Source organism: Sorghum bicolor, chromosome 1 (genome assembly GCF_000003195.3).
Source record: "Sorghum bicolor cultivar BTx623 chromosome 1, Sorghum_bicolor_NCBIv3, whole genome shotgun sequence".
NCBI lineage: Eukaryota > Viridiplantae > Streptophyta > Magnoliopsida > Poales > Poaceae > Sorghum > Sorghum bicolor.
Genome location: NC_012870.2, coordinates 78,430,630 through 78,499,852, shown reverse-complemented (window position 1 = coordinate 78,499,852; position 69,223 = coordinate 78,430,630). Strand labels below are relative to the sequence as shown.

General features: G+C 44.3%; 8 protein-coding genes across 12 annotated transcripts; 4 read left to right on the top strand and 4 right to left on the bottom strand.

Moving 5' to 3' along the window:
• On the top strand, positions 3,680-5,812 carry LOC8061436 (benzoate--CoA ligase, peroxisomal). Its single transcript, XM_002468537.2, has one exon. The coding sequence runs from the start codon at positions 3,790-3,792 to the stop codon at positions 5,539-5,541; it is 1,752 nt and encodes a 583-aa protein (XP_002468582.1). The 5' UTR covers positions 3,680-3,789; the 3' UTR covers positions 5,542-5,812.
• On the top strand, positions 13,687-14,639 carry LOC8085686 (defensin Ec-AMP-D2). Of its 2 annotated transcripts, none has more exons than XM_002468536.2 (2): positions 13,687-14,005; positions 14,127-14,639. In XM_002468536.2, the coding sequence occupies exons 1-2, from the start codon at positions 13,942-13,944 to the stop codon at positions 14,303-14,305; spliced, it is 243 nt and encodes an 80-aa protein (XP_002468581.1). In that variant the 5' UTR covers positions 13,687-13,941; the 3' UTR covers positions 14,306-14,639. The 2 variants fall into 2 exon arrangements, with proteins under 2 accessions (XP_002468581.1, XP_021317480.1); XM_021461805.1 differs by having other exon boundaries at positions 13,838-14,011; positions 14,127-14,633.
• LOC8061435 (methylsterol monooxygenase 2-2) lies at positions 18,611-21,871 on the bottom strand. Its single transcript, XM_002465882.2, has 7 exons — positions 21,709-21,871; positions 21,416-21,553; positions 19,977-20,122; positions 19,698-19,817; positions 19,407-19,619; positions 19,216-19,296; positions 18,611-19,129 (listed from the first exon to the last, which is right to left on the bottom strand). The coding sequence occupies exons 1-7, from the start codon at positions 21,745-21,747 to the stop codon at positions 19,060-19,062; spliced, it is 807 nt and encodes a 268-aa protein (XP_002465927.1). The 5' UTR covers positions 21,748-21,871; the 3' UTR covers positions 18,611-19,059.
• On the top strand, positions 22,153-25,388 carry LOC8085685 (probable adenylate kinase 1, chloroplastic). The gene is made up of 4 exons (XM_002468535.2): positions 22,153-22,576; positions 23,139-23,279; positions 24,106-24,378; positions 24,942-25,388. The coding sequence occupies exons 1-4, from the start codon at positions 22,268-22,270 to the stop codon at positions 25,083-25,085; spliced, it is 867 nt and encodes a 288-aa protein (XP_002468580.1). The 5' UTR covers positions 22,153-22,267; the 3' UTR covers positions 25,086-25,388.
• On the bottom strand, positions 28,457-36,733 carry LOC8085684 (epidermal growth factor receptor substrate 15). Its single transcript, XM_002465881.2, has 13 exons — positions 36,421-36,733; positions 35,043-36,285; positions 34,596-34,814; positions 34,269-34,486; positions 32,102-32,173; positions 31,929-32,000; positions 31,590-31,688; positions 30,925-30,996; positions 30,747-30,861; positions 30,502-30,570; positions 29,592-29,898; positions 29,249-29,360; positions 28,457-29,163 (listed from the first exon to the last, which is right to left on the bottom strand). The coding sequence occupies exons 1-13, from the start codon at positions 36,547-36,549 to the stop codon at positions 28,753-28,755; spliced, it is 3,138 nt and encodes a 1,045-aa protein (XP_002465926.1). The 5' UTR covers positions 36,550-36,733; the 3' UTR covers positions 28,457-28,752.
• On the bottom strand, positions 38,133-43,383 carry LOC8085683. Of its 4 annotated transcripts, none has more exons than XM_021451417.1 (6): positions 42,677-43,383; positions 41,912-42,071; positions 41,617-41,696; positions 39,348-41,141; positions 39,089-39,257; positions 38,133-39,006 (listed from the first exon to the last, which is right to left on the bottom strand). In XM_021451417.1, the coding sequence occupies exons 2-6, from the start codon at positions 41,979-41,981 to the stop codon at positions 38,357-38,359; spliced, it is 2,763 nt and encodes a 920-aa protein (XP_021307092.1). In that variant the 5' UTR covers positions 41,982-42,071; positions 42,677-43,383; the 3' UTR covers positions 38,133-38,356. The 4 variants fall into 4 exon arrangements, with proteins under 4 accessions (XP_021307092.1, XP_002465925.1, XP_021307093.1 ...); XM_002465880.2 differs by having other exon boundaries at positions 42,681-43,382; XM_021451418.1 differs by having other exon boundaries at positions 39,348-41,138; positions 42,681-43,381.
• Positions 49,704-51,968, bottom strand: LOC8061434 (cancer-related nucleoside-triphosphatase homolog). Its single transcript, XM_002465879.2, has 6 exons — positions 51,829-51,968; positions 51,664-51,751; positions 51,475-51,565; positions 50,719-50,803; positions 50,425-50,581; positions 49,704-50,087 (listed from the first exon to the last, which is right to left on the bottom strand). The coding sequence occupies exons 1-6, from the start codon at positions 51,871-51,873 to the stop codon at positions 49,972-49,974; spliced, it is 582 nt and encodes a 193-aa protein (XP_002465924.1). The 5' UTR covers positions 51,874-51,968; the 3' UTR covers positions 49,704-49,971.
• LOC8061433 lies at positions 62,114-68,047 on the top strand. The gene is made up of 9 exons (XM_002468534.2): positions 62,114-62,546; positions 63,157-63,205; positions 63,299-63,383; positions 63,483-63,528; positions 63,611-63,709; positions 65,271-65,339; positions 65,914-66,226; positions 66,324-66,454; positions 66,664-68,047. The coding sequence occupies exons 1-9, from the start codon at positions 62,256-62,258 to the stop codon at positions 67,504-67,506; spliced, it is 1,926 nt and encodes a 641-aa protein (XP_002468579.1). The 5' UTR covers positions 62,114-62,255; the 3' UTR covers positions 67,507-68,047.

Below are 69,223 nucleotides of genomic sequence, written 5' to 3'. Positions count from 1 at the left end.
TTTATATAATAAGATAACTATTTGATGTCATAAATTTTTGTAATTGTTTCTATAATTTTAGTTAAACTTAAAATGCTTTAACTTTCCAAGATTCTTAAAATGACTTATAATTTGGAATGGAATGAATACACCATATATATATATATATATATATATATATATATATATATATATATATATATATATATATATATATATATATATATATATATATATATATATATATATATATATATAAAAACATGAGAATAACTACCACTCCTAGAAGTACCAAGTAATTTCTCTCTCTGTATATATACACACATAGGAAGCACGTTTGGTATGCGTGGTTAAGTACCAAGTATGTGAATGGTGGTCATCGGAAGCACGTTTGCTATGCGTGGTCTGCAGACTGCAGTACCACGGCGGCCCTGTTTAGTTTAAAAAAATCATCCTGTTACATCGGATATTTAATAAATGCATAAAATATTAAATATAAATAAAAAATAACTAATATACAGTTTGTATAGAAAGCACGAGATGTTTATAATTATCCATAATTACTATAGTAATATATATACTGATGATAGATTAATTAGACTTAATAAATTCCACACAAGTTATATAATTAATTTTTAATTAATATTGGAACAACTCTTCCTATATATCATAGAATATTTAGACCTTGTTTAGTTCCCAAAATATTTTGCAAAATTTTTCAGATTCCCCATCACATCAAATCTTTAGACGCATGTATAAAGTATTAAATATAGACGAAAATAAAAACTAATTGCACAGTTTGGTCGAAATTAACGAGACGAATCTTTTGAGTCTAGTTAGTACATGACTGGATAATATTTGTCAAATACAAACGAAAGTGGTACTATTCATATTTTGCAAAATTTTTGGAAAGTAAACAAGGCCTTAATATAACACCAAAAAAAGTTTCACCCATTAACTAAACAAGTCCAGACTTGACTACAAAAGCAATAGAGCCACTGCCAAAGTGCCGAGACCAACCTCGGTCGGTCGGTCCAAAAGTCAATTCCGCAATGGCCAAGCAAAAGAGTTCACACGAAACCCCGTTCCACAGACACATGGGACCCGCACCTAGAGATTCTAATATGCCGCCGTCAAGAACCGAAAGGTAAAATAACTTCTCTACAAGTGATAAAAAGCTCACTAAAGTACATTAATTCTTTTCCTTTGGAAGGAGATTATTTGGCAAGAATATATTTTTTCCTTTTTTCGCGGAACACACTAGAGACAATGTTGACGCACTCATATACACGTATACTAAGTGGCGGAGTCAGGATTTGAAACTTGGGTATTCTCACTCTCACAAAGTCGAATCTATAGCCTTTAAATATAGTTAATTGCACTACAAGTCAACAACTTTAAACCAAAATTTGCTTTCTAGAATATATATTTCTAATTGAAATGCCAGTTCTTTACATGTTTTGAACTCAAAAGTGCGAAAATACTATATATTATAACATTATATATATATATAAAAGTATATATACATATTTACATAAAAGTGTACTAAATAGTTAGGTATTCCCGAGAATACAGGGAATACACCTAAATCCACCCATGCGTATACTTAATGCATAATTTAAAAAATAATAATGTGTTTTTGAAGAAACAGGAGGGACATACGTCCCTACTGAAAATATTATTAAACAAAACAAAGAGAGAGAAAAAAACAAACCTGGCTCAAAACAAACAGAGCCCAGCAGATTAAGAAACAAAAGAGGAAACAAAAAAGATAAGCCTAATCATGTGTACCTGCCTTGTAATAAAAACAGGAAAAATACGGTTTTATCCTGTGAGGTTCTAATAGTAGTGCTATCATCAAAGAATTGTGACGGGCACTTCTAAAAACTTCTGCTTTTGACTATTCTTTCTCTGCTTTTGACTATTCTTTTTACAAGAAGACGTTTCAGTTACTAACTATTGGAATTGGAAAAGAAATATGGTTGACATCCACTAGGAGTAACTTCAATCAACTCGGAAGTTTATCTCCTATAAATTATTAACGGGAAAATCATTCCCATGTTAATTAATTTGTGGACGGCCAAATAAGCAGTGACAGAAGGAGACATGCGGTTGGTTGTTTTTTTCTATAGAGTGGAACCTACCAACCTGAATTTAAGTTTTTGTCTTGAGATAGTGCTCGTATTTTCTTGATTTATTTGAAGATTTAACAACATTATTCTTCCAATGCTAATAAATATGTTCATCGATGGTGAGACGTTTGATAACAAAGTGAGTGTGCATCTATGCACTGTGTGTATGTGTCTGTGTTTTCACTAAAGAATACGCCCTCGGTTCTTTTTTATGTGTCGTATTAGTTTGGCCCCGAGTTAAATATTTCTAACTTTGATTGCCGACTTCAAAAATTTTGTGTCATGTTCTGACTAATAAAAGTTATATAAAAGACATTTGATCTTTAAAAATTTGTTATCAATGGCTAAAAATTATTATCGTCTGAGGGGCTCTTTAAAAAAATCTCTATTAATACAGGGTTTATGTCCCATACTTGTATATATATTTAACTAATCATTGATCAGAATTATTATCACCTGAAAAGCATGCAATTATCCATGCAGTACCTACTAACATCAATCGAGGCCGTGCCCCGAGCACCCTCCGCATTGGATTGGAGCCCAGTGTCAATGATAATCGCTGCCACGAGGAAATCGAGCTCGATCCATCCTCTACGTCACCGCAAAACCCAAAACTTCCTCTCCTTTCTTGAAACAAAAAACTAAGACCCACCTTACCTTGGCAAGCGTCGAGAGAAATGACCATCGACTCATGTATAGGGACTCCACATGTGGAGTACCACCTCCACGGGCTCACTGCCGTTGCTAGAGTGGAGCGTCAATGGGGCAAGGAAAAACCCGAGAAGGCTTATTCTGCCCCATCACCGCCCGGAACTCTAAACCTAAAGATTCTATTTTTAGATAAGGGAATTGTCGAAATAACCTAGAAACTTTATTTAAGACTGGCTGTTGGCTCCGCTAGCGACGACCGGATCGCCTTTTTTTCGCCTCTCTGAACTGTAGCTGACCGAGCGCCTTCGAGAGAGGTCCTCTGTTGATGGCTTACAATCATGCAATCCAGGGAAAGCAACTGAAGCTTAGCATCCCAGTGTGTACCGGCACTATCTACTCTAGCATGGTACCGGGGCGCCCCTGAGACCAATCGCGTGGCTCTAATTCAACGGCCGAAGATCGATGGGTGCGCGCTGGCCTAGCCACAAGCACTCGACGGGCCATGGCACGTCGATTTGCCGTCTCCTCTGCCGGGAACCCAACCCGGACCCCAAAACGACCGCACCAGAGCAACAGCAACAGGGGTCAGACATGTCGCCTAGCCCCACCGATCCAGTCCAACAAGATCGAGCAATAACAAGCCGGTAGAATCGCTACAGGTGGAGTGTGAAAAATCGTGCGCAGGAGGCAAAAGGAACATGTGTGGTCAAGACGCCGCGTTTTCACTTCATTTTCCTTGTAATGGGCCTCCCCGCCCCCGGAAATCTCCGTTTTCTCCCGGACAGACAACCCACTGCACTGCCGGTCTTTCAGCTGCACTAGGGGCAGCAGCGCTGGGCCCCCATCCTTCCAACGCGCCTCGCACTGCCCGGGCCGGGCCGCCTATATAAACCACCCATTCGCCACGGCCGTGCCAGCAGCTCACTCGCCTCAGCCGTCACCACACGCACACATCCTCCATCTCCTCCTCCTCCTTGCACGGCTGCACGCGAGCAGCGACAGCGAGCGAACGACAAGCTAGCTAGGCATGGACCAGCTCCCCAAGCGCCCGGCCAACTACGTGCCGCTGAGCCCCGTGGGTTTCCTGCCACGCGCCAATGCCGTCTACGGCGACCGCGCGTCCGTCATCTACGGGCGCGTCCGCTTCACCTGGCGCCAGACGTACCACCGCTGCCGCCGCCTCGCGTCCGCGCTGCTGTCCCTCGGCGTCCGCAGGGGCGACGTCGTCTCCGTGCTCGCGCCCAACGTGCCGGCCATGTACGAGATGCACTTCGCCGTGCCCATGGCCGGCGCCGTGCTCAACACCATCAACACGCGCCTCGACGCCGGCGCCGTCGCCACCATCCTGCGCCACTCCGGCGCCAAGTTATTCTTCGTGGACTACGACTACGTGCGCCTCGCCAGCGACGCGCTCCGCCTCCTCGCCGCCGACGGCACGCCCGCCGTCCCGCTCGTCGCCGTCATCGACGACATTGACTCGCCCACGGGGGCCCGGCTCGGGGAGCTCGAGTACGAGGCTCTCGTCGCGCACGCCGACCCCGACGCGGACCTCCCGCCGCTCGAAGACGAGTGGGACGCGGTCACGCTCAACTACACCTCCGGCACCACGTCCGCGCCCAAGGGCGTCGTCTACAGCCACCGCGGGGCGTACCTGAGCACCACCAGCCTGCTGCTGCAGTGGGGGGTAACCACCGAGCCCGTCTACCTCTGGACGCTCCCTATGTTCCACTGCAACGGCTGGACCTTCACCTGGGGCATGGCGGCGCGGGGCGGCGTCAACGTCTGCATCCGCGACGCGCGCCCAGCCGACATCTACCGCGCCATCGCGCGCCACCGCGTCACCCACATGTGCTGCGCGCCCGTCGTCTTCAGCATCCTCCTCGAGGGCCAGGGCGCCGGCGACGGCGCCGCCAGGCAGCTGGAGGCCCCCGTCCACGTCCTCACGGGCGGCGCGCCGCCGCCGGCCGCTCTGCTCGAGCGCGTCGAGCGGATCGGTTTCAAGGTCACGCACGCCTACGGCCTCACGGAGGCGACGGGGCCCGCGCTCGCGTGCGAGTGGCGGGGCCAGTGGGACCGCCTCCCGCTCCCGGAGCGCGCGCGCCTCAAGGCGCGCCAGGGGGTCAGCGTCCTGTCCCTCGCCGACGCCGACGTCAAGAACGCCGAAACCATGGTCAGCGTGCCGCGCGACGGCAAGACCGTCGGGGAGATCGTCCTGCGAGGCAGCAGCGTCATGAAGGGCTACCTCAATAACCCGGAGGCGAACGAAAACGCCTTCAGGGGCGGCTGGTTCCTCACCGGCGACGTCGGCGTCGTGCACCAGGATGGATACATCGAGATCAAGGACCGGTCCAAGGACGTGATCATCAGCGGCGGGGAGAACATCTGCAGCAAGGAGGTGGAGGAGGTGCTGTTCCGCCACCCGGCCGTGGCCGACGCGGCGGTGGTGGCCATGCCGCACCCCTACTGGGGCGAGACGCCGTGCGCTTTTGTCGTGCGCAGGAACAGCGCTGCCGAGCTCAGTGAGGACGACGTGCTCGCGTTCTGCCGCAAGCGCATGGCGCGCTTCATGGTTCCCAAGAAGGTGCAGGTCGTCGGAGCGCTGCCTAGGAACGCGCTCGGAAAGGTCGAGAAGGTGAAGCTCCGGGAGGCGGCACGGAAGCTGGCGCCCACCGTACCGGCGCAGAAGCCCAAGGGGAAGACGACAACCTCATCGACGACGGTCGGCGGTCGCCGCGAGGACCAGCCGGTGGCGCACGTCATGGCGGTGTCAAGGCTATAGGTAGCACAACACTACAGAGCATAGCTGGTGCTACATAGTCTTTGCCATAGTTTTGGAGCTACTTACACGTGCCACAGCTCCAAGAATAAGAAGGATGGCGTAGTTTTCAACATCTTTTATGTGCAGTGATAGTGTAGGTACGGATGAGGATCACTCGCACACATTTGTTTTTCCTACATTTTTCTGTTTGTACTTTGATACTTAATACTATGTGCACATTGTAAAATACATGGTGTCAAAACGTCAAGGAAATAAATTTTTGTCTCGTTAATCCGGTGGTAGTGAGTGAAATTAAACTGATCACTATATAAATTCCAGTAGCAATGATTGGAAGTGGGGGTAGTAGACGAGCTTTATTCCACTGGTCGAGCCCTTCTGATCGATATAGCCTATTTAACGTAACTTATAACAGTTTTATGAGTTGTTGTAGACTTTTTTTTTATGGATGAAGTTCTTTTACAAAGATATGAGTTGAGATGAAGCTAGAAAATAGTAGCTCTCTCTCTCTCTTCTATTTCTTTCTCTCATAGATGTTTTGTCGAACAACTTTTTCAAAACAACTCAACTTTACTTTGAAAGTTGCTCATAAAATTTCTAAAAATAACTTCACTAGTAAAGTTGAGTTGTGCCAAACAAGACCATACTCTCTTCCTGAATAAACCAATTTCTAGATTTTTTAAACTTGGACCAATTTATGCAAAAGAGCACTAATATCCATGAAAAAAAATAGTATGGAAACTTATTTGACCAATTTTTGTATCTTTTTTCTAGATTAGATTTCCATAGCATCTTTTACAACATAGTACATATATAAACACACTATGGAAATGCATCATTTGAAAATTTTCGACATTGTTGGAGTATATTTTGAACTGGTTTTCATGTCTCCATCAAATATGTGGTCTCCACTGTATACACACGTTAAGGAAAATTATGGCTCAAGTCCAAAGGGGCAAGGGGTATCTTGTATCCCAGTCGCCTGTTATGTTCATGTGTGTTAACGGTTTCTGACAATTAAATGCTATCGGGAAGTTGTAGAGGGAACGCATCTGGCGTTTAACTAATTAAGTTGTTGTTTGACTATAGAATTTTTTTTTAAATCAACTCGCAAGCTTTATTCATTCAGTAACATTACATCATTTGCCAAAAATTGTAGAATAAAGCTAGGGGTTTCATAATGTAAAGGAATCAAAGCTTTTGACATTATGGCAACACATACGACGTGATATGAGCTGATTTCATTTCCATTTGTATTACGGTACTATTCAAGTATTCAACGAACCAAATATAAAGCACGTAAGATGTAACGGAATACAATTACATTTATTGAGTGAAAAAAAGAAGATTCTCGAGGAAATACAGCATGCTTTCCGGAATAAAGAAGACCCCAAGAAATTCAAATCAGACAGCGTCCACTACTAGTGACAACACAACACCTACTCTTTGGTACTTAGGCCTTGTTTAGATTCAATTTGTTTTTGGATTTTGACACTATAGCACTTTCGTTTTTATTGGACAAACATTGTTCAATCATAGAGTAACTAGACTTAAAAGATTTGTCTCGTAATTTACAGACAAACTGTATAATTAGTTTTTATTTTTATCTATATTTAATGCTTCATGCATGTAACGCAAGATTCGATGTGACAAGAAATCTTCAAAAAAAATTTGGTCTTTGGGATGAACTAAACTAGATCTTAGATCTTGTTTGATTTGCCAAGAGCCAAGAGGTCTGCTACATGCATTATCTTTTTACAAAAAGTAAACGGAGCCACCAATTATAGCTCGGGTCCTAGTATATATCTGGGTTTCTCGTTTGATAAACGGTACGTTTTCCCTTTTTAAAAAATTGATCACGTTTTCCGTGGTTCAACCTTCTCTATCTCCGTGCATATTTTAAATTTTTTATTTATCTGTCTACTTCTTATCAAAAGGAAAATCTCTCTCTCGTGGATCATTACTTTCTTGTGCTGATCACGAGCATTATTCTGAGAAGAAAATGATCCAACCACCGATAAACATGACATACTATACTCCCTCCATTCCACAAATAATTATATTTCTTTGACTTCTATAAATTATGTTTAACTGTTCATTTTATTTAAATTTTTTAATAAATATTATTTATTTTTTATGACTTATTTTATTGTTAGATATATTTTTATAATAATTCATTTATTTATTATTTATATTTATATAAAAATTTAAATAAGATAATTAGTCAAATATGAATTGTAGGAGTCAAAGAAATGTATTTATTTGTGAAACTAAGGGAATAAGCCTTTAGGCGCGCTGACGCCGTGCTGGATTCAGCTGAGCGCATAGACGGTAAATTAAATAGTAGACCAACAGTAATAAACAGTGGCAGAGACGCTCCGAGGCCTTCATTTTATTCCTACGTGAGAGAGATATCTATATATCCTATAAAGACAAACCCCACTAAGCTATTTCTTTTGCATCTCATTGCGCCACGTCATCATCCACTTTTACTGCTGCCGCATGCAATTAAGTGTCCACTCACAAATGGTTTCAGTAGTGGATACAACTACCTACACATAGCCATACATGCATACATCTAACAATTATTCTCTTACGTGACATTCTCTCTTCCCCTTCAGAAATTGACTACTAAAACTATATATAGATTACTCGATAGACTACAATAAAATTATATTTATATTTCTTCTTTATACCCGCGGCAACGCGCGGTGAATGTGAATCCTCCTAGTATTATTATATGCGGAAGTATACAACAGTGATTAGCCAGTGATTAGCCGTATGCCAGACTTTCCCGAGAAACAGAGCAAACAAGCACCATATGCAAATTCCAGTGCAGCAATTTTCACCTAAAAATTCATTTGATTTGATCTGTGTTTTCTCCTACCAACTACGTACTGTATATCATAGACATAGCTACCGCTCTGTAGAGAACGTGTTTGTATAATCTCCATTCATAGCCAAACAAAAGGCGGCGAGACAGTGGCAGGCTGACAGCCCCTATCGTGCACACAAAACACATGTTTGCCATTCATTTAAATAAAAAGCTTATTAATTAAAACCATGTTTGATGCGCTACTTGACAAGTCATAGATCCGTCGATCCAGGAACATCAGGAGTGGAACCGATCGAGTACGGCCCTCTTGTGAGCTTGTTTCCAAAACAGCTTTGTTGCTTTTCTTCTTCTTTCAAAAAAAAAACATGAGTGAAATGAAGCTGAAAAAAGTAGCTTATTGTAGCTTTTTCTCTCAGTTCTTTCTCCCATCTATGCAAAATAGTTGGTGAAACTATTTTACCAAACACTTTTTTCAAAATAGTTTAGCTTCATTAGAAAGTTGCTCATGAAGCTATTTTCTAAAAAAATAGCTTTACTAATAAAATTGAGCTGTGCTAAACAGGGTCTACATCTATTCAACAGCGCGGCAGGGCAGCTATTCAGCACGAGGTTAATTATGCATACTCATGAAAAGTGCAGCATGCACAAGAACACGCACGCAAACACACATTTTTTTTTAAAAAAAAGTGAAACAAAATGGGAAAATGACGTGTCTGTTCTGTGATCCAGTGATCCTGATGGTTAAAACTAGTCCCGTCCTTGACTTGAATACTTGATTTCTTGATTTCCAACGATATGATCATCCCTATATCTTCTCTTTTGGTTTTGCTTGACAATGACAGTAAAACAAAAACACGCACCTGGCCCAAATGGCATGTGCCAGCCGTACGCGTCGTCCTCCAAACTACTGTCTCTAGTTTAGTTAAATAATTAGAGGGTGTTTAGTTTCAAAAAAAATGCAAATGCAAAATGCTATCTATTTTGGAATGGTGGAATGCAAAATGCCAAAAGTTTCAGGGATATGTTTAGTTCTACCCAAAATGGCTCATTTTTGGGTTTTTTTATCTCTTGAAGTAAAAATTCAAAATGGAGAATAACCATCTTTTTACCAAAAAAATTGCATAGTGTTTAGTTCCATTTTGCAAAATGATGGAAATCTAAAATTTTTGGGAAAAAAAGGAACTAAACACCCCCTTATTCTGTTCTGATGAAAGCCTTAGATGAAATGTTAAACATGCTGGATGGATCCGTCCTTGTCTTGACGTCCTCCGAACCAGACATCACCCGCGAGCAAGCCCATCGTTACCATTAGGCCAGTCTCAATGCATAGTTTCATAGCACAGTTACCAAGACTATAAACTAGGTAACTGAGCCACAGGAGTTTCATGGGGATGAAACTTCTCTCTCATCTGATGAAACTCTTTCATTTAATGACCCTGTCAAGTTAGCAATTTTGCTTATGTGTCACCATATTTAATGTGCATGACACTTTCATGAAACATGCATTGAGACTGGTCTTAGGGCGTCCCTAACGGATAGCAAATCGCTAGGCTAAATCAAATTCTATTAGCTAGAAACTAAACTGAGCATCGCGCTAGTGATACAGAAATAGCCTATCTCGTACGTCTTTCGAAAAATCCTCTCTCACATTAGATTTTTTTGCTATCTTTTTTAAAATTATTTTTAGAGGTTATATATGTCGCTAGCATTTCCTCTACTATGGATTGGAGGACGCCCTTACCCGCCGGATCGGGTGCTACCAAGACAGGATTTCCGCCGGTTTGTTTTGTTCGGACCTCGGAAAAAGGAGCAAGCGCGTCCGTCCCGTTCTGGCCCGCCGTGTGCCGGCTGCCCTTGCGACCCTGTGTTTCGTCACTTGCGGCAGCTGCAGACGCGTCCGTTCTCCAGGCGTGCACTAGCGCCTAGCTCTGCCGCCACACCCCAATACGTGCTAGATCGCCATTCTTGTCGCTGTCGGGCCACATGATAACTAGCAGCTCTCGCCACATCAGGAAACCGTGGAGAATGGTCAATGCAGTGGTCTCAGCCAGATTCCGACGACGTCCTCCCCCACCCCTTGGCCGCGAAATGGACTGCTGGGCCAAACCGGGTAATAGTGCTGCCTGCCGGCTGCCGAGACCGACCGTCCTAGCGGCACCCGGCCGGTCGGTCCGCGAGAAATATCAGCGGCAAGGGAGCCAGCAGCTCGTTGCGCGTCGCGGGGCCGCGTCGGGCGACGGCCTCTCCTTTGCCCGTGGCAGCGCGTGGCGCACTGGCGCCGCGGACAGCGATCCCGGCGCCGGTGGCCGGCACTATGCGTACGTGCGCTGCGCACTCGGCGGTGTGCGTGCGCACATGTCTCGGCACGTTTTCGCGGCACTGGAGTGCATGGCCACGCGATCGCGCGCGCCACGGAAAAACAGCCTAGCCTTTCGTTTTCTTGGCGTCGCACGCTCTAGCCTCTAGTGCTGCGGTGCCTTGCTGATCTCATTCCATCCAAGTGCTAGGCTTTGAACATCGTCGTCGAAAGCTGCTCATCATGGTCAATTGGTCATGGGTGAGTCGCGAGTCGGATTGGAGGACGTGGTTTCTTTTCTTTTCTTTTCCCAAACTATCAAACTATAAAACTGGATATTCTATTTCCCGAACTTTCAAAACCGGTCAAATAACGCCCTAGAGTGGTTTTATAAGGTGGATTTGTCTTTTTTCTTTTTATTTATTTCATCTGAATCTTTGAAAAATCATAATAAATCATAGAAAAATCATAAAATGAAAAATTCAATTTTGTTGGACTCCTGTGAGTAGATGTACACAATGAATATATAATATGGTATACTTTAGTATAAAGTTTTTGTTATAGCTTTAAATCTATATTTTTCTATAATTAATAAGAAAAATTCATATATGTAGTTCCTATGGTTCAATTGTGGTAATTTTTTTATGGTGGACTCATTATTATATGACTGAACTATGGTAAAAGTTTCGTACCAATTGGATCACGTATAACCTAGTTATAGATTTATTTAGCTTTATTCTTGTTAAATCTATGCTTTATATATAACTAAATTATACGTGATCCAATGAGTATGAAATTTTTACCATAGTTCAAGCATACAATAATGAGTCCACCATAAAATTTTTACCACAGTTGGACCATAGGAATTACATATATGAATTATTCAAATTAATTATAGAAAAACATAGATTTAAAGCTACAACAAAAACGTACTAAAGTATATCATATTATATATTCACTATGTATATCTACTCATCTGGAGTCCAAAAAATTAAAATTTTCATTTTATGATTTTTTGAAAGATTTAGTAAAAATAAATAAAAAAGATAAAGATAAAACTACCCTCTAAAACCACTCGAGGGGTTATTTGACCGGTGTTGAAAGTTCAGGGGGTATAATATCTGGTTTTATAGTTTGGGGATAAAGTATTCCACCCTAGATAGTTTGAGGAGTTATGTAGACTTTTTTTCTTTTTATTTTTTAAAAAACTTGAGTTGAACTGTTGAAGACGTGTTTTGGAGGTTAGGGAGAACGGCTTGAATAGACTTGACCGTTTGCCTTGGGTGCTCGTATGTTTTTTTAGTGGGCCTTGGGTGATCGTATTCGTATGTACTCGTTTTACGTTTGCTGCATGGTTCCGTTTGACTGACCGTACAAGTTTGTTGAAGCTATTTTGCTGGGCTGCCGCTGCTTTGGGAAACCAGTCGGAAACTAGTGGTGTTGGGCTTTCATCACCAGGAGCAGAGAAGAAAGTGGGTCGAATAAGTTGGTGGGCTTTCCCAGATGCAAAGATGGCAATGCGAGGATGATTACGGGTCCAGTGGGCTTTTCCAGGAGCAAGACGGAGCCCATGGCGAGATCACGCGCCGCGCATCTTCTCTCACTCACCTCTGGGCTCTGGCCTCTTCAGACTGCAGACGCCACACCACACATGTTCATGACGAGAAAGGACGGCGATGGAATGGAACAAGACGATACAGCACAGACGCTGTGTTCTGCTGTTGGTAGCATCGTTAAGTTTGGAACCTGAACTTGATGGACGGCATGACATTTTGAAGAAAATAAAGGGGAGAAAAAGGCTTCACAAATAAAGGAGCAAATTTGAAATGCAGGAGATGAGCAAGAGAGAATGGCCGGTGATGCGTCACACCATCCTCCCTTTATTCCGTAGATCTCTGAACGCTTCGCTTTGTCTCGCTTTTCTCCTCCAAACCGAAGTGATCCGCAGCATACGCTCGAGGAAGATTGGATCGGGGGAGTCCTTTATTTGACAAACGGCACCGACGCGAATAACCTTTAATTCCTTTCTAATATACATTATATTATCGTGGGTCACTTCATCAGTACGTGGCTAAAAGAATGTGACTTTCATGTTTTACGGAGTCGTACATCAGTGTTTTTACTTTGAGACGGAGGTAGTAGTAGTAGTAATAATAATACTTTAGTTTGCCACCAAAGAAATGAATTTGTAGCATGAAGGAAAGGCAATTGCCGATCGACAGAGCATATCAGATCAGCTAGACACCACGGTAGATCAAGAGGCATAAACATGTAACTTCTCATAACTTTCATTTGTACTAGTAAGACACAAAATATCGCATCGGATTATCTTAGTTTTTTTTGTCATTGATTTTCGTTTATTTATTATATAAATTTTCAGGGAAGCCGTACTCCATTGTTTCGGATCTAACATGTCAAAGGCAGGTTTGGGTCCTCTTCGCTTGACCTTATCTGTCGGTCATTAAGCAATATTTTTTTTTATAATAAATCAGTAAATAATTTTTTAACCATAATTTTTTTACAAGCAAACAAGCAGCGCCGCAAGAGCTAGCGAGCTGAGGCCTTGTTTAGTTTGCAAAAATTTTGGTTTTTGGCTACTGTAGCACTTTCGTTTTTATTTGATAAACATTATCCAATCACAGAGTAACTAGGTTCAAAAGATTCATCACACAAATTACAGGTAAACTGTACAATTAGTTTTTATTTTTGTCTATATTTAATGCTCCATGCATACGACTAAAGATTCGATGTGACAGGAATCTTGAAAATTTTTGCGAAGGCCTGAGCTTAGCATGAACCGTACCCCGCACACAGTTAACGCCGCTTCCACGCGCGTGCGTTTTTCCCTGGTGAGCTCTCGGTATTCCGAGTTTGCGAAAGAAAAACCAGCTCGATCTCCATCTCCTCCCCAGAAACGCCGCTTTTTACCACGCCTCGTGGATCGGTCGCCAGCTAGCCATATATACATACACACACAAAAGCTAGCTAGCTGGCCGCCGGGAACGGGAAGCGGGCCTTTACACGTACGCGCCTCGCTGCACACGCGCGCGGGCGGGGCCTCACGTGGACTAGGCTCGTGCTTCTTCTCCTCGCTTTCTTCTTTGCTGCCCGCGCGCCGTTCACTCGCGTCACGTCTCGCATCTCGTGCAGTGTCCGCCGGGCGGCGTGGCGGCCATCTCTAGCTTGTCTTTGTATATAAAGGCAGGGAAGGGCACCCATGTTTCATTCAGTCTCTCAGCTGTGTCGCCGCTGAGAAGAAGGAACCGGAGCGATGGAGCTCTCTCGCAAGCTCTTCACGGCCGTCGTCCTCGTCATGCTGCTGCTCGTGGCCACAGGTACGCGTACGTGCCTTATATATCATGCATCTCTGGACTCATCATCTGGTACGGTCTACTGATCTGAGATGCTGCTGCATGCTGTTTCGGTTACGTGCATTCTCGCATCTATATCATGCAGAGATCGGGGCGGTGGCGGTGGCGGAGGCGAGGACGTGCCAGTCGCAGAGCCACAGGTTCCGCGGCCCCTGCGTGCGCCGGGAAAACTGCGCCAACGTCTGCAGGACCGAGGGCTTCCCCGACGGCAAGTGCCGCGGCTTCCGCCGCCGCTGCTTCTGCCTCACGCACTGCCGCAACTGATTCGATCGATCGGCCGGGGGAGCATGCATGCATGCCTGCCCGGCGGCGAGTGCATGCGGCGGGCCCGTCGTTTTCGATCTCTGTTGCCGTGTCGTCGCGCGTTGATCGCGAGAACCGTCCATGAATAATAAGAAGAAGTGTGTTTGTGTGGTTTGTTTTTGGACCTTTTTGTCAGCTGGTGTCACAAGTTATATTTGTCGTTTGTTGAGTCGTGGATCGATCGGTCTATAGTAGTGTGTGCCGCCTCTGCGTGCTGCTAGCTGCTGTTTCCTCTGTTCTTCCCCTCAATGTTTCGGTTTCTCCATATCAATGCGTTGAGATCAGAAAATTTCAAGTTCCCTATCTCCATCAAAAAAGACATGGATGCATGCATGGTTTTATTTTGCGTGTCACTCGACCAGCAGATCAGTAATCACTCACGCCGGCCATCATCGGAAAAAGGAAAGATGACAGTGTGGAGTAGTAGAAATACAGTAGCACACGAGACCACAGGTTGCCTTTTGGCTTCTCGTATGATCACGTGTTGCCACCACGGGTGATGCGTGCCGACACGCGGAGGCATGCATGCATGGATGCACGGATTGCTTGGCCTTGGCGTCGCGTGCTTGTGCTGTAGTGAGTACATAATTGTATGCTAGCGTGTAGCGTGTCGCGCATGAGCCTAGCTATATATTAGCCTCGCCGTCGCACCTACGTGGGCTTTGGTAACACAAAGTTGGGCACCGCCGCTTTCGTAGCCGGCCCGCATTTGAGGGTGGTCGCCAGGAGAAATAGCCCTCAGGCGTCAGCTACCCGCCCAACGTCCAACGTCCACAGAGGCCTTGTTTAGATCCGAAAACTGAAAAGTTTTCGGAACCGTAGCACTTTCGTTTGTTTGTGGTAAATATTGTCCAATCATAGACTAACTAAGGTCAAAAGATTCGTCTCGCGATTTACAGTTAAACTGTGTGACTAATTTTTATTTTCATCTATATTTAATGCTTCATGCATGTGCCGCAAAATTCGATGTGACAGAAAATCTTGAAAACTTTTTGGATTTCGGGATGAACTAAACAAGGCCAGAGGAGTTCCGAAAAGTGAAAATTTTTCGGTACTGTAGCACTTTCGTTTGTTTGTGATAAATATTATCCAATCATAGACTAACTAGGATCAAAAGTTTCGTCTCGTGATTTACAGCTAAACTGTGTAATTAGTTTTTGTTTTCGTCTATATTTTATGTTTCATGCATATGTCATAAAATTCGATGTGACGGGAAATCTTGAAAACTTTTTGGTTTTCAGAGTGAACTAAACAAGGCCAGAGTTGAATTGCTTAGAGTGACTCCAGCTCAAATTAGAGCATCTATCTCTAAGAGTTCTCAAGAATTTCTACTCAAAATCACGAAATTTTCTAATTTACCAAAAAGTATCGAGAGGAATAAATAAGATCGATCTTCAACAGTTTTTGATAATTCACTTCTAAAATATATAAGATAATTTTACATTTGAAATCATATATTATATCTAAATTATTCTAACTACTTTTATATATTTTTCTCTTATACATTTATATTAGGATTTTTTTTTTACTCTTTTACTTTTCCTCCGCTCTTCCACCTTTAGGTTGGCTGAAGGATAAGTTTCATAGCTCGGGGAGAAGATACATGCGGCCCAAAATCGTCACATCTTTATGCAAAAAGGGTGTTTTTTTCCCCAAGTGACAAGATTTGGGAGGCGAGTTTGAAAGTTGTTGGAGATAGATTTTTTCATTCTTCCCAATAGTCAAGGATTGAGAAGGATTATTCGGAACTCTTGAAGATGCACTTTGCAGCCAATTTTTATAATTTAGCTATTTTATAAAATAGAAAAGTTTTTAAGAAATAAGAGTTCTACAATACCTTGCTATTTCTCATCTTCAAATAGCTAGTGTCCATGGTTGGTTTTATATAGCCACCTAAAATTAAGGGATAGCTAGCTTTCTATTCTATTTATTTAAAAAAACAGATACCATATCTGTTGTAGCTTATCTTTTACTATATCAATTCTAAAATAACCTTCAAAACGAGAATATAATAGCCGATCTATTGGAATTACTCTTAGTGATGACCTAGGGCACATGTGTATAATGGTTTGGTGTATCACCAAACGTAACCTTTGATTTCTAATTATTTATCATTGATATGGTGAACACCTCTGTGTTTGTCTGTGTTTGTCTGTGTTTGTCAGTTTTATCAAGACAACTATAAATTTACCATGAAAAACAGGAATTTCCCTGTAGTTTTACTATTTTTGCTGATGTGGCCCACCCTGCCCGAGCTGGCTCCGTCCCTGGCTAGTGGGGCTTCTGCTTCCGTGTCCCCTTGGGTGTGTGCCCAACCGTGTCACCTGGCTATCGATACCTTCTTCCTCTCCTCCCTCGGCCTCCACCTACCGGTGATGGAGTCCCGGCGCGCTCGCTCTGGACCCTGCCGTGCCGACCTCCTAATCTCCTATAGTCCGTAACCGCGCTCCGTGCTCTGCCAGTCCGCCGCGGGAGCGTGCAGAGCAGCAGAGGCGTGCTCCTGCCCCTGAACTGCAGGCCGCGAGCTGCGGCCGTGGCGCCCGCGGAAGCGGAGGTGTCGTCGCCGGAGTACCACGAGGGCGCAGGCAAGAAGGCGCACGACCACGCCGGCATCGTGCTCTCCGTCATCTGCTGCACCGAGTTCGCCGTCGAGATCCTCGTGGCCGGCGGCTCCTTCGCGTCGAACTCGGCGACGTCGAACTCATGGATGAGGTAGTGTAAAACACGATGAAGCGAAAGAAAAAAAAAGATGAACCTCTGCAGGACAGCACACCTGGGCAGGGGGCGGATCCGAAAGGGGGGCTGGGTGGGCTCCAGCCCCCCCCCCCAACCAACGTGTCCATTAAATTAATGTTAATTAACTTTAAATTCTTATTAACTTTTAATCTAAAATGTTCACTATTTTAGCCTCCTTTATCCTTATCGTGGATCCGCCACTGCACCTGGGTCCATGGCAGGTCCAAGCACTTGCCGCACGACTATGGGTGGTGGCATTGAAGCTGAATTGGCTATGGTGTCAATGTGTCATTATCACCGTGGCATGTCATATATCAACAGGGAAGAGTACCCTAGCATTGTTCTCCGGTGAATTAGTGATTACATATGAGAAGATACAATTGAGCAGACGAATGAGGCTGCAAAAACTGTTTGACAGGACACAAAGAGTATGGCCTTGTTTAGTTCCTTGCAAAAACCCAAAATTTTTCAAGATTTCATGTTATATCGAATCTTTAGATACATGCATGAAGCATCAAATATAAATGAAAATAAAAACTAATTATACAGTTTATCTGTAATTTGCGAGACGAATCTTTTAAGCCTAATTAGTCTATAATTAGATAATATTTGTCACATACAAATGAAAGTGCTAGAGTGGTTGTTTCCCAAAAATTTTAGAACTAAACAAGGCCTATGTAAAGGGTTTGTAGTTGTTTAGTTATCCGTTTGGAAAAGAATAGTCAACGGTTGCATACAATGAATTTTTCTACTTCACTGAAATTTAGCTTATGTTGTTGCTTATGTGAATTTGTTGTAAGAGAAAAACACTCTTCGTTCGTTCGCTGAAAAGTCTGCTAAAGTTGTGATGTAACAACAATTTTGTGTGTGTGAGATGCTTCGGAGAAAGGAATTCAATTACGTCAATATGAGTCATTCATCAATGGCAATAGAGTAATAATCTTTTCAACCAGAATTTATATGGATGTGACCCCATCACCTTTGAATATATCACCACTGTATAAATGCGTCTTTTCCCATTGCAACTTGAAGATTGATGATCCAAGAAAAAGCTTTTCCTGGCCATGTTGGCCTGTAATTTACAGATGTATTGTGTCTAATACCTGTCTTCCCAGACAGGGTTTAGGTGAGCATCACATGTAATCGGCCCCATAGTCCTATTGTCCTTGTCTGACTCCTTCGCACCAAAATTAAAAACTGTTAACTGGACTGCAGATCGTGTGCAGTTGTAACTGCTACTGCAACATACGCAGTACCAGCATCTCAGCTATCCACTGGACAGGCGATGGTTTTTTTTTTTTTTTTTTTTTTGACAAGAGACAGGCGATGGTTAGGATGAGAGACTACTTTTCTCCTTCCTTTTCTTTCACACTTCTGTTGTTAGCCTCTGTTTAGAGAAAATAAGACTAGCGATAGCTTAACACAAAAGAGGCCATCAAAAATTGGAATCTTGCGGCATATATTTTACTTAAAACAGTCAGCATAGGACTGAGCTGAGCTTGAGCATGCAAAGGAAATGTAACGCACATATATACAGAGATCCAGGAAAATTATATAAACGAGAAGAACAAATCCGAAATCCCTTACCAACAAAGTACACAAGCAATCAATCCTTGCCATCCCAGACTTTCATGGACAGTTTCTAGGGTGCAAAGCTACTCCCGCCGTCTCTGATGGTTCAATTCAGTACTGCTGCCAGGCCATCCCATTCCCATATGTATACACCCCCGAGTCGAAACAAACGCAAAGCAAAAACCCAAGAGGAGATTACAAATTATCAGATTCAGTTCATGACAGACCAAGGTCGCCAGGACCTCATTCTTGATCATAGCAAACACAGGAAATCAAAATCTCAACCTATAGTATGGATCGTCAGGCAATAACTGACTGAGTGTTTCTAGGGTGCGTCCATCTCTTTTTCCATGAGCTCAACTCTATTGCCAGTCTTGCTGATGTCTTCACTGAGCAGCTTCCACAATCTACAGATTCTTCCCTTCTTTCTCCTCAATGGTCTTTGCCTTGCGATAATCCTTGTCCGTCCCAAACAACCTGAAACACAGCCAATGAGCTTCATATGCAACGGCAGAATTCAGAGCCCCTGCACAACTCAACACAGTCATGCTACGGATCCTCACCAGTCCATATAAACAAATGTCGAGGCATAGTTCCCTGACTTTGTGTACAGCACACGGTGATGGTAGTCATGGAAGTCCGAGCTATTCATCATGACAAAAGTTGAGTACACGGTAAGACATTCCGCTTCAAATAAACAAACACGGTCCCTTTTAAGGGGGAGAAAAGGAAAACAATGATCTAGCTTACTTACCCGCCATACAGTGGCAGGAAATTTGATGGGCTCCATGGGAAGTGATAGCCGCTGTGAGCTTCAACTGTCTCCAATATCCTCAACACCATCCACAGCCACAGGGTGAACAGATGAGGGCCAGTAAGAGCAGGACCAACCACTGTGGCGAATCCCAGGAACAAAATTTCAGCTGGGTGGGCATATTCGGAAGTTAAACCAAAGGGTGTGGCATACCTGCAAAGATTTGTTCTGTCATAGACTAGAAAATGTTGCAACATGTAAAGTAAGATGTAATGAAGCAATATCACTTACTCGTGGTGGACGCTGTGAACATGCTTGTATAGCCATTTCGTATGCAGTGCCCTGTGCCCCCAGTAGAATATAAAATCCTCAAGGACAAAGTAGAAAAGAACTTGAGATACAACAACCGTCCTGCAAAAGAGTAGATTGAAATATGTAAGCTTTTCTTCTCCAACTCGAACATTGATGCTTTCATATTTACATGGTGAGATAGTGAGATGAAGAATACTAACAATAAGGTAACTAAAATACATGAGGTGCTTCAGCCAGGAGAGAGGAGTGAATGCATACCAATGTGGTAGAGGAAGAGAGCTCCTAAGACCCATAAATCTGAAGGCAGGGTATGAGAAAATCATGACAGGCAGGTTCACACAGACATGGTACAGAATAAGACGCAAGACACATCTGTTTTGGTAAGCAGGGGTGTTGCTCTTCTTCTGCAAAGAAAAATGTACACATTTTTTTTTTGTTAACGGAACCAGATAGTAGCAAGATAAGCATACTGCACATTGCAGATCAAATATTATATGACAAGACAAAGAGACAAAGGATCAGCCATTCTTTGCCCTTATGGGCACTAGAGCTTGGAACAGAAGTAACAGCATGCATGTTCTGTTTCACAGGGAAATCTAGGCAGCATTGCATTTCAGTGAAAGAACCAGAATATCTTGGGGAAGAAAATATCACTCAATCTTGAAGAGAATAGGCAGAAAAATTATTGCCAATGAAGAGCCAGCCTTGGGTGTTTCTTTTCTCTGACATGCTGTAGCATTTCTTCATTAAGAGGAAGAGAATGAAACAGTTACACCAAGTGGTAAGCATAGACTGACCCCTAACTAGCCCAATTGAGCCGACCTGGGTCTTAGTTATGTTTTCTTAGGGAATAACTCAATTCCAATTCTAAAGGAAAGCTAAATAAGATCTGGATAAAAATGAATTAACTGAATATTAATATGGCATAGTGTGAACAGCTGAAACAATACTATTGCAAGGTGAACGCTGTAAAGATCAAATCTTCAACGGTTCCCTTTCCTTTGTATAAATTGTAAAGTTTGACATCATACACTCCCACCCAAAAATATGCAAGATTAAACAGCCTTGCTGCCTCAACAGCGATGAAAGCAACAACGCAGCAAGCGAAAGAATCCTCCCGATTTTTTTGACCAAAAGGACCACCTCACATTGTGATGTGTGAATCAAATAAAATCGAGAAGACGTGCTAACGTGGGCAATGGGAAAGAATTCTCCCGATTTCCATTCTCCCTGTGGGGGGAAAGGGAAACTGAAAAGGAGAGGACCCAGACTCTTTGTTGCAGGCTACAGAAAAGGGAAATAATGAGAAGCATCGTTTTCATCTTTCCCTGTCTTTATGGCCACTATGAGAAGCGAAAACAGTCACTGGATCCTCCTCCACAGTGGGTTAAGCGGATGAGGAAAGTGTCATCTCGATTTGCCCAGTCCAGCCTTATCATCCCATTATTTACTGTTTGTCCCCCCCACCCCCACCCCTCCTCCTACTCCTACTCTTACCCAGCAAAATTTTGATTCATACTATTATGATTTGAGAAGACAGGAAAATCCATCCATTCAATGGATGCAGGCGGCGACCGATAATTGATTGGCCGAGGGGTGAATGGATCAAATCGGGCATGATACTCTTTCAGATTAGCAGTAGGAGTGGGCACTGGCAGTTTTGGGCAGTGGCTGAGAAAAAAGAAGCTATGGGGTACCTGGATCTTGTACTTGGCGAAGAGTCCGAAGCGCTCGAAGAGGAGGGAGGGGAGGCCGGAGAGGAAGAAGACGGTCTCGTGGAGCAGGAAGGTGACGACGGTGGCGAGCTGGAACTCGGTGAAGTTGGCGATCAGGACCTGCATTCATTTCCGTTACGTTTCCCTCGGCGAGGAAGAGCAGAAAGAGACAGAGATCTGGGGAAGACGACGGAGAGAAGAGAGAGAGCAGAGCAGAGGAGAGGAGAACACATAAAGAAAGAGATGGGGGGATGGGGGAACGGGAGGTGGGGTACCTGCCACGCGGACTCGATGGCGGACATGGGCGCCGCCATTATGATCGCCGGCGGCGAAGATGCGAGGAGGGGAGCGGGTGAGCCAGAGCCTGGCCTGTGGCCTGCTCTCGGAGGACGAGGCGGAGTTCTCTAGTTGAGCAACGTACCGGTCCCCCACCCCACGCGGACCTTCAATTAAAAGCCGTGGGATGGGCCCGCGAGCGAGACGAAAACTATTGTCCGGGCTCGCCCCCTCGGCACAAGCGCAAGATGCGAACCGTGCACCCCACTGGCGCGTGGGACCCAACGTGCAGCGCGAACGGCTGGCATGCGGCCACCACACCACACCAAGGGATCCGCACTCCCGCACCGTCGCTACCGTCCAGTGGGGCCGATCGGTCCACAGGACCAGCGTAGACCGGTTCCACGCCCCCCCGCCCGACCCACCTTCTTCTCCAAGCCACTCCCCCTCTCCCAGTCTCCCTCCCGTCGCATCTCAGTCGCCGCCGCACGTACAAATACGCGACGGGAACGGTCAGGGCCCAACCCTAAACCCCCGCCTCCGCCTCCGCTGCATCCCATGGCGGCCGTGCAGCGACTCCTCCGGGCAGCCGCCTCCGGTGGTTCGGCGGCGGCCAGGAGGCGCATGACGTCGCTGGCGACGGAGCAGGCGCCGTCTGCGGCCGCCGGGTTCCCGTTCGCGGCGGAGGAGAGGGCAAGGCGGCTGCCGATGGCGGAGAGGAACGTGCAGTGGGTGTTCCTGGGCTGCCCGGGCGTGGGCAAGGGCACCTACGCGAGCCGCCTCTCGCGCCTCCTCGGCGTGCCCCACATCGCGACGGGGGACCTTGTTCGCGACGAGCTCGCCTCCACCGGGCCACTTGCTACGCAGGTGAGAGTGAACCTCCTCTCAGTACCTCCAGGCTCCAGATCGGCCCCGCTCTGCTCTGCGCTGATCTGGATTTCGTTTGTAGTCGTGTGGGTCAGTCATATGGTTGAGCTTGAGATTTGAGGTCTCCTTGGGGTATCGAGTGTAGATCAGTACGCGAATGGCTGGCTGCGAAATGCTTTAGGGGAGCGAGGATGTTTTGGTTCGAGTGGCAGTCAAATTGCTGATAGATCTGAACATCACTGCCTGGATTTGACTTGCCTAGTGTTTGTGAATTGGGGATGCCTTGATGTGATCATTTTGCTTTACTCGCACACTTCAGCTAGTGTACAACATTACACATGGCTGTTCGCATAGTAGAGTTTTTTGCTGGAAGAGTGTGGCTACTTTTATTGTTCAGTTCATGCTAACTATTAGATTGCAAAGCTCGCACTACTGCTCCATTTAAAAACTTACTAAATGAGTAGATTCATATTTCATTGGTTCCATGCCTATATGGGTTGGTCTTTGATTATCCTTTCATATTTTCACTCTGAAACTGATGTAATAGTTTTTTTCCTTGCAGCTTGCTGAAATTGTTAATCAGGGGAAATTGGTTTCTGATGAAATTATCTTCAACCTTTTGTCAAAAAGGCTTAAGAAAGGAGAAGACCAGGGAGAATCAGGATTTATTCTTGATGGTTTTCCCCGTACAGTAAAACAAGCGGTGAGAATCTTTAACATATCACGAACACTACCTTCTAGTTTGTTCCTTTTACTAGAAATTGAACTCGTTATTCTGGTCAGTTTTGAATGCTCAGTGTTTTTGTTCAACTTGGTTATGCCGTTTGATGCAATATAAAAAAAATATTCAAATACTCCCTCCATCCCAAATTGTAAGTCATTCCAAGAATCTTGGAGAGTCAAAGCATTTTCACGTTTGACCAAAATTATAGAGAAAAATACTAAGATTTGTAACGTAAAGTGAGTATACTATGAAAATATAATTAAGGAAGAATCTAATGATACTTAGTTAGTATCATAATAATAATTATTTTATCATATAAATTTGGTCAAACTTACAAAAGTTTGACTCTCCAAGATTCTTGGAATGACTTACAATTTGGGATGGAGGGAGTAGTTCACATGTTTCTCAGTTCCTGCTGCCATTGAATCAGTTCTTCCTAGTTGGTTCCTTTTAGTAACCATTGAACTCAACAATCTGTTTGGTAATGATGTGAGTAATGCAATGCGATACCATCGAGATAGTTCACATATTCTTATTCCCCTTAAACTAGTGTGACACTGTGATAGCCTGTACTTGTTTTGTTGGAGTATGTGGTTAGCCTTTCTTTAAGTATAATGCTTGTGATTATTGCGCCCCCTGCGGGAATATTAACTTACTCACCGATTCAGATTTAAACATTTTTGCCGCCATTGTTTCTATTTTAACTAATTGATCCTGGTGCAATATGTTGTTAGCAGTTGTCGTAGACCTGTTCATACATGCGCTTGATCGTGGTGGTCTGAACTAACTATATCTGTATTTCCAGGAAATTCTTGATGGCGTTACAGACATTGATATGGTGGTTAATCTAAAACTAAGAGAAGATGTTCTAGTAGAGAAGTGCCTCGGCAGAAGGATTTGCGGCCAATGTGGAAAGAACTTCAATTTGGCCTGCATTGATGTTAAGGGTGAAAATGGGCTACCAGCAATCTACATGGAACCACTGTTGCCCCCAAACAACTGCATGTCAAAGCTTATTACCCGCGCTGATGATACCGAAGAGGTAGTCAGAAATCGGCTTCGGATATATAACGACATGGTATGGTTCTATGTGCAATTCTTACTTGTTGTATCATTCATAATAAAATGTATGACATATTCTCATTAAGGTTTAAAATGTATGACATAGTTACTGCATATGCAATCCTGATTGGTTTATTTTGTTTCTGCAAGGTTTACATGCAACTTAAACCCCCCTGTCATTTGCATTATTTGTGATTTTTCGTAGAGAAAAATGTTCTGCTGTCCAAGATGTTCAACTCTACCCCTTCCATTCCAAACTATAAGACGTTTTGGCTTTTCTACCTACATTTCTTTTACTATGTATCTAGAGATAATGTATATCTAAGTGCATAACAAAAGTCATGTATATAGAAAAGCCAAAACATCTTATAATTTGGATTGGAGGGAGTACATAATAGATAGTTGCAGAGTCCTTGCTTTGCTCTCTTATAAGCATGTGTTACATTTGATCCCTCAAAGATAATTTGCATTGTGTGGATTTGGTTCAGCATAGCAATGTTCTCGTTGGCGCGTTGAAACAGTGAAACTTTGAAGAATTCAGGCTCTGATACTTAACATTTGGTTTCCTGACCTTTACAGAGTCAACCTGTGGAAGGTTTCTACCGGGAGCAGGGGAAGCTCTTGGAATTTGACTTGCCTGGTGGGATCCCTGAATCTTGGCCAAAGCTGCTCCAGGTTCTAAACCTCGAGGACCAAGAGGAGTTGAAGCTGGCTGCAGCATAGGTCTCTGGAGGACCTACATACTTGAAAAAAGACCAAACCACATTTTTTTGAATAATGGAGAAGAGGAAACTTACTCCATGATTTAGTGCCTTTTGCAGAAGTAATAGTTTTCTTGTCAAAAGCGAGTTGTTGGTTTTCACCGGCGTTTTGATGAGCTGGTACTATGTAACGTTGACGTTAGTTGTAAACAGTACCCCATTTTTGCTTGGGACCCAGTTTGGAGCCCATCAAGACATGCTGTAGTGCTATTCATTCATAACAAACTTGTAGTAAATGAGAGGCTCTTTTCTGTGTTGCGTGACATACTGCTCCCGTATGTGTACCCATATATGTCTTCATGATAAGGCCCTGTTTAGATACACCCAAAACTTTACAAGATTCTCTGTCACATCGAATTTTGCGGCACATGCATGAAGTAGTAAATATAGATAAAAAGAATAACTAATTGCACAGTTTACCTGTAAATCACGAGACGAATCTTTTAAGCCTAGTTACTTCATAATTAGACAATGTTTGTCAAATAAAAACGAAAATGCTACAGTGTCAAAATCCAAAAACTTTTTGTATCTAAACAAGCCCTAAAGCACTGAAGTAGTATGATACAGAATAACAGAGACCTTATGAGGACCTTTATGTGTTCATGTTAAAGCACTGAAGTAGCAGCAACGCCCTCGGTGTTGCTCTGATCTGATGCGGGCTGTTGTTGGCAATCTCCTTCGCGGTCATAAACATCTCTTGGCCACGTTTGGATCCTTAGAATTGAAATTATTTTAATAAATTATAATTTAGACAGATATTCATTAAGCTAATATAGTTATATATGGAATAATAATTAAGCTAATATAGTTATATATGGAATATTAATTAAGCTTATATAGTTATATATGGCATATATATTTGTGTACATTTGTTAGCTATGCAAAAGACATGTTTATATGTTGTATTTCTACTATAGAAAAGCAAGTCAAAGAGCGTGTCATAAGTGAGTAACATAGCATGATAATCTATGGAATTTTTTTTTTATCTCTCACCCTATAAATTTGAGATAGACTTAGTATATGCGAACTTTGAAAAGTTGTGGAATCTCAAATTCTAGGCCAATCAGTAGATTCCAATTTCTTAAAAATGAAAGGATCCAAATGGCTTCTCACACATATAGACAACATTTTTTTTCACTGCAGATGTGTTGTCTATTTATATACATGGTTGTATTGTCATTCAACAATTAGATACTATCTAAACTATTTCTGGACAATTCTCAGTTGCTATTGTATTATCTGTTCACAACATAAAATCTCTTAGACCACTCACTGTACAAGCCCTAAAAAAATCTCATCGCCCGTCTCCATAAGCTAAAGCACAAAACCGGTCTTAAGTTCGACTCCCCGTGAGAACAAAATTCAGAATGTGGTAAAAATAATCTCATCTCCCGTCCCTATAAGCCAAAATGCAGCGACCTAACCTAGTTCTCACAAGCAACGGATTCCACCGCGTCAAGATATAGATCGGGTTTGGGGTTTTCTCGATCGGAGAGCGAAATTCAGACCAGGGTAAAAAAAAAATCTCATTGTCGATCCCCATGAGCCAAAGCGCAGCGGCTCAGCCCGGTTCTCACAAGCAAAAGTCTGCTATGTCAGGATAGGGACAGAGTTTAGGGGTTTTCTCGAGTATAAAAAAATCATCTTATCATGTAAACCAGAACCAACAAGACCTTCTTTGGATATTGTCGGATTCACTTTAGTTCATGTGGATTGGGGTGGAATTTAATTCAAATTCCACTCCAATCCACCTTAACATGATGTGACGCCCCCCGGCATTCTTTAAACCGACTCTCTGTTACGTGGATCCTCCGATGTTCCTTGTGTGTGTATATATAGCCATATAGGATCGATGTATTGTATGTACAAACAATAGCTCCAGACGTACGACACGGCGTTTCATCAAGTCAAGAGTTCCAAAAGCAAAAAAACAACATATTATACATGGCACCGCGCCGCCGCCTCCTGCGCGGCAACAGCGTCCTGGTATCTGTCTACGACCGAAAGGTGGGCTACCTCGTCTTCAGGTTCGACGTGAAGCGCCTCTTCTCCGATGACGATGACGACGAGAGCAGAAGGCGAAGCCGCCGCAGGCGACGGCCTCGGGAGGTGCTCCCGTTACCTCCCAGCCACGTGGCTTGCTTTCGCCGTCCACTCAGCTTCCCCATGGACTTGGCCGCTTCTCCCGGCGCGCGGGGACAAGATCGTCGCCGCCACCACGGACGGGCACATCATGGTCTACGACGCCACAAGGTCGCAGTACACCGACGACCACGACCTACGCTGCTGGAAGGCCTGGACCATCCTGCTCACCATAAGCAGCCGCCGCCGCCGCCGCCGCGACGACATGTCTTCTCGGAACCAGACCCCCACTTCGAGGCTTTCCGTCTCACGTCCGGCGGCCGCCTGCACCCCATTCCCGTTCCTCCGCGCCTGCTGTTCGGCGACGACGAGGTTGACGTGACGTCCTACTTCGTCGCCGGCGGGCGCGTGTGGCTGTCCGTACGGTTCCAGTGCGACGGGGTGAAGAAGGGAACCTAGCTACTCCCTGGACATGGCGCGGCACCAAGAAAGCTCGGTTGGCGCCGCGAGGGGAGCTGGGTGTTGCCCCTCGAGGTTGAGGGACGAGCGGTGTACGCCCCTGACCTGGGCCTGCTCTTGGGCTTCAAGCGCCGGCAACAAGCGCTGCGCGCCATCGACATCAAGGCCAGGCCCCGGCCGGTGATCCGGCAGGAGTGGACCTAGCAAGGACGAGGGCTACTCTCCTGAGAACGACTGGCTCCCCTTCGGGGGCCCTGGCCTAGCTACCTTGGAGGAGGCAGGCCCGCTCTGCATCTCATGGTCCAGCGCCTACGGGAACGAACGCATGAGGCTCGCCCTCACGGCGGTGGAGGTGACGATGACGAGTAATGGGGGTTCGCCGCCTGAGCTGCTGCTGCTGCGCAAGAGAAGGTCGCGCTGTTACCGTCTGCCTCCGACCAATCAGAAGGCAACCGTGCTCCCTGTCCTGTAGCCTGCTCTAGCCGCCGCTCATCATGCATATGTCCACCAGAGGCGAAAACATACGCAGATCCGCTGTGGCTTCCAAAAGTCATATGCACGAAGCAAAAAAAACACATCAAGTTATGGCAAAAACATCACGGCAGAGAAAATTGGGACTCCACTCCACCCAGATACTGGCAATGAGAGTACGTGCGACACAATGCTGAAACTTTTTCCGCTTTGCTCAAGTATATGTATCGAACCAACACTTGGTATACCATAGCATAGCATACGCAAGTACAATATTTCCTGCCACATACCATAGGAACGTAAGTACAATGAAGGAAATAATAGGTTATGAGGAGAAGTTGTTTCATATATATTATAAACTATATAAACAAAGACAGACTTGGCGTAATTAATTTACAAGATACAGAAAAAAAAATGTTTACAAAAACAAAGATATAGTAACCCAAACCTGTCCACTTTGTACGTGAGATGGACTGGAAAATTGCACACAAGGAAAATGGCAGAAATGTCATGCAAAAAAAAATCCATGTTACGCCAGAGTTCGCTCAAAGAATCTAAACCTTGTATTGACAAATCAACTCGCATGACACAAAACCCTAATCAGAGGAAAAAGCATATCAGAACTTGGGTGGAGACCGGCTTCCAGATGCTTTAAAAGGTCCACTTGAACCAAATGGATCGGCGTCATCAAAAGAGTCAAACCGGCCAAAATTTTGTGAGCTATTCCCTGTATCGAATCCTGATACATTCTCGCCTTTGGAGCTGCTAATGGAGTCAAACCTGGAGAAACGACTTTCCTGAGGGAAGAATCCAGTGTCTTGGGATCTGAAGGAATCAAACCTCCCAAAGGAGCTATCATCACGGCTTTCACCGAATTTTGGAGAGAACCCAGATGTGTATGCAGGAGAACTTGGAACAGAATCATCAAAGAATGTACTCCTCTTCTTTCCAAATACACTAGCGCCACTTGGAGAGCCTGCCTCGGACCCAAAGAAAGAGCTATGTGTGCCACCATGTTGATCAGCCTCCTGTATTAAAACAGTTCATTAGAAACAGTAGGGAGAGATATACCCCCATATATCAGAACAAGAAAGAAGAAACTGCATAGCTCACAGTGTTCAGTGCAGTAGAACCCCAAACAGAGTCAGTATCTTGATCATCAAAGTTCCAAGAAGTTTCATCAGCAAACTTGTCACCAAAAACAGATTCAGAACCACCATGGTCACTGCATCAAAATAATAAGAGAGTTATTCTCATACGGGACACAAATATCCAGCACCTTTTTGAGAGAGAGCTATAAGTGTATGCTACAAACTATTCCAACATTTTTTTGCGAGACTATTCCAACATCTTTTTGAGAGAGCTATAAGTGTATGCAGTACAAACTACGGCAACATGCTCTAAGCACCAGGGTCAGAAATTAGGATGCACATAAACCCAAGGTCAAAACATGTACCTGTAACTTTCTCTTTTGCTGGGAGATGAATCATGCATCCCAAAGCGGGAAGATTTAAATGGACTGCCTGAGGCACTTCTTCCAGCACTGCCAGGACTTCTCACAGATTCATCACCAAAATCATATGCTATTTCACTCTCAGCCACTTGATCACCTCCACTGTAACGCCTTTCTTCCTTGATATGACCATTAGAGGATGCAACAGGAGACATATCATCACCATCATCCCAAAGAGATGGCACTTTTCCATTTTCAGCAGAAACTGGGTTTTCCTGTATTGTACCATTATCCTTAACAATACTAAACCCTGTCATGTCATATGAGTCGATCAGCAATATGATAAGATTAAATTGGAAATGATAGGAAAAAGTTTGCCCCAAGTGTAAGACACAAAATTAACAATAGCTCATGTCGTCAAAATCTATGTACAGTATACCACATGAACAAGGTTCTAACAAGGTTCTAACAACGGAAGGTAACTAGAACAGAGGCTGTGTCTTGGTATGTTCAATGAAAGGAACCTAAACAAGGATATCATAGCAAAAGAATTTTATCTCCATAAATGACACTAATAAATAATATCAGCTACACAAATATCAGGCTTAGAAACAGTCAAGTTGCTTATTTCAGGATATGGCTTTATATGTTAACAGGTGTAGGAGAGATGAAATCTTTGTATCGCTTTCACAGATTAGTTACTGGCATCGAATTCATTACAAGTTTACAACATCCATTAGTAAAGTCACAAATATTTTTTCAACAGTAGCATGACAAGCACTGGATTGCAAAACTCAGCCTGCAGCCATGCAGAGTACTATGATATATAAACAGACAATGGCCAACTTTAAAAATAATCAGACTTCAGGGATGTTGAGTAATAGCAGAGGGGAATTGCAATGGAAGTATTAACCTTCATCTTCAAACTTATCCCAGTCTTCATCCCACTCAATGAGTCCCTCTTGTGGCCCAGGTTCCCAACCTACAACAAATAAAGACAGAAATGATCAGGATATGCAAGTTATGAATCTGAAGGCTGCAGGAAGTAAAATAAAATGGTAACATGCAATTTGATCACTAGTGTCATAAAGATAGCATGAAGCTGGACTCTCAAGAATAATAAAATAAATAATAATATGAAGATGGAAAGCCAGGTACCGGAAGGAAGCTCAACTGATGCGGATGATTTGAATTGAAGTCCAAAGTGTTTGCACCGTTCACTAAGAGCTTTTTCCATCTCTTCTAATTGATATTGGATTCGATCGGCTCGAACCTACAGAATCACCAGTGTTATTGAGATATTAAAAAATAAGTACCTAGCAAAGTAACAGTGTACCTGAAGCAAACCATCAACACTTCCACCTTGTACCATTTTAATCAACGCATCATGCAGCTCAACTTTTCTCTCCTAAAACCATCAACAAAGCACAAAGTCCAGTTTAAGACACAAATCCATCAAGAGAGCAGAAATCAAGAAACATGAAATGAATGTGAAACTAATGAGAAGATCACAAATATTATGATAGTGAGACTGATGATAAGATTAAAAAAAATCCAGCCACAGATAAGCAGTGTTTGAGATTCTGTTAAGCCAACCATTTCAAACTTGCATCCAAGACAAAAAAAAAAATAAGTAAATAAAATCTCTTCTTTCAAAGCATTTGGTTAGGAGGGAGGTAAAGAGTGCAAACATCTCAATAATATCCTCAATGGTCAAACAACATGAAGTATATTCCCCCCAAGACCTTGGACAAACAAAACAAAATGGAGTACTTTCTGTGTCAAGTATGAATACTTAAAAACGATAGAAGTATGTGTTTGAAAATATAGTTTCCCAAAAGAAATTTTTTTCCTAAGTTTTATAAACATTTTTTAATAAAAAAAGTACTATTCAAAATTGTGTTTTGAGACTGTGCGAATGTCCAGACCATCATTTATTTGTGACCAGAGGGAGTATATGAACACTAATTTCTATTTTTCTAAGGTGTAGAAAAGATAAACCTGAACATCACGATATGCAGCTTCTTCAACTGCTAGTTTGGAAGCTAACTCAGCTACTTGCTTGTACTTCTCTTCATATTTCTTAGCCAATGATTCCACCTGACATAAAATTAACCACATTAAATTTGCTGGGGAAAACAAACAAAAGCTCAAACATGAATTTGCACCTCTCCAAGAATTTAGCACTAAAAAGGCTCATATAAGCAACTACAATGCCGGTCGACATAATGCAAGAAGCAATGTTCTGTACAATTAATTTGTGTGCCTCTGAGAATTTATCATCAAACAACAGATCACTACAATGATGGTATACATCATGTAATAAGCAGTGTTCTGTACCTCACGTTTATCAGAGGACGCCCTTTCTGTAATCTCATTCAGCCTATTGTCACACCGACTTTTATACAGGACCTTCAAGACAAGGAAAATAAAGGAATTAAAAAAATGATGAAAAGAACTTTCAATGACAATGTCCACCGACTTAACTACACCCAATTTGTAGTTGTGCTTACAAGATCTTGCATCTTTGTGCGGTAATACTCCAGTTTCTCTCTAGAATCCAGGACTTGCTTCTCCACCTCAACCTTCAGTGTACACGAGAGAGAAGGTTGAATTAAAAGAGAAATGTGTTTTGCCTTAAGCGCCTCTATAATACAGAATCAAAAGAATAATTTGCATAAAACACATCAACACATCCCCCCAACCCCCCAATCCCCCAGCGTACAAAAAAACATAAGGCATATTTTTGTTTCATTAGTACTTTTGATCATGAAACTAAGAACACAACATTTTTTTAAATATCAGCAGGTTGTATATGAGTATATAAATAAGGTTTTTGTTGCTTTATTAACCTTTGATGTTCGAGTGTATGACTAGTCCCTTAGGGATAATGGATAACAGCAATATATACAGAATTCCTCAAGGGCGATATAGGCCTAGAATATATGGGCCTTGACATACTTAGCATTTGTCAGTCAAAGATCTGTCCAAAGAAACCAAAATATGATTTACATTTTTGGATGGAGGGAGTATGCAATGATTGCAACGATGGGAACAACTCAGCAAGCCCTTAATGCCATTTGAAAGGCAGTTGCTTGGAAATGAAGAAAAGGCTACCCAAAACAGTCAACTATAAAAAATGCTATAAACAGCCTCAGTAAAAAAATATCGGCACGAGTATAATTAAATAGATACGCATGCCTTGGAAATTTGTATGGCACAAAAGCACCACACTATAAAGGTTGTCATCAAATCACTATTCGACGTGCATGCATTGCCAATGCAGAACTCTGACTGAGATTAGGGGAGGGGTGGCATGGGGTGGGTGGTGGGTAGCGAGGTCTCCACATGCCGGGGGCAGAGGACGAGGCAGCGGCTGTTGAGTCCTCCATGCCCCACGGCTGTTAGGGTTTCGGAGAAGGGTCTCCATGCCCGACGGGGGAGCAGCCCAGGGAGGTGGTGTCGGGTTTAGGGGTGGCGGGGGACATACGGTTGGGCAGAGTCGGCGGCAGGGGCGAGGAGTCGTCGGTGAGGTGCCCGATTGAGATTAGGGAAGGGCCAGGAAGGACCAGCGAGGATGGGCGGCAGGCCGGGAGGTCGCCAGCAAGGTCAGCGGCAGCCAGGGTGGTGGTCGAGGTGGCAGACGGAGCAGGAAGATGGGTGTGGGGAGAGAGAGATAGGAGGAAGATGGGTTTAGAGAAAAGAGACAGGAGAGAAGAAAACGTGCGCCAGTACCTCTTCCTATGCACATGCACTGTTTAAGAGGGTCGCTGTGTCATGGACTAATGTGATCGGGTGACACAAGTGAAAAGTAATAAGAACTAAATATGTACCTATTGACATCAAGCTCATTCATAATGGATGTTGGTAACTAGCATATTCTTCTAGAAATATTTAGGTTTGGAAGTTTATATTGTATTGATTGTTTGAAGCATTCAACAGATCAATCCTGGTCACAGATGAGGGGAAAAATCAAATCTATATACTCTTATAAAGTTTAAACCCCACTAGATGTTCAATCGCTTCATGCAAGGTGTCCACATCATTTCCCACTAAGTGCCCCACTAACTTGCAATCTTTTCATGCAAACTATCTATGTCATCCCTTATTAATTATACAAATATTGTCCACATCATCTCTATTATGTGAATTACTTTTATCTTTAATCTATCAACGTACAAGTCATCTACATATGTTATTATTTGATCCATTATTCTATCCTTCTATAATGTGACCTAATATTCAATTGGCTTTTCTTCATTACTTTTACCAATTTTACCAGATCCGATGCGATAAGATAGCATGCTAGTCAAGCTCATATATATACACATAGCATCTAGGGTACCATATAGTAATGCTATATATATAGAACAAACTATTTTTTAAGAAAATCCCACGGCAACGCACGGGGTATTCTTCTAGTATACAGATGGCACAGCTCAGGTTGTGTTAAACCAGTCTGGACATGACAGACATAATGATCCACACTTCAAACCCAGATCCCACCTATCCAAGACACACATGAAGCTCTTCTAACGCATGGCTATACAAGCTAAACTAATTTAAAGGTGCATAAACTGGGTGAATTGGCAACCACAGAGTCAGCGTGATCAAAATGGAACAAGAGTTGCAAATTATCACCACCGGACAATTCAGGAAACAAGGATGGGGTCAACATACCTTCTTAGGAGCATCCACCACCTCCTGGGCAGCCTGGTTCACTCCACTTTTTTCATCTTTGTTCCCTTGATTTACTACATGATTATCCATCCCAGGCATGTGAGATCTTGGTTGCCCTGGTCTGCTAGCCCCATCAGTTGAATGCAAATGTGGTGGCAAGGGTGGCCGCACACCACCAGGCACCCCAGCTGCTCCAGGGCCTCTTTGTGGTAGTCCTCCTGACCAAAAATAAATAAGCTTGTGAGCAACAGATAAACACAGGATGTCTTTACGCTTGGCTATGCCATAATATAATAATTGCAAACCAGATGACAAGCAAAGTATTACCTTGATTATGTTGCCATGATGGCCCATTGTATGCTGTTGAAGGCAAGCCTGTAGCTCGTAACAGTGTCTCATCATGCCTAAGAGAGTCAGGAAGTGCCGGGGGAAGAGGAGTTCCAGCTCGGTGCCTCTCCATTAAATAAAGAGCAATGCAAAACTCTCTCAAAGAAAGCATGCCATCATTGTCTTGGTCAGACAAATCCCACACTTGCTTCAAGACCTCTGAAACGGTTAAAAGAACAACACATGCATTAGCCAATATGTATTTCATACTATGAGATATGTTTAGCGATCATAAAAAAAAGAACCACATGGGTGGAAAAGGCTATAATGCTAACCAGCAATTTTAACAGTACAATAACATAGACTGAATCTAAGTTTGGAGCAAAAACCTAAGTAAATGATAAATTTCATGATTAGGATAGTGGAAAGTTGATGACGATATCCCACCTCTTGGAAGCCTCCAACTGAGGAACAGAGTGCGAGCTTCTGCGCCAGTTATTTTGCCATCTCTGTCCCTATCAACATCCCCAAAGACTTTCATGTACTTCTGGATGTCAGATTGAGTAATTTTCGGCCATTGGGAAGCTGAATTAGAAATCCCAACAGAGACAACAGGTGCAGCTGGAGCAGGACTGGGCTTTACGACAGGCTGAGTCTGTTGAGGTTGGCTGCTACCTTGCAACGAACCAAACTGTGCGAGATTAGTCAGGTTCTGGGAGCCAGTTGGCGTGGGCATAAAACTAGATGAGCTCGGAATCGAGCTTGTCTGAGGTGCAGGAGCAGATACGCTTGGCTTCGGCTGTGTAAGTGCAGAGAAGATGTCTGCGCTTGATCCAGAACTGCTAGCAGGGCCATTTCCAGACAGTACCAAGGCTTTTGAATCCTGAGGCAACACAGCACTGTTGCTCTGCATAGGCAATGGCGATGAAGACATTGCCTGTACCTGTTGTCCAGGCGCCATGCCCATTGTGCTAGGTAAACCTGGGCCAAATCCACCTCGTGTTGTCTGTAAAGGAGCAGCTCCTGGTATAGCTTGCGGAATGCCTCCCACTGAGGCAGCATTACCGCCTTGCCAACCGACAGATCCTCCCATGCTGCCTCCACCGACCAAACCTTGATTGATTCCAGGCGCTTGAGCTTGAAATGAAGTTGCTGGAGCTCCAACCTGTGGTGGCCGCATGAAACCGGTACTAGAAGGTTGCTGTTGAGTAATTCCTAGGTTAGGAGGCTGCGGCTGCATTGCCCTTGGTCCAGCAAATTGACTTGCTTGAAGAGCACCACCCTGACTCGCAGCTGGCATCATAGAACTGATCCCTTGGGGCCTTGGAGCAGCACCAGGGTTCACCTGTGGCATGCTAACTTGACTAGATGTCGGCATCATGCCGCTTCCCTGGGGCCTTGGTGTGGCAGCCGGATTCATCTGAGCCGCTCCAACCTGCCCTGGTGTGGGCGTCATCGCAGCACTCCCCTGAGGCCTAGGCGCCCCCGCAGCACCCATCTGTGCAGGAGCCGGCCCCGCGGCTATCTTGGGAGCTGGAATTCGAGCCGCAGCGGGACCATAGAGCGCCGACTGCACTATGTCGGGCGTGAGCTGACGCCCGCTCTGCGCCACGGTGACCAGGCGCAGTGCGTTGAAGAATTCCGGGCGGCCGAGGAAGCCAGTCTTGTTCTGATCGGCGTGCATCCATACCTGCGCCCATCCCAAAAACACTCAACTCATTCGAATTCGCGGAGCAAGGGATCTATGATTCACCGCTATCACACCTAAAATTGGACGCACAAGTGTGCGAATGCGCGAATCGAAGGAAGGGTTTAGGGAGGGCACCTGAGCGAGGACTTGCTGCGGCAGGTTGGCGCCCTGGAAGAAGGCGACGGCCTCCTGGCCGCTGATGCGGCCGTCCTGGTTCAAATCCGCTCGGCGGAAGTAGGCTTCGAAGGCCTCCGTCCCCGCCATCTCCGGGATCCAAGAGGGAGATCACGGCGGCGGGGGTGCGGCTTGCTGGATCTGCCGAGTCGGGCGGTGGAGATCTCGGGGGAGCGTGTCGCAGCGGGGCTGCAGGTGCAGGAGGCCCAGTGGTTGGGTTCTCCCCGCTGTCGTCGGTCGAGATGGTGAGCGGGCAAATTTCTCAATTGTCCCCTTCGAGTTTTCAGGTTTTTTTTAGCCGCTAAAAAATGACTACCTAGGACTACCTCCAACACGAGCTTAAATAATCCCCTCGTGCAATAATCTCTATCATTTCTGTCTTGTGAAAATAAACATATAGTTTTCTAATCTAGTATCGGCTATAGATGGTCATCGGGCCGTGGTCTGACATGGCGTCATGCCTCCACGGACCGCCGTGTCTATCGTGTTGTGCCTCGCCGTACTTCGTGTATCTAGAAGTACAAACCTATCATTTATCAGTCATCTCTAGCTTATATTGAAGTGAGCTCGATTATTTATCACTTCTCTACCAAACTTTCAAAAATCACGAGATTGTCTTGGTAAGTTAAGCGCCGAATAAAACTATGGAGATACTCAATGTCTCTATTCCATAATGATGTTGTTTGCCTCCTTCGGCGAGGATGAACTTACTACCCCTCACAAATCATTTTAATAGCACCAACACAATACTTTTGTTGTGCAATTGTGCTTCGACGTAGTCCACAAACTTTAAACCGTCTAGACAACGACAAGCACCATGAGTATTAAGAAAATCAACTCACACTACGATGTTCTAGTGCCGCTTGATCACTCTATTAATGCAAAACACTTGAATCTAGCTCTTACACTCCAAGATGCGACCTAATACAAGTGTATGAGTGTGGATGCTCAAAGTATGGTATGCATATGAGGGTTTGCACTGTGGGTCGTGGCCATGCAACAATATATAGCCCCAAACATATAACATTAACCAGAACAACTTTATTGTGTTGTCACAAACAACAGCGGATGATTTTGGTGTACACTCAAGTTATGCGAGCACCGAACAAATCAGGTAAATTCAATTGCCTATGCTTGTTATTTCTCCCGTGGATCTCTCCGGGTCCAATCTACATTTAGTATTAAAGATGTGAAACTTCATTTTTTTTTCCGTCCACAAACCCTCCCCCCTCCCCCCACTATCCGAGCGGTAGAGAGTTTTTTTGTCCCGCTTTTCTTACTTGATATGGATTTATGATCCATATGCATATGAGTTAGAACAGCTCACGTTTAACAATGATAAATACCGAGACCGATTTCAATACGTATTGGATCACGTCCTCAGTATTTTATATATGACCTAAATTCATAACCTATACAAACAAATAAGTTACAACAATTCGCGTCCAATGAGTCCGATTCGTATACGTATTGAGTTACGGACACGTTTGATAGTGAAAAAAGAGAGGACATTTGTCTATAACTCTATACATTTTATCTTTTCACAGACACAAGGCTAAAGAGTCGAGACTGAAGAGTGGCCAGACATGACGACAACTATTCTTTTATAGTTCACTCTTTTCTCTCTCTCTCTTCTTTACGCATTTTCTCGGTGTAAATTCAGCATCCAGTCATGACGACAACTATTCTTTTATAGTTCACTCTTTTTTTTCTCTCTCTCTTCTTTACGCACATTTTCTCAGTGTAAATTCAGCATTCTTTCACACGAAAGCATAGTTACATCTCTCACTCATCAACACCCGTTCACAAACCCGGCAATCACCCAAAAAGAGGTAGGAAAAAAAGGCACCCCAAAATGTACAAGTATACTCGTCAGAAGAGACCTACGATCCAATAATCAGTCCCCCACATTGAGGAGCACGTCCCACACCGTCTCGTCGAGCAGCTCGTCCAGCATCTCCGCCTCCACGTCCCTCGCCAGCGCGTCGGCGTCCTCGCGGAACGCGCCGTGCCACGGTGACACGCTCAGGTCACGGCCGATCAGCACGTCCACGGAGGCGGAGCTCGCCGTCCTGCTGTCGCTTGGCGGCTCTAGCCACACCTGCATGGACTTCCACAGTGCCTCCAGCAGCGTCTTGCCACCGGGTGTTCTCCTTGGCGCCATGGCGTAGCACTTGTCGAACGCGCACAGCGTCGTGGAGGCCCGGACGGCTCCCGGCAGCGCCTCGTTCACGAGGTCGAAGAGGAGCCGGTGGTCGACGGCTGCCGCGCCGTCGTCCACCGGGGCTGATGAGGACGAGGACACGACTTCCTCCAGCACCCACTTGGGGATCGGCTTGGCTTCGCAGTCCGACATGGCGGCGTTGCCAGGGTTCTGCCTCCGGCCGTACATGCCGGCGATGACGAGAACAGCTCTGACGAAGGATTTTATGGGGTGACCATCCGTCGCGTCCATGTCACCGTCGTCCTGCTCCTGCTCGTCCAGGACAGGACTTGTCTCGGCGCGTTCCTCTTCGGCCTGGACTTGTTCTGACATGATTCCTGGTTCTGCGAGAGGTTCTTTGTTCAGAAGAGAACTTCATGGCAAGCCATACATTGCTGCTACACAACACAAGCACAGTATACTTACCAGAAGCAGTTGAAGCCATGTCCTTGGCTTCCGTTCTCAAGTGAGACCGGTGCTCGCTGAAGGATGCCTCCAATGGCGAGACAGGGCTCGGGTAGCCTCCCCTGTTCATCTCGTCAGGCGGGCTGCTGCACCACGACGCCGGGCTCGGTGGCACCTCGGTGGAGTTCTCCTGCAACCAGACAAAAGCATCCCTCACTCCCATGCTTCAAGATTATTGCGATAGATAATGGCTGCGTCGCATGAAGAAAAAATGCCTCACCTGCAGGACGCCGGGGTGGATGAGGACCGATGGGGCAGTGACAAGGGTGCCGAAGGGAGGGAGGTCGTCCGGGAACGGCTCGTCGGAGGCGTGGAACTTCTTGCCGAACAGCTTGGCTCTGAGCCCAAGGTTCTGCCTCAGGTTGGACACCTTGCCTCTGATGCTGAACGCGTCCTTCCTCCCTTTCCTCTCCTCCGACGACGCCGGCCGGCTGCTCCCGTGGCCTTCCTGCTTGCGCTGCAGCCTCGCTCCGGTGAGCACCCGTGGCTCCTCCGAGAGGAGCTTCACGAAGGTCGTCCCGGACACCGGCGCCGAGAACGACCTCATCAGGTTTCGCGGCGACACGGGCTCCGAGTCCGGCTGGGTCGTCGTCGTTGGGGTGTTGTTCGATCCGTATCTGAATGACCTGATGTCGGACTCCACCGCGCGCTTTTTCTCCTCCTTACTCCTGACCTTCCCCTTCCTCGGCGGCGGCGGCGGTGCCACCTCGTGCCTCGTCGGCTTGGGCCTCGGCTCCTCGTCGAACGACGTCGAGGTGGCCCTTCGCCGATGAGAGAAGGAGAAGGGCGTCTCGGCGTCCGGCGTGTCTCTCCTCAGCACGTTCTTCAGCCTGTCGGAGAGCTGCCTCCTGGCGTCTCGGCCGATGTAGTCCATCTGGCCCTGCCCGTCGAACGGCAAGTCGCTGCGGTACGACCGCGTGGACTCCGACCGCACCAGCGCCGGGTGCATGTCCCTCGTGACGTTCTCCCTGATCTGGTTGGCGATGCTCCGCGCGATCTGCTTCGGGTCGGCCGGAATAATGTCGCCGGCGGCGGCGGACCACCGGCGGTCCGCCTGCTTCTCGTCGGAGGCCACCCCGCCCTCGAGCTCGATCTTGAGCCTCTTCTTGACCTCCTCCAGGAAGGCCTCCATGTTGTTCTCCTTCTTCACCAGCTCCGGTGACCCCAGCGAGGATTCCTCGATGTCGTCCGTGCTCAGCTCGGGGCAGGGCTTCAGGATGACGATCCTCGTCGGCGACAGCGACGACCTCTCCTCCTCGTGGTAGAACCTGGAGAACGGCAGCCTCGTGGAGCACGCGGCGGCGGCGTCTGCGCTCGTTGTCAGAGAGAACGTACGGCTCCCGGAGATCGACGTGCTGCTCTCCTTGCTGCTTCTTCTCCAATGCACATCCTCATTGGAGGTGTGCATGTGCTTGCTGCCATGGCTAGCAGCTTTCCCGTTCTGGTGGTGCTGGTACCTGTACGGCACGATGTCCGTGCACCTGCTGTCGTCGTCGTCGTCGTCATCGAAGCTACTCTCCAGTTCGAAGCTTGTCGACTGCTCCCAGGCCCTGCTCGCCTGCCATGCCTCGAACTCCTTCTTGAACTTCTGCAGCTCCTCCTCCTGCGGGTGCTCTCGCGGCTGCGGCTTACTCCACTCGTTGCTCCTCTTGTTCATCTGCCCAAACACATCCCTCTCGTCGCCATAGCCATAGGCTCGGATCTCCTGCTTCGGTGCCTGCTTGGTGGAGTCCCTGTTGTTGTGTTGCACGAAGGAGACATGCTTGGCTGAGATCATTTCAGAAGGATTATCTCTTCTTGGCAATGATCTTGGGGTGATCTCTGAACGGCTGATGGATTCAGTGGTTGCGTTCAGTGGAGGCGATTCCATGCCCATCAATCTGGCGATGACGCCGGGCCTCTTCTGGCCTTCATTTGTTCTGAAGGAGATGTCCTCCTGGATCAGCTTCTTGACTGGGTTTGAGCTGTGGCTGAGCCCTGATTTTGGGTACTGCCTCATGTTGCAGGAATACTGCTAAAAATCACAAGGAACTTGATCAGATCATAGCAAGTCAGTGCTTGTTAGCTCTTGCACAGTAAATAAAATGACACAAATTTTGAAGATCATAACTCGATATTGCTCCCTACATCAAAAGCACTATCTTTGACGTAGTCAGTAGATGCAGCAACAGTAGATGCTCCTGCTCACCAACATTATTGGTGCATTCTCTGTTGGGTCCTCTCACGTAACTATAATCAGTTTCAAGTACAGCTAGGATGACTATAGGAGGTAGCAACAAAGTTACCGAGACATGCAAAAGTAGGTGCCTCAAGTCACAATAAAGGTCAAAATGAATGAACTATATAGTGCTGGAATATTTGTCAGTGACAACAGAGGTCCTTCCTCTTCCTTGTCTGAAAACAGAACAACAGCGTGCTTGCTATGGGGACAGACAGGAGATGGAAGGAATTTACTCTGACAGAGCAGTACTAGTATACGGAAGACTCACCGGAACATCTTCTTGAAAGACGCCATAGCTGTGGGAAGCCTCCAAGGCAAACTCCATGCTGTTCCTTGGAGCCTCAAGTCCTGCAAGTATATGATATATATGCCATTCCAATGAGTTCTGAATTCCGCCACCCAAAAAAGCAGAGAAAAATATCGTAGCAACAAAGAAAGAAAAAAAGAATCTCTTGTTCAAATAATTCCATTCTACGATCATGCGCATCCAGCAAGGATGCAGGATTTCAGGTCTAGTTCATCTGGAGGATATTGGACAGAGAGAATTGGATTGATCGCCATACCATCGCCCTGCCTCTTGTGCCCCCACTTCCTTGAGGTGCTGGCATTGGAGAAGTCCAGGTACTGCAGCATGATGGTAATGGTGATGATACCAACCACCGAGGTCCAGCGTGTGCTTCGATGGCGAGATCAGAGTCTCAGCTGGACGGAAAGTTTCTTGTCCTGCAAAAAGAAGCCCGGGATACGATGTCAGATTCTGCAGAGACCATGCCGCGATAGAAAGGAAAACCCACACGACGGCTCGTCAGTTCCGCAAATTCATTTCGTGGATCCTGGTAAGGAAATCGAACGACCGATACACAAGTGCAGACTGCAGGGCAAGTTCATCATTGCGAAGGAATCCGTAACTGAAGAATTGCAGAAGACGCATTGTGATAAAGAGAAGGGAGACACATTTGTAATCGCCATGAACTGAAAGTCTGAAACAAACCAGGAAAAGGAGGCAGAGCAAGCAAGATCATAATTCGCATGAGATCGTTTTGAAAAGCCATACGGACAAAACTTTCTCGAAATTCATTTTGAGAAAAAAAAAGAAGAGCCATCCAAGGCGATCCATCCAGAAATGCCAAGTCGTCTGCAGAGTGGGAAAGCTGAACCCCACCCACGTGCAAGCAGATCGGAACGAAAACGAAGAAGAAAGAAAGAATCCGCGTCTCGTATCCAAGAGGAGAAGATAACCAAAACGCAGACCGAGATCAATCTGCACGCACACAGCAAACGGCGGAGGAGAATCGAAACGAACTAGCAATCCAAGAGGAGGGCCATACATACATTCGAGGATCTCTCCGCCGCCGGTACGCAGGTCCGGCGACCGTCCGCCGGCCTTCGCGCCTCCCGCGGTGGGAAGGATCGAACCCGGGCGCCGCGGGAGGAGGCGAGAGGGAGAGAGATGCCGGGCACGCGGGGGGCTGGAGGTTCTTGTTGGCGCGCGCTGGGCTGCGGCTTATGGTGGCACTCGCGCTCGCGCACGCACAATAATTACAGAGGAGAAGAGAGGATTAGAAGAGGAAGGAAAGCAACAGCAACAGCCGGGAAAGCGAAAGCGAAAGCTTTTCTTCTTCCTCGCCTTTGCTTGCCCTCACCCACCCACCTCTCTCTCTCTCTCCGTTTTCCCCTCTCTTCTTGCCTGCAGCTGCAGCTGCTGGATTAATAGTAGGCTTTGTCGTCTGCTCTCTCTGCCTGGCATTCCTGCATGGAATGCAACTGAACCCAACAGTTGGACCGACCAGAACAAGAACAGCGTGATGATTCTCGTTGCTCGTTAAGTAGTTAGTTACTACTGCTGTTAGGGTGGTGATGAAAACGGAAAGATGGTGTGAGCTGTGCAGTGGGTTAACTGACTCTGCCCTGGATTGGCTGGTGAGACATAAATAACTGCTTTACTTAGCCATCAATCAGATCAGAAACACTCAAAACGACAGAGATTCTGTAGCAGGGCAAAAAAAGCCAGGTAAATGAGGAAGGAGGCCGGCCATGGGGCATCTGAATTTGTGATAGTAGTTTAGGATTGGGGACAGCTCGGTTATGCGAGGACTCTAGTTGGGGCACCACACGCTTTCGCTGATCCCCCTTCCGCAGCTCGCTATCGCACGCACGAGCACGAGGCAAGGGCAGCCTCCATTTGGCGGCGTTGTGATAAACCGCCGCCCCGCTGTCCCGGCCGTTGCGGGGAACGGATCGCAATCTCGACCTGTGTTGGTCACCATCATCATGTGGGAATCCGGATGAGATGCTCTCATGTCCTCTCATTAATTATGTAATAAATAGTAACATCTTTTTAAAATCATAAAAAAGAATTCAACTTCATCCTTGAAACAGAGGAATCAGGTCCCACTTATATTAGAGCAACTCGAAGAGTTTCTTTATATCATTTTATATTGGTAGGAATTAAAATTTTAGTTAAAGAAAAACCACCATAGGTGTTTCAATTAGATATATAAATATTAGCTTTCTTTCTTGTTTTTCGCTAAATAGGCTTAAAGATAGACAGCAAGATTGGCTCTCTAAGGTGTGAACAAGATGTAGAGGATTTATTAGAGGATAAAAAGATATAGAGAGATTTTTATTTAAGTGGCTCTCTGAATTTAGAAAAGATTATTTAGAGATGCTCTTATATCAATAAAGTACATACGTTGTAATAATAGTACATAATATAATCGTTGGAGGAAGAAAAAAATCGTAGCAGGAGAATCGCTTGACGCACTCCTGCTGTCCTGCATTAGCAATAGAATCATTCAACTGAAATCAGAGCTGAAATAGCGATGGTGGTGAAAATGATGCATGCGTTGTACTCATTTTTTTTCAAAGAAAAATAAATGTAATCTATGAACGTTGTGCAGTGTACTCCAGTTCTAGCTTCTTGCGATTCTTGCTGTAGTGCCATGTCAACGAGCATCTTAAAAAACACAGCTCCTCAAGGAGTAGGAGCCGTTTTTATTCGACTAGCCATAATGTGTAGGATTTCCGATGCTTCAAACGACTCAGCATCGATGCTTGCACATTGCAAGACTGAATTCAAGCATTGAGAATTCTGGCATCGGGGAAGGAACATGCCTCAGTGCTTGCTCTAGACAAAAATACATGGTCCCACTTGCAAGTGATATGGGGATTGCAGCTCTGGGAGAAAAGTACAGAAGAACAAAACAATATTTAATTCAACATTTAAGCATCGTTAGCCACTACAGCTCAAATGTAAAATGGAACATCGGTCATCGTTTGGTATTTGAAGCATCCAAGTGGCTTTACAACATTATGGCTAGTCTAAGGAGCTGCAGACGAGGCAATGTGGCTCCTCCTGACTCTTCGTAAATTTATCAAATATAAGACCAAAACTGCTACTTAGATGTTTTTCATCAAATATTTTTTAGAACGGCTTTAGTTCCACTAGGAAAAAAATGCTCCAAAGTAGAAACCGAGCCGAAGGCCTTTTAGAAGAAGCCCAAACCCTGCTAAACTGCCGTGTAAGACCGGTCTCGATAAAAATTTAATGTGAGTTTTATTTGTATTTAATAGTTTGTCACATATCAGTAGCAGAGCCAGAAGCCTTCATGAGCCTGGGCAATCTTCGTTATACAAAACGTATTTAGCTAATAAATTGCAGCGCTCTTTTTTAATGCAAAGGAAAGTTTCTTTTAAAAATCACCGACAAGCCCGGCTGCTCGAGGTGGCCAGGCGGTGGCTCTGCCACTATCACATATGTATTTTTAATGGCATGAAACTACTCCAACAACATGATCCAAATCGGAGACCCATTCCAAAGTTTGGATCACGTACAGCAAAAAGATCACGCACCCAAAACTCACATTCTCCAATGGCCTACCCAAAAACCATCCTCTCCTCACTCTCTCTCTCTCTCTCTCATGTCGCTCGTTCCTGTCCCTCTCTACCTCTGTGCCGCCCCTCCCTCTCTCCCCTCCCTCATTGAGCATAGTGCCCTCTCCTTCCCGGTTCTGACTGGTGGCGGCACCCCTCCCTCTTGGATCCTGTGGGCGTGGGCGAAGAGGACCCCAGATGCCCGCTCCCCAACGACTGCGCCCCACTCCCCGCCAACGAGTCCTGCTCTCCGCCTCGCCGCGGCACCCGCCGGCTGCGCCCCAAGGTGGACCTGGCCACAGCGGCTCCCCGTCGCGGTTCACCTCGCCGCGCCCTGCTCCTACAGGCCCACTAGTACAACGCTAGAGATTTGCGCCGGTCTCTCTCGACCACACAGATTTGTGCTTCGGCAAGCCTCATATGCAAAATGGGTGAGGTGTGTTGGGTCTTATGTTGGAGCGTTCTTTTTGGTAGGCAAAACACTGTGAATGGCCTATTTGCTTTTGGGTCAAAATTTGCATGTTGTGTTAGAGACAGTGTGACATTGTATTAAGAAGAGAGAAGAAATAAGTTTTATCTAAGCATAATTATCAATTCTCTATGAGTCATAAAATTAAATACCTATAAAGTTATATAATAAAACTTAGCATTGAGATGAGTGATTTATCGAAATATTATTTTATTCTATATAATATGTCAGTTTTGGAAACACCGTGAAACTATCCATAGAGACTGACCAAAGAGTTGGTGCCCTCACATAATTTACTATTGGATCCACTCTAAGATTCGTGCATTCATCAGTGTATGAAGGATTTTTCTTATCTCTTGACCTACGTACGGGAGCGCAGCTAGCTACTGATTGATATATGTTTTCTTTGAGTTGGATATTCCTACCTCCAAAAATCTATTGAGCCAGAGCTGTTCGATCCGTACACTTAGATGTGCCAGCATATAAATATTCACAAAGAAAAAAAGAGAGAGAGAAAGAAATAGGAGGAAATGCATACGACTATGTCCACATAACATAATTATATAATAATAACGTACGCCATATATATTATTGTTGACTGATGGCGCGACAAGTGTAATGGTTCCAGGAGGAACACCCCAAATGGCTCCTGGACCTGGGCGGGGCTGCTTGCTGGCCGCCCGCGCGCGGCACATCAATGGCGCCCGGGGTACACTGCCGGAGCGGTGTCGCGCGCGCGAGAGCGACGCGTGATGCGTGTCTGTCTGTGTGCGATCTGATCTCGGCGCATGTCGATGACGTCGTCGTCCTGTACCGCACGGCTGCACACACACACGCACACGCAGTCGCAGACGCACATGCACATGACATGCGCGCCTTGACCCGGGCAACCAACCACTGCTAGCTGCTGCCTGCTGCCGCTCGGGTGGTTTTTTTTATGCGTGTCGTGATCGTGAAGACGGCTGGCTGGGGCTTGTTTAGATGCGAAAAGATTTTGGATTTCGCTACTGTAGCACTTTTGTTTGTTTGTGGTAAATATTGTCCAATCATGGACTAACTAGGATCAAAAGATTCATCTCACGATTTACAGGTAAACTGCATAATTAGTTTTTATTTTCGTCTATATTTAATGCTTCATGCATGTGCCGCAAGATTCGATGTGACGGAGAATCTTGAAAATTTTTAGAAACTAAACAAGGCCTTAGTTGCCGCCGCTTGCCATTGATCCGCGATGAGATGACAAGCGACGTTGCAAACCCCAAACAACCATCATCTGCAGAACTAACATAACTGGCCACTGTATTATTGGCTCTTGAACATGTAACTAACAGCGTCTCTCCCTTCTCTCTCTATCTGCATGTCTCTCTCACCAAACTGCCAACTGCAACAGGTACTACACGGACCCATGCATGCTTTGAAGTTTCCCTTGCCCAATGCCCCTGGTGTTCCATCCTGGTCTGGGTCCTGACCATCCATGTACTCAAATGGTTCATGGATGAACAGCAGAGGCTCACTGACGGTAAGCAATAAGCATGGGGCAATCGCACGCCTGATGTTGGAACTCTCCAGGACATGGGCAGGACATCTAATATTTCTGCATGCAGAGCCATAAAAGGGGGGGCACAGCAGCACAAGCTTTCGGTCGCGAGGAGGATCGATCAATCAAGCCTCTTTCCCTTGTAAATTATAAAAAAAATCCGGCAAGTAAGAGTGTTATCAAATGGCCGGCCGGCGTGCGTGCATGCACGGCCATCATCATTCCTGGGCGCCCTAAACTAACCAAGCTTGCATTGCATTGGATGAGGGGGAGAAAACAAATGTTTGTGTCGTCCGGGATTAAACAAGCTAACTGATGGCGGCCCTCACCTACATCTACACATGAAGATATCACATGGTGGGGCTGCCATCGAATCAATACCACCATTCAGCATTTTTCAGCTCCCTCCACCCCCACACTGCGGCACTGCCTATAAAGTGGGTCATCGGCAGGCTGTCCTCCTCCTCGTTCATTCATCAGAATGAAAAGCCCAAGATGATTTCCTCGGAAGCTCAACAGTATGAGACTATGGCGTTTTAGTTCATGAAGAAAAAAATTTCGCGATACTATCACTTTAGTTTGTTTGTGGTAATTATTATCTGATTATAGACTAACTAGGCTTAAAAGATTCATCTCATCAATTTTGACCAAACTGTGCTATTAGTTTTTATTTTTGTCTACATTTAATACTTCGTACATGCATCTAAAGATTCGATGTGATGAAGAATCTTAAAAAATTTTGAGTTTTTGAGCGAAAGTAAACAAGGCCTATGAGAGTTCGTTTCAGACCAAGCAGCAAGCAGAAAAATGAGCAACTGTTTATGAGCCTCGTGGAGTCGTGGTCTTGTCAGCTGAGAGCTGTTTGTTTCTCTCACATGCCTACTGTTTTCGTCCTTCAAAAAAGTGCAATTCTATCAAAACTAAACTTCAAATTTAATTAAGTTTATATAAAAAAATATCAACAGCTATAAATTTAAACTATAAACCGTTCTAGATTTTCTATTATGTAGTTTTATTTATACATGTAGATCCCAGACTCATAATAAAAATTATGAATATAAAAAAATTAGAACAACTTATAATTTGGAAGATGATGCTACTTTTGGACCGAGGGAGTACTCACCAAGAGCTTCTGACAGCACGTTTTTCCAGTTATGAAGAAGGATCAACAAGCATGCCTGCATATTTCATTTACTTAGAAGTTCTTCCTTTCTTCCAGCTCCATCTTACAAGTAACTCAATATGATAATCTGCAACTCTGGCATTTATACATTTTGCACGCCTAAGCATTTATATATTTAGACAAGAATGGAGTACCGTATCTCCTGAGAGATTGCCCTTGCGCTTTCTGCCTTCAACAAAACATTGTCAACTTGTTTAAAGGAGCTTTCAGTTCTTAAAACTCAAAAAAACTCTGCCCAGATGGTCCTGGGCACACTTCACTTGCCATTTGCTAATACTATTACCAAAACTCACAGCGTTGGCGCTTAATGGCGCCTTTCCGCTAGGGCTAAAAGAGGAACTGGGGCTCAGTGGGTTGTAAAGGGGGTGCCATGATCAGTGTACAACTGCACTTTAATTCAGTGCCAACCTCAATCGAAAGATTGTGCCCCTTTGGGTGAAAATTCCCAGTCATTCAGATCAATAGCCCCCACAGGAACATGTGTCATGTGAGCTTGCTGGTTGCTTCTAGGATGTGCTTACCCCACTACGAGGTGTCTTAGCAGCAGTGGTCCAATCCAATGCTGGAAGAAATGCAGACGGAATTGATAAAAACCTTCCTTGTCCACCAAATCGACACCTATGCAGTGGTTCTTTTGTTCATTGTATGATGAGATGAATAAGTCTAATTATTTCTACACTCTTTTCTTGATAGGTTTCATCATGAGAAAATTTCATCATTGTGCATACCTGCCAGCGATACAGCAATTTGACTTTCAATTTCACTAGCCGACTTCATCGTTATTTTTAATACTTAAGGATTTAGTATGGGGTTAGATATCCTTAAAGGAATCAGATGTGCTGTGACCCATATGACTGCATGATGTCTTTTGCACTAAGCAACCTAAAAGTGACGATTTAATTAACTGCTAACAATAGTGATCATAAACTCCAGTAAAAAGGAAAAGTCACAGCTCTAAGCGATGGTTAAAGATTTGTCTGAAGCCTCTATCAAGTAGTAAAATGATGTGAATTATTACTATCCGACTTGATTGCCATTTCAGCTACGTGGTCATCTTTCACAGACAAGAGAGTAGCAATAATTAACTTGAAATGGGGCTGCCAAACCAAGCTGGAGTCATCATAGGCCCAAAATACGCAGGCAATAATGACCTATTAGCAAATTAGTTGTGCAAATCATGTGATACCTGTTGTAGAGTCACTACATGCTAAATGCATCCATACAAGCGAGCGTTATTGTGATAATAAAATCTTGGCCCACTGAATGCAAATACATGATTGAATAACCATAGACTTAGCTAAGAAAAAAAGTGAATGATATGCTTATCGTCCATTCAAAGTTAACCATTTGAGCACAACAACATAGTAATCTGACTGTCTTTCACTGGTCCGTAAACTTGAAAAAAGGTATTTCAGGTACTGCACAAACCAGTGACCAGAAGATTCGACTGCATGTTCGATTACAGGATATATGGATAAATACTGAAAGAAAACTTCTTGTGATCGTTTGCATGTTATGTCAGACAAACCAGTGACCACAGAGATGCAGGGAGGTTAGCAGATCACCTCTTCTGCAACAAACTGCTTAAATGATTGTAGATAGTATCTCTCATCGTATCTCTGTTAGCAGTATTTAAGGTGAAAACAGCTGCTCCAGGATGATTCCGCAACCTCGCAACTGCATTTTACAGTAGAACCATTTAATTAGAACACTAGTGACAAGCCACGGTCATAATCACAACTTCCAGCTGCAATTCAAGAGGAGTGTGGAACAGCGTAATGTAAGTCTTGTTTCAGTACAAGAGATATTGTTTAATTTATTGGATGCAGCAAGCATAGCTAGAATACAACACAAGCTTTAAACGTGTAATGGAAGCAGGTTCTCAAATACATATGAATGGATTGGCTGTTAAAGAGAAATCAACGAAATGGTACTTTATACATGATTTTGAACGAAACAACAAAACTATTAATCAATAGCCTCTGTAAAGTTACAGAATAGGATAACACGGTACCTCCTGGAATGTCCCGGCCACGCCTAGGAATGGGTATGGTGGCCAACACTGGTATATTGGATTCGATAACTCTCATTACAGCAGGGAAAAATGCTGAACTGAACAGCTCCATTTTACCCACTTCATCGATGATGAAGAGATCTGTTTCTTCCTTAACCTGATTCAACAAGAAATATGAAGTATATTTCCTTCTGCATTGTGATCAATCAAGAACAAACTTTAAAAGCCTTATCATGCTTAAGCTAACAAACACACATTGTGATCCTTGATATTTCATAACTCACAACTGCTTACCTGCAGCTCAGGTAATGCTAATGATTCCAAAGATGATACATCTACTTTGTATTTCCCAACGGTAGGCCATCTAACAGACTCTGAGCTGCAAAAGAACCAAAAGGTAATGGTATGTGTGAGCATATCTATGTTACCAAAATTCAGCAAACATATATCAAAGTAGCATCGTGGAAATAAGCAATGGCAACCATGCAGAGCTGGGATAGCTAAAAATTATTAGATGGGCAAAGAGGCAGAATAGGTGGATGCAGCACTTCATTAATCTTTTGCATATTAACTAACTGGTATGTGCTGGATGGAAGCATATAACAACAAAACTCCAAGTTCATCTGAAAATGGAATGTTTATGAACTTATAGCATGTGTGTCAACTAAAGGGAAAAGTAGTGTTATACATGACCACAGACTAATAAAATTAGCCTGAAAATCTGCATAACTGAAAAGATGAACCATTATCCAGATTCCAATCATCAGCAGAGATAGGTTTATGATATTGGAGCATGGCCATCTCTTGATGTTGGCGTGTTGGAAAGGGACCAATCTTAAACTAGACGTTGGGTAATTTCCTTGTATGCAGAGTAACGTAGTAGCCCCTGTCATTCTCGACGGCTTGAAAAAATAGACTACTAATCCACAGTATCATATCATTTCCATAGTACAGACACATTTCAAAATTCCAACTACCAAAATGCACGGTGGTAAACAAATACCTACTCAATATAAGAATTTAAAACAAGCATAAGTGCAGAATAGCAACCTGGAAACCCTGGATGAGGAAAGGGGTCCACTTCTGCCGTCAAGCGTGACAACCTCGAATCCTACCCTTTCTCCGCCCTCTCTCACCTCTCCTGCAAACAGAGATAGCACACAGAAACTGGTAAAATTCGTGGTCGTCAATTGCACAGTGGAATGAACCGGAGTTCGAGAGGGCGAGGCAACGCAGTACGAGTATAGAATCCGCGAATGGTGAGGTTCGGGTGAGAGCCTCTGAGGGTTTCGAACACCCGCATGACCAGCGTCGTCTTCCCCACGCCCTGCGAGTACCAGAAGCCGGACGTGAGGCGGTTGTTGGGAGAAAGGAGGAGGGTCTGTGAGGGTTCAGGGGGCTTACAGGCGGACCAGTTACGAGGAGGCACCTCGACGGCGCGGCGGCCATGGACCGGCGAGGCAAGCGGCGGCGGGAGGCGCCCGCCGTTCGAGTGAGTTCTGTGATTCTTCGCCTCTTCAGACCTTCATTCACATGGCAGGAGACGGAAGCCCATGTTTACGTTACCGAAGTTTCACGTGTGCGCTCCATGGGCTCGATTCTAGATGGGGTTGGGCCAATGTGCGATCTGTTTAATAGGACGGCCCAAATTACTTATTTTCTGCGATTTCCCTAAAAAATTTCTGCGATGGATTATTATTTTTCTCTAGCCTCTATAATCTCCAACCGTATCTCTATTTTCTGGAATAAAAAATATATCTCTATTTTATAATATTTGTTGTTCTGTCAAGTCTAAATAGTTTTTTTTTCTAGTTCGTACGCTTATACCTTTGTAATCCATGACAACAACATGAAAAATCAAGACATCTTTCCCATTATACATGAAGCAAAAAGATTGTTTCGTAACACTTTAACATTCAATTTCTTGCTTACTTGACCAGATACTAGAATTGTAGGTTTTTATGGGTCTTGGAAATAAGTTACAAAACTTAATGAGTACTATCAACGCATAGATAGCATGAAAATAAAATTATGATATTTTTACGAGCAAATATGTACGTGCTTTGCAACAAAGAAAAGTCTCTCAAAATTACATTTTAGTTAGATTCAAACTTAGTAAACTACCAACATTAACTTAAATTATGATATCATAATCATTATAAAATAAATACTTGTAATCAGAATTACATTGGAGTGTGCTAGTGGATCAATCATGTTTTATTAGGCTAACATATCCTCATTATATATGTTATGACCGGTTTGCAATATACCAGGCGCATGCCCATTAGTGGCTAGAGTAGCCCATTAGCATATTTTAATTATTTCCTCAATATTTTTCTAAGTATAAATACTTGTAATATGAACAATTTTTTGTTAAGCAAGAGTAATCAATTGCTCGGCTTCCTTTGGGAGCCAGAAGAGTTTGCCTTAGCTGCCGCCCCTGCTCTTCTCCTCGCGCACAAACACGGCGTCTCGCCGCCGTGCCGCAGCCTTCAAACCTCGCCCAACCATCACACACTCCTACAACCTTCAATCCACCAGAGGCAAGGCACAAGTACGTATCAATGTATCCCAATAATGTTACTTTATAAGGGCTAATTTACATGTCATAGTAATATGAGTTGCATTATATCGATCAGTTTTTTTTGCCTCTGGGTAGAAGTGCAACATCTGTGTCTTTTGAAGTTTAAGGAAAATTATTCTCTTATTGAGGGACCAAATTTTCATTTTCAGCAAAAGTTTTTTTTATATCTTCTGAAGACTCAAAGACCTTATAGTTTTTATCATATTTTCAGACTGAACACTTGTGGATCTTTATCCAGTATATTTTTTTTAGCTAAAAAAAATATATTCCAGTCTATAATTTGAGTAAGCACAAAATGAAAGAAACTATAATGAGTAGGCCCAGCACGTTACCGAGTCTTGCCTCAGCCTGGAACTTCAAACAAGCTAACTTGTAGACAGCAGCAAGCCAGCTACTCAAGCATGCACAAACATGGAGGGCAACAAACCAGTGACCAGGTGGCCCAAAGCCTGCCGCCTCCCAATAGGATTTCGCGTCTCAGCGAGCTGTGACCAGGTCACCAGCTGCCGAGTTGCCCCCCTAGATGAAGCTCATAATCTTGGGGCTTAGAGAAAATGGAAAATATGTCAAAGAAGGCAGTGTCAAAATATATAAGAAAGGAAATAGCATATATGGTGTGTTGGTATGAGCTATTTTTTCACCTTAATCTTTGAGTCCAATTCTTACCATTAGTACTCTTTTCATCTGAATATCGGCATGCCAATGCATTGAGATTGAGAACAGTTTTGTTGTCTGAGCAACTCAATTCATTTACAAGAGACTATATACTCTGATAGTATTGCTGAAACAACTGTTATACTATTATGATATGAGCTAGCTCCATAATTTGCGTATATTTAAATGATAATGAATGGGTATATAGTAGTCAATCATTAACAAAGACAAATATTTTACCTTTTTGTTAAGATGATGAGATAGATTATATTATGTACTGCTAGGTCAGGAGTAAGGACATCACACCATATAGTTTAAACGCGATTTGGAGCTGTTATGAGAATGAGACACAATAGTCCAATACAGACAGGTCTTTCGGTCCCACCATAGATATGCTCCAAGCTATAAATGTTACGAACACGAATGAACTACTCTTGCCTGAACCTGCAGTTGCCAAATGTTAACTGAAACTTTTATGAACCTTTGATAGCTTTTTAACACAATTCAAGCATCACACCTTGGGAATTTGCGGACAACAACCTAGATGAAGTGGGTACTCCCTCCCCATTGCATGAAAGCAAGAAGTGGCGTGGTTGGCACTGGTCTGAGTTTCTTCTCATATCACAATATCAATCATGAAGGAGGTCAACAATTCATCTCACCGATGGCAGCGTGGACCGTTTCAAGGATCGTACATGTCTATAGGAAACCTTGGAAACAACAACAAAAGGAGAATAATTCAGATTTTCAAATGAGATTGGAGACAATGAAGACCAAAGGTTGGGGGCATGGGACGCAGGAGGGTGGGTGTTTACAGATGAGGTCGCCGGTGACCGCGTACTCGGAGTGGGTAGGGAAGGGAGCGAAGTAGGGCAGGGAATGGAGGAGGGTGATGAACATGAATTCAGTAGATAAAAGAAAGAAGCATTAGTAGCGGAAGGAACGGCTACTAGGCGGTTGTCTCTGGCTGGTGGTGGTGGCTAACGTACCATCTGAGTGATTGAAATGGGTTGTAGTAGACGAGGTAGAGCTTCAAAGGGCAGTAGCCGCCGTGCCTGCACCCACCGCCCGCTCTAGGGGTGGCCGGAGCCACCACGCCCACACCGCCGGCCACATCGGGGTCGCAGGAGCAGTTGGCCCCCTAGCCCGTGCCGAGATGGCCGCGAGCGGACGCGCCCTGCCGACGCCGGGGTCGCCGGGGCAGCTGGGCTCCCCACCCGCGATGGGGCCGTTGGCCCTCTGCGCGCGCCGCGGAGAGGCTGAGTCGCTCGCAAGCGGGTGTGATGATTCGCGACCATCCAAGTTGACGGGTGAGAGACCCGCTATGCTCACCATCAGACGGTTCATATCGCGTGTTGGCTTGATCAGACAGCTAGCGGGTTGCGGGAGACGTGGCCCTATCCGTTAGCCCACTTTTGGTGCAGGAATCATATTTAGAGATTGATTCCCAGATGAATGAAAACACATAACGTGATCGCTAAATAAATCTCCAAGCTGCAAGTCATCTAGCAACCATGCAACAAGCTAAACATCTTGTCGCAACACATTGATATATTCGCTACCTATACTGATATTAAAAGCACCTCCAATTGTCCTTAATTAACTGTACTCTCTAAAACATCATTTGGAGAGTTATTTAAATAAAAAATTATTCTATATGTTTTTCACTCTCCAATAGTTCTTTTATATCTCATCTACATTCCATAGAGCCAATCTCACTTTCCATCTTCAGTTAGGAAGAAATCCAAAAATAGAGAATAACAACATTTAAAGGATCTAATTTAATAAAATGTTGGATGTTATTTTGTCAACAAAATTTTGTCCCTATCTATTAGAAAGGTTATTATAACATGACTACGGGAGATGCTCAGCACGGTAGACTTCCTTTTTCCATCTCCTCTCATGCGTCTAACATTTAGGCACAAGTCAACCTGACATACATCCCAGCCACAAGATCAAGGTTGAAACCGGATCCAACTGTTCAATTTTAATCCGATCCACTACTCCATAGAACAAATATATATGAAAGTATGAAACCATTTAGGACACAAGTCCTTTACAACAGTGAATCGTTTATATATATTATTGATATTAAATAAAGTGCACGAACTGATTATAGATCAGTTGGTTAGGTTCTTTACGATATAATCTACCGACCTTTTACGATAGAACTTACCAATTCGAGTTTAAGTTCTCGACTTGACATGAGTGTACATATTGTGGGCGTCTGCACTGTACTGTGTAATTAAAAAAAATTATACTATGTAATTCTTAAAAAAAATTAAATCAGTTGCTTTGAGCCTGCTAAGCACCGTACTAAGAGCAACTCCAACAGTTTGGATAGTTTGTTTCCAAATTTTAGAGTTTGGCAACTCCTTAAATGTTATGGCAAAGGAAAAAAAAGTCAATCTCCAATAATTTACCATAATTCTCTTGGCAAAATCAAAAGTCGGGTCCACGAGCTGGTTCTTTTGCTGCGGCAAGCAGCGTTCCTTGGCACGTGTTGTCGCGCCAAAGCACCGCCACGTCTTGTACCCTTCCACGCGTGGTTCCTCATTGCGCCAAATCTTTGTTTTCCAAGTGCAATAAACCTTTGAGCAATGCTAGCAAAGGAGACTAGAAAATGAACTATCATTCGCCTTGTTTAGTTCGCAAAAAATTTTGTTTTTGGTTACTGTAGTATTTCGTTTTTATTTTACAAACATTGTCCAATCACGAAGTAACTAGGTTTAAAAGATTCATATCACAAATTACAAGTAAACTGTACAGTTAGTTTTTATTTTCGTCTATATTTAATGCTCCATGCATACGACCAAATATTCGATGTGACAGAAAATCTTGAAAATTTTTGCGAACTAAACAAGGCCACAGTAGCAACAACAGGTTAAGAGGAGCAGCTATGCTATTGTCGACAATGAGCAGTATGCTATTGAGTCACATCATGCTGGCCACGCGAGGAGCGGCTGCTAGAAAATCTTCTTTGGTTTCGGAAAATTTTTTGGATTTTGTCACTGTATTATTTTATTTTTATTTGATAAATATTATCTAATTATGGACTAACTAGGCTCAAAAGATTCATCTCGTGATTTACAGGTAAACTGTGTAATTAGTTTTTATTTTTATCTATATCTAATACTTCATGTATATGCTTCAAAATTTGATATGACAAAAAATCTTGAAAAGTTTTTGGTTTTCAGGGTGAACTAAGGCCTTGTTTAGATGCAAAAAGTTTTGGGTTTTGACACTATAGCATTTTCGTTTTTATTTGACAAACATTGTCTAATTATAGAGTAACTAGGCTTAAAAGATTCATCTCGTGATTTACAGATAAACTGTGCAATTAGTTATTCTTTTTATCTATATTTAATACTTCATGTATGTGCCATAAGATTCGATGTGACGAAGAATCTTGTAAAGTTTTGAGATTTTTGGGTGTATCTAAACAAGTCATAAACAAGGCCTTTGTGATTTCAGCAGCCAGACATGTCGTCCCATCGGAGAAGTATAGAGCGTGCACATTTCAGGCTTTGTTTGGTTCCCTCCAAAAATCCAAAACTTTTTAAAATTTTCTATCACATCGAATTCTGCGGCACATGCATAAAACATTAAATATAGATAAAAATAAAAAGTAATTATACAGTTTTCCTGCAAATTGCGGGATGAATCTTTTAAACCTATTTATTTCATAATTGGATAATGTTTGTCAAATAAAAACGAAAGTGCTACAGTATTTCAACCCAAATACCGGGCACAAAAACAAAGAGCAGGCACCAAGACGTGTGCACAGTGCCATGTCGTGTGAGGCTGTCTCCAACAGGAGACCTATTTGGGAACCCAAACCTAAAATGGGTCTCCATCGCAATACCTATAGCCTCCAACAGAGTACCCATACAGAAGACCTATTTTGGGTATCAGGAGAGGCATAACCCAAATTTAGGTATCCTCTCTCCTCGAGACCCATTTGCAGAGAGTATTGTCTTTTAGGTCTTGTTGTTGGAGAAGACTAAAAATAGGTATAGAACCTTTTACCTGTAGCGCTACCCAAAGGACAAATGGATCTTGTATTTTGGGTGACGATTGTTGGAGATAGTCTGAAGAGGAGCAATTTGCGGTCGACGGAACAACGCAATCGCGCGCGCGGGAAGGCTGTGGCGGCGCGCGTCGAGTCGTGATGCAGGTGGACTCGCGACGTGCATATATGCGCGCTGGGGAGGTAATTTTCCCAAGTTGCTAAAGATGAGAAGGAGAGATGAAAAACTATTGAAGAGTGTTGTTTTGTCAATTTAACAAAAAATCATGGATAGAGCGGAGGATAGCAAACTTTTGGAGTTGCGGTAAGGGGTCGTTGTTTTGTGGCCAGTCAAGCAACTAGCCCATTTTCTCTTAATGAAAAACGGGTCTGGCCTGATCGCGAAAAAAAAAGCAACTAGCCCATCAGACATGCATCTCAGCTTCATAAGTCCAAAATCGGACGTTTGGAAATGCATGTTGCACCAAGCAAAGCTGCTTAGATGTTTAGAGTGCTTAGGATAAGGATTCCGATGCATTAGTTTTATACAGTGTCCGACTCACTCAATCCATATTGGCCATGCCACTTTCTTGCTAAAAACTTTCACCCCGGAATACTTTATTTTCTTATTTTCTCCCTCACCCTTTGCTAATAAATGTCATTGATCTCACAAATAAATGAGCTATCTTTTTCAATGCACTATAAATGAAGGTACATTATAAATGAGCTACTTTTATTTATTTAGCTCCTGCATACAATTCTGCAAGAGTTACTTTAGAGCCGAACGGGGTATTACTCACCCTTTATGTTGCAAAGACGTCACTGAACCTTCGTCCATGAGAAATAGGGGCCATGGTGCAATCAAAAGCTAGATGAATAGATGATCAAGTTATAAGAATGTGGTCTATCCCAATCAGTTCATGAGCTTTATAGTGTATCCATTCAATTGTAGTCCACCATTACCTAGTTGTCTACAGTACCATAGGTAGGGTGCATCATGCACACACTTATACTGAAATATTAAAAATAGAAAAGTAAAAATCATGAACTTTGCTAGAAGAATGAAGATTGTTTGGACAATCATCTATACCTTTGAGTCCACTGTTTTGAGAAGACCCTCCTGTTCTTCTTCTTTTGTTCTCTCTGAAAACTACTGACCGTTTTCATAGAGGCTGTTTAGTTCCTGAAAAAATTTACAAAGTTTTTAAAATTTCCTATCATATCAAATTTTATAGCACATGTATGGAATATTAAGTATCGATAAAAATAACTAATTACATAGTTCGTTTGTAATTTACGAGACGAATCGTTTGAGCTTAACTAGTCCGTGATTGGATAATAATTGTCAATAACAAAACGAAGTGTTAGAGTAGCCAAAACCGTTTGTTTTCACTAACTAAGGGCTTGTTTAGTTTTCAAAAATTTTCAAGATTCTTCGTCACATCAAATCTTATGATACATGTATAAAGTATTAAATATAAATTAAATACATATACCTATAATTTGTAAAATAAATCTTTTAAATTTAATTAATCTATAATTAAATAATAATTAATAAATACAATCGAAAACACTACAATAGGCGAAACTAAATAATTTCGCGAACTAAACGTAGCCTAAACAGAGTTAAAAATGGCACCAAACGGAAGAGGTGAAATTTTTGTAATTTGGCCCTTTTTCGAAACTTTTTTTGCAATTAGACCCCTGGCAAAACAATTTTCAAAAATAGACCGTTTTTCGGCGTCATGTAACAGTACGCCGAGGTTCCGCGTCTCAGCGTCGTGTCCTATAACGCCTAGATAGTGCCACGTCATCGACAACCCTAGTCGTCGAAAACACGTGGCAGAACGTCGGCGCTAAATTACCTAACGCCGAGCCACAGACCTCGGCGTTAAGTCACGTAGCGCCGAGGTCTGCTGTTGTACACGGCGAGGCTGCTGTTGTACACGGCGAGGCCCAGTTAGCTTGGCGGCCCACAAACCTCGGCGTTTTACCCTTTATCGCCGAGCCTCATATCTCGGCGTCAGACGACTCGACGCCGAGCTCTGATTACCAGCCCGAGCCAAGGGCCCTTCTTCTTCCTCTCTTCATTCTTTCTTTGTGCTCATCCCCTTTTCTCTCTTCCTCTCTCTTCCCACGAACCCTAAATTCTAAAACCGGGTATAGAGGTGTCGGATCGAGGCTCATAACGGTTTCCTAAGGTACTACTCCTTCCCCTCATCCCTTTTATCCATTGGGATCTTGTTTTAGTGGTGGATCTTTTATGGAATATGTCATTAATGGTTTGCTTCATGTCATTTGTGAAATGCCTTTTATCCAATGAGTATTTGACTCAAATGCATGTTTAGTATGGTATAGTACGTACGATTCATGTCCTCATTTAGTGTTGTATGTTGTGGACTATGGTTTAGGGTTTGCTACTCTTTAGTGCATTGGGCCACTTAACTTTTTAGTAAGTACGATTCATGTCCTCACTTAGTGTTGTATGTCTTGGTGCTAGTAAATATGGCATTAGTTATAGTAACACTTGTTTATGTAGATGATGAACCTGTATCGAGTAGAGTATTGGAAAAAACGCGGTCGACCGAGGGAGCTATATGCGGACGCCTCTTGTGTGGATGCCCCGGTACCTCCGGACCTTCCACTTCCAAATTGTGATTGTCAAAAGCCGGCAGAAGTGATGCAATCTAGGCATCGTGACACCGCTGCACGGTGTTTCTACACATGTGGCCAATTCAATGTAAGTTTATGAAATTGTGTTTGAATTTTCAAAATGTAGGTTATGGTTGCACCAACGCTTTGCATGATTTATTTGTTTGTTTTTCTAGGAACATGAGAAGTCCTTCTTCTTCCAGTGGATCGACGGCCCCGACAAGTTTGACCCACGGTTCTTGCTTTTTACGGGTATTTGCCACGGGAAGTTTCCACGTGATCGCTTCAAACGTTGGGTGCCGCCACCACCAAACCCCCCACCGATGACCTGTGAGGAGAAGGAAGTAGCTACGGCAAGACGCCTTGATGACCCTCCTAAGTGCTTTTGTGGTGACAGAGCTATGGTAGAGCAGACGCGCGGTCTTGAGTTTGTGTGTCCCAACAAGCATCCAGTAAGTCACTTTTCCTAGTATACCATTTTTTGGTTTCTTACAAGTAATTTATATAGTATGCTCGAAGTCCATTGATTTTCAATTGTGGTAGGATTATTCTATGGAAAAGTGTCGTTTTAGAGAGTGGCTATATGGTCCGAAGTCTCATTGGCCGGAGGAAAAGAAGAAAAAGAAGGACAGGATTATTACCCCAGCGCCTCCGGTTAAGTGCAAGTGTGGTGTTGAGGCTAGCTACGGCCTAGTTCCTTCCGAACTAGGAGTTGGCTATTTTTGTGGTCATATGGTAGACTACGATGAGGTGAGCTCTTGTTGTTTTTTCAATAGCGTTAGAACAACAATATGTGTTCTTACTAATTATCATTTTTTATTCAACATTAGAGCACTAGGAAATGTGACTGGGAGTATTGGCATGAACAACCACCACCTTCATCCTAGGATTTCCAACAAAAACAACCAATGCAGCAAAATCTACACGGATAGAATGGAAGAGGGGAAGGAGTATTACCTCGGGACCAACTTGAAGGGACTGATTTGGGCCCCTAGCCACTCCCTAATGGCTAGGGTTTGAGGGTGCGGCGGGGTAAGGAGAGAGAGAGAGGTGGGAAGAGGAAAGACTGAATGGAGGGAGGAGGAAGAAGGCCGCGCGCGGCTATGTATGGCCCAGACCTCGGCGTCAGACGACTCAACGCCGAGGTCAGTGGCTCGGCGCTAAATGGCCGCACGCCGAGCTGTTTGGGCCGCAAGGCCAAAATGGGCCGTCCACCCCGCGCCCCCGACCTCGGCGTGCCAAGAGCTAACGCCGACATCCGCGGCTCGGCGTTAATTGAGATGACGCCGAGGTCCCATCCCCGGGTTTTGGACGACCAAGGTTGGTGATGACGTGGCATAACCTAGGCGTCAACTGATACAACGCCGAGACGCCAATCCTCGGCGTACGGTCACATAACACCGAAAAACGGTCTATTTTTGAAAATTGTTTCGCCAGAGGTCTTTTTGCAAAAAATGTTTCAAAAAAGGCCAAATTGCAAAAATTTCACAACGGAAGAGTTGGGGGCAAGTATAACGAGACAAAACTCCTCGTCGGACTGACAGGTGGGTCACACGGCCTTCTGTTCCAACGAAAAAACAACCACCCACACCACCCGGGGGCACCCACCAATCGGGTCCGGCCACGGCACACACGCGCCCGGTCCCACCCCACCAAACGCGCCCGCGGCCGGCCGATCCGACCTCAAATAACGCAGAGACTTTTATCCTCTGTCGCTACAGTGTGGGGCCACATGCATACTGGTCCCACATGTCATGACATAACGGGTCCCGAAAGAGCCGAGAGGCCCGACGCAAACGGGAAGGCCCCAGGAAAAAAAATACCAAACGCACGCAAAGCCACACGCACCCCGACCCGTTCCCAGGCCATCACACCACCTCCTCCTCCTGCCCCGTCCCCGCCGCCGCCGCCGTCGCGGCCTGCCGGCCTCCGATGGCGAAGACCCGCAAGCCTCCTCCCCCGCCCCCGCCCCCGCCCCCTCCTCCTCCGCCGGCCCCCGAAGAAACGTCATCCCCGCAGCGGCGGCGCAAGAAGAAGGGCCGCCCGTCCCTCCTCGACCTCCAGCGCCGCAGCCTCCGCCTGCAGGCCCAAAACCCTAGCCCCGCCCCCTCGCCCACTCGCCGGGACCCCAACCCCTCCGACGACGATGAGGATGGGACCGGGAGCGGGGGGCGGAGGCGTCAGAAGCGCCTCAAGAGCGTCCTCTCCGGCGTCGTCGTCAAGGTCGAGGGCCTCTCTATCTCGCGCCAATTTTTCGAAAATTCCGGGCTTTGGGGACCTCCCCGAGGGGGTTTGGGCCGCGGGACACGCGGCGATGCCGAGCTGTAGTGGTTGGATCTGCGGTTCCGAATTTTTATTAGGGGGGTTTTGTGGTACGGCTCGCCTCTGTGGTGGGGAATCTAGCGGGGATCAGTGGAGCTCTGATAGTGGCGTCTGCTTCTGGGAGATTTTTAGCTCTGGGAGGGCGGTTGCTTTTTTCGGCGGGCTTGGAATTCTTTTTGGTGCCCTCTTGAGTCCGGCCAGTCTAGGGATCTTGACCCTCCTCGCTCGTCAGCGCTTTAATCCTTTCCTTGGAAGGGAACAGTAAGCGGATCTGACAAGTTTTGACGGATTTGACCTTTTTCTCCTACTGATGGGGGCGTAAGGCACTCTCCGGACGGCGAGCGACAGAAAAGGTCGCCGTTTTCAGTGCGGACTGCTGCGGAGCTTTGCTGCGACACTAATTCCTTCCCACTGCATGATGCTTATAAGCAGAAAATCTCCATGCAAGAATGTGTTTCTTGTGGTGGATTTCTGTTCTGATTGTTGTTTTTTCGCTTCTTCGATGCTGCAGGAGGAGACGGGGGAGGGAAAGAAGGATGCAGCGAAAGCGACGGGGAAAGGTAAGACTTGGAGGGAAGCAACGCATTAGCGTTGAAGTGGTTCAGGGATTTGAATTTTTCGTTGGTTAACGTTGCTTGCGCTCGTGGGAGCAGGGGACGCTGCGTCGGATGGTGGGCCCACGGGGACTCCCCTCCCAGACAAAAAGTTGCTACTCTTCATCCTCGATAGGCTCCAGAAGTGAGTGCCCTGGCCCCATCCTGATGTAATTCTCGTCCAATAACACGATTGCTTCGGCTATATGTGCTTACTTACCTGTATGGCTTGCACTGCTCTCAGGAAGGATACTTACGGAGTTTTCTCGGAGCCTGTCGACGCAGAGGAGGTGAGTAATGGAGCTCAATTTCAGGCGTGTTTTCAGATGGGAGCTCAGATGCTAAGGCCGGTGTTTTTTTGTGTACCTGCAGCTTCCGGATTACTTTGACATCATTGAGCAACCGATGGACTTCTCAACAATCCGTGAGAAGCTGTTGAATGACTCGTATTCTAAGTTGGAACAGTTTGAGGTATGCTGTGTGATGTTTCTGTTGCCAGTTCCTTTATTGTTGTTGGCTGTGTTTGTGTTTCTCTTTTGTGTTGCCCGCTTTCATTTGATCCTTTGGCTTAACTAAAAGTTTTCTACCACCTTCTTTGCTTTCATGTTTTCTTGTCCACTTTACTCGTGTAACAATGTCTCTATTCCTATTGTTTTCTTTTTACAACCGTAATATACCTTTGCCTTTTCCGAATTAGTCCCGGGTATGTATTATGAACTACTGTTTAGATATTGTTCTTGTCTAGCTATCGTAACTCTCATCTGGTGAACTTGATACTGCTTGCTGGTACTGTTAATAGAACATGTGAGTTTTTGCTTTCTGAGCTTCGATGCACCTGAAAGAAATTCTTGAGCAACGTGAGCTGCAATATGTCTCTACAGGGGCGGACCTAGGAAAAAAAATGACCGGAGGCACACTAAATATGATTACCAAGTTAGCCTTATATTTGGTGGTGTGTGAGAGCCTTGTGATTCATTTGTGTGGGGGCACTCATGGTGAAAAATTGTCATGTACCACTACTAGCAATTTTTCAGTGGCGAACTGTGCCCTCACTCAACATCACTTGGGTCTGCCCCTGTATCACTATGTTACTTCCTATATTCCTTTCTGTTTTTACTGGGGACCAAAGTGGTCTCATACCATATGAGTTAATGTCCTTAATGAAAGGTACATTTTGGAATGGGATGTAGACTTGTAGAGACTTCCTGGGTTAGTGATTTAATGATTCTCTTGCACCATTGTTGAGAGAAAGAATTCCATTGAACTTCAAGATTTTTTACCTATTCCAGATCCAAAACAGTATTAATTTATCAAACTACAGCTTAAACTGCTCGATGATAATAGTTATTGTTTAATAATTGGCCTGTCATACATGGTTGGGAGCTGTACTCAGTGCTCAAGGTTTTGTTTTCTTCCAACATATGCAGATAGGCTGGTTGCTTAGACTGGTAGGATTGAAGTTAAACTGGAATAATTTGTCCAAATTATTATGAATAATAACCCCTGAATTGATTACCATGCCTATTCAAACCAGCTCCATTAATAACAAGCATCCCTTATAGAAAAAATAAAATGTATCAGTGACTGAAGAGCTTTTGTAATCCACAGTGGCACTGTTCTTCTTGTGTGTTGTGATTTCATATATGTTACTTATATCTGGACTTAACTGGATATATAACTGGATATGGAATTATTTGCTCTTTGTAGCTCCCAGCTTCATCCACTGACATAGGGTTGAACTGAATGCTGTATTGCCTTGTTGAATTCCATTTTCTTGATGCAGAATATATGAATATAATATAATTCACGTTGTTAGTTTTTTTGGAATATCAAGTGCGTTGGGTCCTGCATTGTATTTTTAAAATTGATATGTTTAATTTTGTACGCCAACTCTGGGAAATTTCCTTCAAATACATATTATTATTATACCCAAGATTATTTGGGTGCAACCTTTCTAGCAAATCATAGTGGAGTTTTGTGCTTCAGTACTGCGGATCGTCTCTTGTTATCTTATGTTTCTCTGCTTTTGCAGGATGATGTGTTTCTACTCACATCAAATGCCATGTCTTACAATTCAGCAGACTCAATCTACTTCCGGCAGGTATTTTTTGTACTGATTTGAAGTGCATGTGCTGTTTGTTTTAGATTATATAACCCATCTTTTCAGTCGTTGCATACACATGTATTATCTGGACCATGTTTGTTTTCTGGTTGCTCTGTTCTTCAGAATTTGTGTTAAACATGAAACTTGTTCTGTCTCTTGTTCAGCTTTGTGGGATATTTTTGAAAAAAAGCACCTTTTATTTCTTACTATTTCCTTGTTAACTTCATATATGTGATAAGTTAAAACACAGCGTGTTCAACTGATTGCTAGTGCAAAACTCTTGGATATTGAAGGGCTACCTGATTTATTTGAGTGCTAATATCTGCACAAATTGAACCTCAATTTGGTTTTTGCCTTAGCATGTCCTCCAATTCCAACAAGATATTATATCATTACAGAAGACATCATATGTTGTTACTATGCAAACTATAGTACTATACTGAATACATCCACACATAGTTAGCCCAGATCCTGTTTTCCTTAACATTTTCTGTATTGTGGACAAGTTGCCAATACTGTCTTCTTACTGTCTAGCCTTGTACTTACATAAAGTATTCAATAATCTCCCTAGGCACGATCTATTGAAGCTCTTGCCAAAAAGGATTTTGAGAACTTGAGGCAACCCAGCGATGAAGAAGAAGAACCCAAGCCACCAGCTCGAAGAGGTAGGCCACCGAAGAATCCCAGGACAGAGGGTGATGTGTCACCAGATCTATCCAATGTGAAAACAAACAAAACTGAAGACAATGTTGATACATTCAGAAAAAGGTCAACTGGAGACAGAACTCGAAATACAAATACCCCGATGAAAGATCCGTCCAGTTTTCACAATATGCTTGGTTCTTCTAGTGCAAAAAGAGCAGACAAAATCGGTGATTATTCAGGTTAGTTCTTACTTCTACTGGTATGCTCATATTTCTGCACAAGTGCTAGACTTTTGATTTACAGACATGACTTCTTTATCTTCTACTTTTTTTTTAGGTTCATCCAAGTGGGGAAAGAAACCTGTTGTTACCCTAGATGACGACCGCAGGAGTACATATGATCAGCACTATTCACGTAATAGCTCTATGTTTGCTGCCCTGGATGATGAAAGGAAACTACTGGTGCCGGTAAGCATACTCCGATCAGATACAGTTTGTTGTCAAGAATTCACAAATTTGAATTTTGGATGACTTGTAAATCCTGCCAACTTAACTATAGTTGATCATTACAACTACTGTCTTAAATGAAATTGTTTCAACCTATCCTTAGTTCCTTACTGGAACTTGCTGTGCTAATATTTCTGGTCCTTTTTGTTTCTTCTTGTTGTCTGAACCAGGTAGGGGTTCAGCAGCAACATGCATATGCTAGGAGCTTGGCACGATTTGCATCAAAATTGGGCCCAGTTGGCTGGGATGTGGCAACAAATCGTATCAGAAGGGCACTCCCCCCTGGGACAAGTTTTGGCCCAGGATGGGTAGTAGATGGTGAACCACCTCAAAACTCTCAGTGGGCTCCTGTCGCATCCACCAATCCCTCTGAGTGCACTGCTCCACCCAATATGCCATCTAAGAATGATGTTCTACATCACAAGTCTGGACCGTCTTCAAATGGGGATGTTACTGGTGAGCAGCATTTACCTAGAACTCAAGCAGTGGCTTCTACATCAGCAAGCTTTGATAAGGGCCCTGAAATTCCCAATAAAGTAACCAAACATGAGAATGGAGTCAACAAGGCATGTGGTGGTATGGACAATACGGGATCAGCAGCGCCTCCAATGCAGCAACACAGCCACAGCCGAGAAATCCACTCTAACATCAATGGCTTTACTGCTATGTCAAACACCATGAGTCAGTATGCTGGGCAAGGGTTATTTGGATCAGGCATTCCTATGACACATGCTCAAGTGCTTGGGATGTTTTCTGGAATGAATGGCAAAGTCAATGGCTATAATATGCATAGGCAGCCAGCAACTGCTGATAGTCTTAAAACAACAGCACAGAACGGAGATGTTGGAAAGGCAACTGTCAACCCTGTGCAAGGTGCAGGTCATGATCCAAAGATCGCGAATGACAATAATTCTGCTCACCCAAGCTTAAATTCTGGTGTCCAGCCATCAGGTTCCCCACCTAGGGGAAAGCTGGCAAATCCAAAGCACCCCGATCTGGCTTTGCAGCTATGAGTGCAGCAGTAGCCATTGACATAGTTTGCCTTAGTACTGTGATCTGTGACAGAGGCATATGAGTTCAACATTGCTTCCCCGGGCCTAATTCTCAAGCTCCCGGTATGCTGAGCGGAGCATGAGATTGATTGAAGAGGTAACAAATGATTGGTTTCTCGTCGGAGAGAGAATAGCACAAAGTTGCAGCAGAGGTGGCTGCAGGAGGAGGCGCAACATCATCTAGGTCCTCCATTTAATCATTTGACCCCCAGTGAGTTGTTGTAAAAGGGTAGGGTAGCTTCTGTACAGGTTCTAATCTTATTGGAGATGATAATGTTTCGGATGAGGCGGCGCCTGTTGTCCAATTTGTAACATTATAGTAGAGGAGGGAAGTATACAGGCGAAAAGGCAGTGAATAATTGTGCCTTTTTTGCCCCCTGAGAGGACGCACTCCGTTTCGAAATGTACAAGTGGCCGATTGGCGATAGGGTTTCCGGTTGAGCGACCTCGGTCAAAGCTTGCTTGAGTATTCGTTCGTATTGCTGTTGTTTTGATTTCTTCAGCGTTTTGGGCTCATTCTGGTCTCTGGATATGTTGAATCGCTCGTTGCCATCTGTAGGTCATGTTTTTTAGGGGAATCTGTAGGTCATGTGATGTGCGCAATATCAGTCGCATCACAAATATCAGTTGCTGTCTGTGTTGCCTTTGCCATCTGTAGGTCATGTTATCTGCACGGACACACGTCTGTAATTCTTCGACGCCTTCAATTTTGCGGTCCTCATCCCATCTGATGAAGCACGTGTCCCTATCTGTCTTGTCACAATGGATATCTACTCCAGACCTGTTTACCAAAAAAAAAAAAAAAATCTACTTCAGACCAAGATCTATCTTTGTTTTTCCACTGGAAACACATCCATGCGAAAATGTTGTAAACATATATAAGATGCCCAAATCACCTATCCCGATCCTTTGGGCCAGCAGGTCACCGGACATTTGATCAGGCAATGCCCACCGCTAACATTGTCAGGCTCCTCACCTTTCTAGAGAAATGCATATATGTCTGATCCCATATCACAAGGGATCTTAAAGATTCAGAAGGCATGACTCATTACGCTTTTCTGATGTTGTGTACATAAAATTTGTTCATAAGGATAGCCTTGAGCCGTATGAAACTGATTACTTAGTACGGAGTATCTCTTTCTCTCCACCACTTGTTATGCAGTTCAAACAATACAAGCATCATCCTGAAGAATACCGAGCTGCTGTGACTGACAAGCTTTTGGGGGAATCAGAAAAGATTTTTGAAAACAAGATTTGCAGTAGAACCATGTAAAGAAAATTGAGTTTTGAGGGAATTCTGAGAAGAATGTTAATTTTGAAAAAAAAACTCTAGCCAGATGCATGTAGCGAAAGTTCAATGTGTATTTGTTCATGAAAAACCGTAGCACATTTTTTAGTAAGGCATCTAAAATTTGGACTCCTTGCGCAGAGGTCATGCTAATCTTCTCTGTATCGTTCTAATTTTATCGGATGTCTCCGGAGAGACGAAGCGGTGGCCACAGCTGAGCTTATAAGCTGGTCTTGGCGCCGTTGGCTGGCCGGTCTGGTACTAAATTCTCAGTTCGTCGCTTGTTCCTTTCCCCGCAACTCCGCGACGACGACGGCACGCGCGCGTGGGCTGGATACTTTGTAGCGGCCCAGCTATCATGCGAAACTGCAGAACGGGCTTCGTGTTTTC

Bases quoted from the DNA above. Each gene is read 5' to 3' on its own strand.
- LOC8061433 (XM_002468534.2), top strand. From the start codon at position 62,256: ATGGCGAAGACCCGCAAGCCTCCTCCCCCGCCCCCGCCCCCGCCCCCT. The intron at 63,710-65,270 runs GTATGCTGTGTG...CTGCTTTTGCAG, and splicing joins CTAAGTTGGAACAGTTTGAG to GATGATGTGTTTCTACTCAC. The intron at 66,227-66,323 runs GTTAGTTCTTAC...CTTTTTTTTTAG, and splicing joins CAAAATCGGTGATTATTCAG to GTTCATCCAAGTGGGGAAAG.
- LOC8085685 (XM_002468535.2), top strand. From the start codon at position 22,268: ATGGCGGCCGTGCAGCGACTCCTCCGGGCAGCCGCCTCCGGTGGTTCG. The intron at 23,280-24,105 runs GTGAGAATCTTT...CTGTATTTCCAG, and splicing joins CCCGTACAGTAAAACAAGCG to GAAATTCTTGATGGCGTTAC. The intron at 24,379-24,941 runs GTATGGTTCTAT...TGACCTTTACAG, and splicing joins TTCGGATATATAACGACATG to AGTCAACCTGTGGAAGGTTT.
- LOC8085683 (XM_021451417.1), bottom strand. From the start codon at position 41,981: ATGCTGCAGTACCTGGACTTCTCCAATGCCAGCACCTCAAGGAAGTGG. The intron at 41,142-41,616 runs GTGAGTCTTCCG...TGTGATTTTTAG, and splicing joins TCTTTCAAGAAGATGTTCCG to CAGTATTCCTGCAACATGAG. The intron at 39,007-39,088 runs GTAAGTATACTG...AACCTCTCGCAG, and splicing joins CATGGCTTCAACTGCTTCTG to AACCAGGAATCATGTCAGAA.
- LOC8061436 (XM_002468537.2), top strand. From the start codon at position 3,790: ATGGACCAGCTCCCCAAGCGCCCGGCCAACTACGTGCCGCTGAGCCCC.
- LOC8061434 (XM_002465879.2), bottom strand. From the start codon at position 51,873: ATGGCCGCCGCGCCGTCGAGGTGCCTCCTCGTAACTGGTCCGCCT. The intron at 50,582-50,718 runs GTAAGCAGTTGT...TTGTTGAATCAG, and splicing joins TAGCATTACCTGAGCTGCAG to GTTAAGGAAGAAACAGATCT. The intron at 50,088-50,424 runs GTACCGTGTTAT...TGTAAAATGCAG, and splicing joins TGGCCGGGACATTCCAGGAG to TTGCGAGGTTGCGGAATCAT.
- LOC8085686 (XM_021461805.1), top strand. From the start codon at position 13,942: ATGGAGCTCTCTCGCAAGCTCTTCACGGCCGTCGTCCTCGTCATGCTG. The intron at 14,012-14,126 runs GTACGTGCCTTA...TATATCATGCAG, and splicing joins GCTCGTGGCCACAGGTACGC to AGATCGGGGCGGTGGCGGTG.
- LOC8061435 (XM_002465882.2), bottom strand. From the start codon at position 21,747: ATGGCGGCGCCCATGTCCGCCATCGAGTCCGCGTGGCAG. The intron at 20,123-21,415 runs GTACCCCATAGC...TTTTCTTTGCAG, and splicing joins TCGCCAAGTACAAGATCCAG to AAGAAGAGCAACACCCCTGC. The intron at 19,130-19,215 runs GTGAGGATCCGT...GCTGTGTTTCAG, and splicing joins ACATTTGTTTATATGGACTG to GTTGTTTGGGACGGACAAGG.
- LOC8085684 (XM_002465881.2), bottom strand. From the start codon at position 36,549: ATGGCGGGGACGGAGGCCTTCGAAGCCTACTTCCGCCGAGCGGATTTG. The intron at 36,286-36,420 runs GTGCCCTCCCTA...GGATGGGCGCAG, and splicing joins CGCAGCAAGTCCTCGCTCAG to GTATGGATGCACGCCGATCA. The intron at 32,174-34,268 runs GTATGTTGACCC...TGTACACTGAAG, and splicing joins TGGTGGATGCTCCTAAGAAG to GTTGAGGTGGAGAAGCAAGT.